Source organism: Henckelia pumila, chromosome 1 (assembly GCF_033568475.1).
Source record: "Henckelia pumila isolate YLH828 chromosome 1, ASM3356847v2, whole genome shotgun sequence".
NCBI classification, from domain to species: Eukaryota; Viridiplantae; Streptophyta; class Magnoliopsida; order Lamiales; family Gesneriaceae; genus Henckelia; species Henckelia pumila.
Window position 1 is genome coordinate 132,285,495 of NC_133120.1, and position 72,089 is coordinate 132,357,583.

The following is a 72,089-nucleotide window of genomic DNA, read 5'->3' on the forward strand; positions in this document are numbered from 1 at the left end:
AAGGATATGATACCCATGATATGGAATCGTTCCATATCAGAAAAGAAAATTTTTTAAACTTCCGCTGCTCCGGGTATTAGATCTGATTGATCTGAAAACGTGTTCCAACAGGACGGACCTAGAGGTAGCAGTCATTGAGCTGCAGCATGGTAGATTGTACTGTACCAGGTTACCATTTCTCGAATTTAGTTTTACCTTCAATTGGGTTGTATAACATTATCAATATTTGATTCGGGCCGGTTGTATTCATGCCGGTAGTTTTAGTTGAATTATTTAAGTTTTTGCCGGTTTATTGCTTACTGTGTTTACGTTATTTTGCATTCTTAAACTTTAATTAGCTACTGATTCCGGGACGAATCACTACAAAGCTAATGTTTCCTCTTCAGGTCAGAAAATTAAATATCAATTTCTTTATGAGTACTTTTAGATTACAAGCATTCTTTTCATGAGCTTCTGCTAAAATTTATTCTCACGGCTCTGTGTACGAAACTTTAATCACTTTGAAATTTGTGTATTGATTGTTCATAATTGTATATGGATGATTCTAACTCGTGATAAAGATGTTACGCACAACAGAATGATTTTGGTCTATATATATATGGTGAAGTTTTTACATTTTCATATTTAGTTTTTTTCTTTCCAAATATTATGCTTGTATGCGAATATTATAATATTATTGGTCATTTTTTTCTTTAGTGATAAAGAGGACGGATCACTCATAGCTAATAGTGAATCTTGTATTAATTAACCAGTTGTTTCTTAAATTGTTTGTAATATAATACATATACATGTTAGGAGTACTGTAATTTGATAGGAATGAGACCATATGTTGTTAAATTCGTTATACTAACGAGACTTTTGTAAAGGCGATCATTAATTAATTAGTTTATTGAGTCCTTAAAGAAATGATCGTATGAGTTTGAAGATATAATTTGCCAAAATATATTTATTTAAGTTTTGAGTTTGAAAATATTATTGGCTAGGTATTTTATTTCATTCATTATTTTAATTATGTAACTGATTTTATTTTTTTGTTAAATAATTTACAGTTCGGGTATATAAAGTAAAGGGAAAGAGATCGTTTGCGGGTTTTATAAAAAAATATCGGGTCAAAAAAGTGTAGTTGTGAAATAATCAGTACTAGCACGAGTCGGGTGCTAATTTATATTGGACGGAGGAATTCAATTTTATCAAGATTAGTGCATAGCTTTATTTTCTAGTGTGCATGGAATTATGATTCGAATATTGAATTTTGAGAGATTTATAATATTTAAAAATTAAATATTAAATTTTATTTTCTAATTTTGAATTTTGAATAATTTATAATACTGAAAAATTGTATATTAATTAATTTAATTTTTTTTTTGTTTTTATCTAAAACAGACAACGATTTTTTCTGTTGTCCTAGGATATTTAAAACTATTTTTAAAAAAACACGCTCCAAGGTAGTTTAAAATTATTGTCTTTTAGTGCACTTTTAACAATAGGGTATTTAACAAAAGTTTTAAATGGCCTAGGATAACGGTGAAAAAAAATTATCGTTAGGCTTTTTTCTTGTAGTGATGTTGACTTTGTCTGCAAGATCGTCCTCAAAATCCTTGAATACATGACTTAATCGACCATAGGAGTATATAGCAGGAATCTGAGAGTTTCTCGTATACAATAATAACAATCACAGCCTCTCCACGTTATCTAGCCCAATGCGTAAGTTGGGAAGTTCGACGCTACAGTGAGGGTAATACCCCCACTGTAGTTGTGTGGCCAATCCATGCAAATGATGTGGGATCCATATGATTTTGGGCCAATAATGGCCTCACAACCAGCAGAGGGGGTAATACCCTCTCTGTAGGTTCGAAATTCTCGCGTAAGTATGAGTGTCAATTCGGGTGGGTTTTCGGTCGGGTTGGAAAAAATATTATTTTAAAATTTTCCAACTCGGACCCGAAACAACTTGAAAATGGCCAACCCAAATTCGGGTAACCCGACTAACCCGTTCTACCCGAACCAATCCGATTTTATATTTTTTTATTTTTTAACAAAATAATTAAATAAAAATTTTAAACAAAAAATAATAGTAATATTTAATTTAAAAACAAAATAACAAAATCTAAGCTTATATATAATTTAAATTTGAAAGTCTGGTTGTAGAAAATTTAAAGTATACTTACTAAAAACAATAAAAAATTATTAAAAAATCAAAATTATTCAAATAAACATTAAATGACGAAAATCTATTTAATCAGTATACAATAATTTTTTTTTTCAAAAAATACAACATATAAAAATGTATCAAATATATATTCTTAATTTTATATGTAAAAAATAATAATAAAAAGTTTCGGGTCATCTCGGGTCAACTTGGGATGACCCGAACCTATGGGTGGGTTTTGGGTATATCGTATCCAAAATATTGGTATGAAATAAATTCATACCGATATCGTATCCAAGAAAATGTTTATATTTCAAAAAAATTTTGGTACGGTATCTCAAAAAGTCGGTATTTTGGTTCGATATCCCAGCCCTACCCGAACCCAACCGGAACACGATAATTTTTTCAAGTTAGCTTTCGGATCAACCTGATTCAACTCGAACCCAAAAACTCGCAACCCTATCCCGATATTTTTCGTGTCGACCTGTGTCGGATTGGCGGATGTTGAGTTTATTTTTGACACTCTTATGTAAGTACTTCTTTAAAGGAGTATTCACATTCATCTCAATTTGTAAACGAGAAAATCGGCCCATAAAATTACCATTGTCATCGGAATCCACTTCCACCAATCTCCCTATTTTATTTCCAGTGCGCTCCAGTATTGGTTTGTTCATGAAAGAAAAATGTAAGTTATGACACTAGATACACATCTCTATATCTTCGAACTTCACCTCCCAAGGGTTTATTGATAATTATCAAACTCCGGAAAAAGTTCCAACGGTCATCATGGCCCTCTTCATATCGACAGGAGATATGAAATCCAACACAAAGGTGTTGTACCCTACCGATTTAATATCAAATTTTCCGCAATTGTCTTGAAGTACATGCGTGGTAAGTGTTTACACACTGTGTCCCGGTTAACTGTTTTAGATGAAAGAATCTTTGCCACCAAGCATGCAGATATACTGGTAATGCTAAGTCGTGTCATGCCCAAATTACTCAACTCAATCAGATAAACAAAAGATGCAGTAGTGTGAGTAGGGATCGTTCCCACGAGGAAAGAAAAATTTAGTGTGTTCTAAAATAAAATAAAGAGGGATTTTGAGTTTGAAAATTAACTACTAAAAATTTAAGCAATTAAAAATAAAACTCTATCAACTATCATGCAAGACTAGATTATAACGAAAAAATCAATGAGAAACAAGTCTTGTTATCGGTCGACTACACCCTTTAAATTATTTATTTAATCATCGATTACCTAAAAATAATTAGTTCTATAGAATATTCATTATTGAAAATTAAATTCCTATTTCACCTTAATCTTAGTTAACTAGACACAAACGTTCTAAAATTAACCCTTACCAATGAATTAACTCAATGCAAGTGATTAGATTTAAATCAACGATAGCATGCAAACTAGTGAAACTGACGAATATAGACAGCACATACACAAGCGGATGTATTTAGCCTAGTCAATTGTTGTTCCTACAATTTAATAAATTCACAAGCGGAAAATATCAATCGTAGTTGCTTCAAAAATTAGATAATTCAAACAATTACGGATTTGAATTCTAATTTAGCAGTAGCTGTATAGTGAAATCCTAGGGTGATCAATCCGAAAATCTCACATACAAGCATAAAATAAATTAGAACAACTTTTGATACTCAATAAGAATTAAACACTGAAAATCAAAATCTCGTGAATAAACAAAATCAAGGGATTGTCTTCCTCAACCAAGTTCTAAAATCTAGCCACAACGATTCATGAAAAACGAAAGAAAAATCAAAAGAAAAGAAAAAATTTTCAGAAAAGATAGAACAAAACCTAGCCGCTAAGGAATACTTGGTCTCTAAGCTTCAAAAGTCTGATGATAATCTCAGAAAAACGGAATAAAGTCCTAATAAAATAATAGAGTCCAAAATAAAAGAGTTCCCAAAAATAAAAATTCTTATCGAACAGACCCGCTCGCTCGATCGGTCAAGTTTGATGGATCGAGCGAGCCAAAATTCTAACCCCTACTGCTTTCATTCTTCATACGGTCGGTCGATCGGTAGAACTCTGCGGATCGAGCGGCCAAAGTTCTATTCTGAATCTTCTTTTTCTTCGTATGACCGCTCGATCGGTAGATTTTGGCGGATCGAGCGGTCAAAGTACTGTTCTTCAAAATGTCTTGCATCATTTCCCTCGCTCAAAGGTTCTGTCCATATGTCCTCCAAAATGCACAACCTACAAAACAAACCGGGAAACAAATAATGTAGACACAAAATAAGAAATACGAACAAAATACGTAATTAAAACACATAAATGCATGCAAAACAACAACAAAATAATGTTAAAATATACAACACAAACACAACTATCAAATTCCCCCACACTTAATCCTTGCTCACCCTCGAGCAAGTCATGCAAAAACAAAATGAAACAGAACAAACACAGAAGCAAGGAAGACTCGTGCATAACATAGCCTCAGAGAAGTTTTTTCCACAAAACAATCTTACTACTACTCTCGATTATCAATGATACACTTTCAGTCGAATGTGAACGTGTGTGTGTGACATGTTACCCCAGCTACATGCAACTTTAAAAGACAAGTTTCAAGACTGTTTGCCAACCTATAACAATTCAGTGTAATGCTTCACAATCAAGAACTCATCCTCTCAACAATCCATCAACACAACACAACTCTCTTGAGATAAAATTACGCACCGTCGGATTTTAAAGTCCCAATAATTACCCTCATACTTAGCTATAACTAGATAGGATTCGAATTTCAATCCCCTCGTCTATAGTCCGGATGGAACTACAATCCCATTAAATCCGCAAATTTAGCTATGAAATAGTGAATAGAATTTCATTCACATTCCAAGCCCGGATGGAATTGGTATTTTAAAAATTTTCAAATATTAACCCCATGTTATCCACATACTTAGCCACAAACAAGACGAGTAGGATTTCAATCATCTTGCTCGCAACCCGGATGGAGTTAATTTTTCACCAATGTTTTATACAAAAATTTCAAAAAGGTGCGCCCAAGAGTGTATATTACATATCAAAGAAATCATCGAGATTCAAGAAACTATCAAGTTTCGCAAACACTTATTATCGTGCAATGGTCCAATAGACATCCACAATATCTAATACATCACTACATTTCACCGGTTATGTAGTGACCCTGCATGGAATCACCTACTAACTGGCAACTAATAGCATGCATTAAACTTAATACAGCAAAATACTTAACAGAGTAAAACGTGCGGAAACATAATCCATAATTTACATATCATCTTAGTAATATAATCCAGACTTAAATCTGTAGTGATACAACCAAATTGAAATCTTAAACAGTAAACATTATACAGCTATATCGAATCCTGCTGTATAATAAAATCCTCAAGGCTCCTGCTCCCTAGTCCTGCCTTGAACTACCAGCTCCGTCCATCCTGTGACCTGCCCCATGGAATAGGGTGTCCAAGATAACAACTAGGACGTGAGCGCTACGCTCAGTACATAGACATGAGTAAACATATGTATATAATGCATGCTACATGATGACTGGTAAAAGATCATCTGAAAAATCATGCTCAGAACCGGCGCCATATGAGTGCTGCCACCGCACGGATCAACCTCTGGGTGCAACCACACTCGTCTAGTACACCAGAGTAGACAGACATAAATGCCCCCGCCGTCGCGGTACCCTCAGTGACAGACTATCGAGTATAGAGCTGAGCGGCTCTATAATCAGGTATAACAAAGAATAGGCTCAACGTGTATATGCACATGACATATGAGTATAGAAAACGGTAAATCATACATCATGCCATATAATAATGCCAAATAAATGCAACATATAAACATGTATACTCGCTGGCAATCTCAGTCAATGTGTACGTACCTCTAGGCTAGTTCAAGTAAAGTAGATCCTAGGTTCCAAGCCTATATTCAAAAGTTCATCGTATCACTACATAAATTCTATAAGTCTTAACTAAGCTAATAAGTACTCCCAAAACTTAAATAGATTCCCGGATCATACCTTCGTCCGTCGATAGCCCTTTGAAGTCGCTAGTCCCGGATGACTATAACCACACCTTGGTTATTCCAGAACCTCTATTATAACCGATAGGGCCCTCAAGTGTATAACTCACACTATATAACTGAAGAAGGAAACTCGGGAATTTGTAATTGAAAATGAACTCTGAACGGCCCTATTTATAGCCAAATTTCTCGGCCAGGATCGGAACTTCCGATTTTGGGATCGGAGCTTCCGATCCAGCTCATTGCATGCATGTCTGCCACGCCAGGATCGGAACTTCCGATCTATGATCGGAGCTTCCGATCTGCTCTATGACCGACACTTGTCAAAACTCGCGACTGAGTCATCGATCATTTTTGACAGCTGGGGATCGGAACTTCCATTCCAGGATCGGAGCTTCCGTTCCGATCGGAGCTTACTATCCGGGATCGGAACTTACTATCCGGGATCGGAGCTTACTATCCGGGATCGGAACTTACTATCCGGCCCAAAATGAAAAAGCCCAAATTTTACTTCTGAAGTCCAATAACACTCCGAAATTGGTTAAATACCAACCCTTAATCATGTTTAACATATTATTATCTTAAAATGGTATCTGGGTTACTACATTCTCCCCACCTTTAGATATTTCGTCCGCGAAATAACATCTAAAGATAAATCAAAGATACAATATGAAACATCAAACCATGTCTTATTACAACAACGGTAATTACATCTTATATGGTAATCAAAAATACAAAGCAAACAACTCAGAATATTCTGCTCGCATACGACTCTCAGTTTCCCAAGTTGCTTCTTCAACGCCTCGGCGCTGCCACTGTACCATCACAAGTGGTATAGTCTTGTTCCGAAGAACTTTCTCCTTCCTATCTAGGATACAGATTGGTCGTTCAACAAAAGACAGATCTGGCTCTAGCCGAATATCAGTAGACTGAATCACATGAGATTCATCAGCTATGTACTGTCGAAGCAACGACACATGAAAAACATTGTGTATACTGGAAAGAGATGGCGGTAAAGCCAAACGATAAGCAACATCTCCGATCTTCTCCAGTATCTGGAAAGGCCCAATGTAACGAGGAGACAACTTGCCTTTCACACCAAATCTCATCACCTTCCTGAAAGGTGATACTCGCAGAAAAACATATTCACCAGGCTCAAACTGAAGTGGCCTGCGGTGAATATTCGCATAACTGGCTTGTCTATCTTGAGCAACTTTGATCCTATGCTTGATCAAACCTACCTTGTCTACAATCTGCTGCACCAATTCAGGACCCTCGACTTGCCGTTCCCCGACTTCATCCCAGAATAACGGAGTACGACACCGTCGACCATACAATGCCTCGAAAGGTGCCATATCAATACTACGATGATAACTGTTATTGTAGGCAAATTCAATCAAAGGTAACTGATCCTGCCAAGATAAGCCAAAATCCATGACAGAAGAACGTAGCATATCCTCCAGCGTACGAATAGTGCGCTCTGACTGCCCGTCAGTCTCCAGATGATACGCAGTGCTCAAACTCAGAGTGGTACCCAACGCCTGCTGAAAACTACCCTAAAAACGTGAAGTAAATCGCGGATCTCTATCACTGACGATACTCACTGGAATCCCATGTAATCGCACAATCTCCTGGATATATAAGCGTGCCATGCGATCATAAGAATACTCCCGGTTATAAGGAATGAAATGTGCTGATTTTGTCAAACGGTCAACGACAACCCAGATAGCATCACACTGACGTGAAGTCATAGGCAAGTGGGTAACAAAATCCATAGTCACGTGCTCCCACTTCCATTCGGGAATCTCAAGATTCTGCAGTAATCCACCTGGTCGTCGATGTTCAGCCTTGACCTGTTGACAAACCAAACATCTCGAAACAAACTGATAAACACTTCGCTTCATTCCCTTCCACCAGAATCTAGTTCGCAAGTCCTTATACATTTTCATACTTCCAGGATGAACTGATAAGCGACTCCTGTGAGCTTGAGATAGAATATCATTCCTGAGCTCCGCAACATTAGGTACAACCACTCTATTGGATAGGCACAATAAACCATCTTCCTGAAAATGGAATCCAGATGTATTAACTCCATTGGCTAGACGTGCCAATCGCTGAGTCTTAACATCAGATATCTGAGCATCTCTGATCCGAAAATACAATACCGGCTCAGATAGAATAGTATACAAACGAATCTCATTCCTCCCTTTCTTGTGCTTGAGCGTAAAACTCAATGAACAACATTCTTGAATCATATGAGATATTTCATTAGTCTGAAGTGCAGACAGTCTCACCTGCCGACTCAAGGCATCAGCAGTAAGATTAGCAGAACCTGGATGATATTTGATTTCACAATCATAATCCTTCAGGAGATCCATCCAGCTTCTCTGTCGCATATTCAACTCAGCCTTAGTGAATAAATACTTCAAACTCTTGTGATCCGTAAATATCTCAAATTTCTCGCCATAAAGATAATGTCTCCAAATCTTGAGCGCAAATACAATGGCGGCTAACTCGAGATCATGCACTGGATAGTTATTCTCATGTGTCTTCAACTGTCGAGAAGCATAGGCAATAACATGTCCATGCTGTGTCAACACACATCCCAACCCCTGACCAGAGGCATCAGTATAGACAACATAACCTCTTGATCCAGAAGGTAGAGCTAACACAGGTGCAGTAGTAAGACGTCTACGCAGCTCGTGAAATGACTCCTCACAATCCGAGGACCAAATGAAGGCAACATCTTTCCGTGTAAGCTGAGTCAAAGGCCTTGCTAACTGTGCAAAATTCTCGATGAACCGACGGTAATATCCAGCTAGACCCAAGAAACTACGAATCTCAGCAACCGTCGTCGGACGAGACCAGTTCAGCACTGCCTCTATCTTACTAGGATCAACAGATATCCCTTCACTTGAAATCACATGACCGAGAAATACTACCCGATCAAGCCAGAATTCACACTTGCTCAATTTTGCATATAGCTGCTTATCTCGTAACGTCTGTAGAACAATCCTCAAATGCTGTGCATGCTCATCCTTGTCATGAGAATAGACAAGAATATCATCTATGAAGACGATGACAAATCTATCCAGATAATCTCGAAATACCTGATTCATCAGATTCATAAAGACTGCCGGTGCATTCGTCAAACCGAATGGCATTACCAGAAACTCATAATGCCCGTATCTGGTCCTGAAAGCAGTCGTAGATATATCTGAGTCTCGTACCCGCATCTGATGGTATCCAGATCTCAGATCTATCTTTGAATAAACAGAAGTACCCTGTAGTTGATCGAACAGATCATCAATCCGCGGCAAAGGATACTTATTCTTGATGGTGACACGATTCAACTGCCTGTAATCAATACATAATCGCATCGATCCATCTTTTTTCTTGACAAACAAAACAGGTGCTCCCCATGGAGAAACACTCGGACGAATATATCCCTTATCAAGAAGATCTTGCAACTGCTGTTTCAATTCCCTCATCTCTGACGGTGCCAGACGATAAGGTGCTCGGGATATAGGCGTAGTTCCTGGTACTAGATCAATACCAAATTCAACCTCTCGAACCGGAGTAAAACCAGGAATCTCATCAGGGAATACATCAGGAAACTCGCTGACAACCGGTAGCTGATCAATACCCGTACTACTCATGGACATATCAACTGCATAGATGAGGTAGCCCTCCCCACCTGACTCCAAGACATGACATGCCTTCAGAGCCGAAACAAGTGGCATCGGAGGTCGCGCACCCTCACCATAAAAGTACCAACTATCACCCTCAATGGGATGAAACTGTACCAGACGCTGATAACAATCCACAGTAGCGTGATACAAAGTCAGCATATCTATTCCCAAGATACAGTCAAAATCTGTCATCGCTAATATCATCAAATTAGCTATTAACACATTACCCTCAAACTCCAGAAGGCAACCCATCACTAGACGCTTAGTTACTATCTCTTGCTCCAACGGAGTAGATACAACTAAATCCATATCTAATGATACATAAGGTAATCTATGTCTCTTAACGAAGCGACTAGAAATAAAGGAATGCGATGCTCCAGTATCAATTAATACAAGTGCAGGAATACCACATAACAAGATGTTACCTGCCAACATGCGATCGCTTCCCTCAGTAGCCTGCTCCTGAGATAGAGCAAACACCTGCCCTTGAGTCTGGGGACGATAACCAGAAGAACTCTGTGGTGCTAGCTGCTGACGTGGAACAATAGAAGCCTGAGATCCAACCTGTGATCCCGATCCACTAGCAGAACCCATGCGCTGAGGACAATCTCTCCGCAAATGTCCCTGCTGACCACAAATATAACAATCACCAGTAGCTCTCCGACATGAAGCTGCAGGATGCTTCCCTCCACAATGGCTACAAAACTCCTCTTTCTTCTTCTTCTTCCCAAAACGGAACATACCTCGTGAACCACGAGATCCAGATGAAGTAGTAGGAGTAGAAGAAGACGTAGGTCCGGATTGCACAACAGATTGAGCTCGAGGCTCAAAAGATCCCCTAGGCTGTGCTGGCATCATCAACTGTCCACGCCTGTTGCTGGTCTCCACAAGACGGCAACGGTTCACCAAAGTCTCAAAAGATACCGGGTCATCACAGACGACAACCTGAGAGTAGATATCTTGGTTCAAACCTTGTAAAAAGATATCGTACTTCGATGCATCACTCTCATTAATATGAGGACTGAAAGGTAGCAGATCAAGAAATCGTTGCTGATATTGATCAATAGTCATTGATCCTTGCCTCAGAGTAAGCAACTCCATAGATCGTGCTTGGCGAACAGCCGAAGGAAAATACAATTTCTGGAACTCCCGACAGAAATCCCCCCAAGTCACATGTCCTCTCTCAGTACGTGTCTGAGCAGCTTTGGCATCCCACCAAAAACGTGCTCTATCCTCTAGAAAGAATTCTAGAACTTCCAATTTCTGATCCTCAGTACAATCGAAAGCACGAAAAGTACTCTCGAGTTTAGACATCCAACTCCTCGCCTGTTCAGGATTCTCGCCTCCCACCAAGGGTTTCGGTCCTACTTGCATGAACTTATTGATAGAGTAGCGACGTCTACCCTCATGATGAAGATGTTGATCATCATGATGGCGGTGATGACGATGATGATGACCACCTCCCTGGCCAACACTACCGTGACTCTCGTCAGCCATATCCTGAAAAGAATTGCACATTAAAACCCCAAATGCGCAAGAATTACTCAAGACTAAACTAAATCCCAAGTACTAATCCCAAAATCTATGCATGCTCTGATACCAAAAATGTAGTGACCCTGCATGGAATCACCTACTAACTGGCAACTAATAGCATGCATTAAACTTAATACAGCAAAATACTTAACAGAGTAAAACGTGCGGAAACATAATCCATAATTTACATATCAGCTTAGTAATATAATCCAGACTTAAATCTGTAGTGATACAACCAAATTAAAATCTTAAACAGTAAACATTATACAGCTATATCGAATCCTGCTGTATAATAAAATCCTCAAGGCTCCTGCTCCCTAGTCCTGCCTTGAACTACCAGCTCCGTCCATCCTGTGACCTGCCCCATGGAATAGGGTGTCCAAGATAACAACTAGGACGTGAGCGCTACGCTCAGTACATAGACATGAGTAAACATATGTATATAATGCATGCTACATGATGACTGGTAAAAGATCATCTGAAAAATCATGCTCAGAACCGGCGCCATATGAGTGCTGCCACCGCACGGATCAACCTCTGGGTGCAACCACACTCGTCTAGTACACCATAGTAGACAGACATAAATGCCCCCGCCGTCGCGGTACCCTCAGTGACAGACTATCGAGTATAGAGCTGAGCGGCTCTATAATCAGGTATAACAAAGAATAGGCTCAACGTGTATATGCACATGACATATGAGTATAGAAAACGGTAAATCATACATCATGTCATATAATAATGCCAAATAAATGCAACATATAAACATGTATACTCGCTGGCAATCTCAGTCAATGTGTACGTACCTCTAGGCTAGTTCAAGTAAAGTAGATCCTAGGTTCCAAGCCTATATTCAAAAGTTCATCGTATCACTACATAAATTCTATAAGTCTTAACTAAGCTAATAAGTACTCCCAAAACTTAAATAGATTCCCGGATCATACCTTCGTCCGTCGATAGCCCTTTGAAGTCGCTAGTCCCGGATGACTATAACCACACCTTGGTTATTCCAGAACCTCTATTATAACCGATAGGGCCCTCAAGTGTATAACTCACACTATATAACTGAAGAAGGAAACTCGGGAATTCGTAATTGAAAATGAACTCTGAACAGCCCTATTTATAGCCAAATTTCTCGGCCAGGATCGGAACTTCCGATTTCAGGATCGGAGCTTCCGATCCAGCTCATTGCATGCATGTCTACCACGCCAGGATCGGAACTTCCGATCTATGATCGGAGCTTCCGATCTGCTCTATGACCGACACTTGTCAAAACTCGCGACTGAGTCATCGATCATTTTTGACAGCTGGGGATCGGAACTTCCGTTCCAGGATCGGAGCTTCCATTCCGATCGGAGCTTACTATCCGGGATCGGAACTTACTATCCGGGATCGGAGCTTACTATCCGGCCCAAAATGAAAAAGCCCAAATTTTACTTCTGAAGTCCAATAACACTCCGAAATTGGTTAAATACCAACCCTTAATCATGTTTAACATATTATTATCTTAAAATGGTATCTGGGTTACTACAGGTTAAACATGCGTGCTTGAAATATTCAACAATCAACCTACGGTTTCTCATATCTAAACAAGAGTAAAAATTTCCACAAAAATTTATGTATTTCTCAACTTTCTCATCATAGGCAATAATTTCATCCTCACTCATGCATTCGAACAAACACGAAACAACAACACAACAATACACAAACTAAATGCAACTATTCAACAAAAACAAATGCAATGTCATGAATGCACCCCCCACACTTAAATGAAGCATTGCCCTCAATGCTGCAAAACACAAAACACAAACAAACAACAAAACGACAATGCAATGCAAAATGAAAAACGAAACTCCCCTGGTTTACTGGTTGGCGTCATCCTCCTCTTCAGCCTCAGGAGGGGGAACAGGACTAGCGTGCTGAAATGGGAAAGGCGGTGGGTATGGTAGAGTAGTAGGAACCGAAGCTAGATCAATGCCTAGATGCATAGATATACCAAAAATGAGAGCATCCACAGCTTGAGAGTTATGAGCCGCCACAATATTGAACACATTTTGGTGATGAGCAAAGGCGGTAAGCTCGCGGATGGAATCGGCCTGGGAGCGGCGATAAGGCGGAGGCAGCCTAGGGGGCTCCTGACGAAGAACAAATTAGCCGTTCTGCACAAAGTGCTTGACCTGGTAGACTCTCTTGGCCTCAATAGCAGCTTCGTCCACTGGCCGCATAGGTTTCCACCATTGCCTCCATTGCCATCATTCTTCATCCAAACGAGTGGGAACATCGGCGCGGATACACAAGTCTGTGATAATCATCAGTAAGTAGAGACCCAAGGCGGTGGAAGTAATCGACCGTTGGATCTCGCTGTGAATCACGCGTCCCACATTTATCGGCCAATCCATATCTAGAGCGTAAATAAGTAAGGCACACTCAAGATTAACTTCACTTGTGTGCAAAATCGGCATCAGACGCCGAGTCAGGAAGGTATACCAGGTGGCCGAAACTAAGTGCAAATAACGCTCCTTAAAATTCAGTTAAGAAACAGGGTCTAGCCATGAGGCTCCACGGTAGGCCTGTTGGCCTATTATCTCATCCATATTCGGGTCGAGTTTGAGGCTTTGATACAGTGAATCATCGACATCCGGAGTCTCAAGAAACGAATTCAACTCATTGGGCTCAAATGAAATCAATTTTCCTCTAACAAAGGCTTTGCTATCCGTCCGCTCAGCAACATTTGCGTAGAATTCACGCATAATAGAGCCGATCGCGGCTGGAGGTTGCTTGCAAAATACTTCCCAACCACGTTGAACAATCACAGGATAAATATCGAGATTCGAGGGATCAAGTTCAAAGCCGCAAATAGGAGAGCGGTTTACCTTAGCGTGATCGTATCGATCACGAGCCTCTTGATTGACAAATTTTTTGGCAAGGTTTTGTGAGGCACGGGCCGCTGCTGCACCTTGAGAAGATGATTCGCCGGTGATTCAAACGCGCTTAGGCCCCATGAGTAATCAGAAGTAGAGAGATCAAATATCGGCAAAGTCGGGGTAATTCGAGAACTCAAGAGCCGGTGTGGCAGAGATCGGCCGGAAAAATCAGAGGCGGCGGAACATGGTGGTAATGGGTGATTTCTGCAAGAACAATATTGGAGTGGTGTTCGGCTGAGAAGATGACCGGAGATGGTGATCGGAGAAACAGGGGTGAGGTGGAGGTGTGCGGCGATTGATTCCTTGCGATTGAAGATGAAAATTGGGTGAGAAATTGAGTGTGTAAGGATTTGGGGGTTAGGGATTTAGATAGAATAGAGAGGAAAGAATGAGAGAGGGGAGAGGGGAATCGAGATTATATTCGCGATATAAGGGTCTCACTTGATCGATAAAGATTGACCGATCGAGCGAAACAAAAATACCAGCCATTCTGCCTTACCAAATATACGCTCGCTCGATCGGTAGAGTTTAACCGATCGAGCGAGCCATAAAAATCAAAAAATATTTTTCTATTTTTCTATTTTCCGAAAAAAAAATAAAACAAGAAAAGAACAAGTACTAGAAAAATAAAAAAAACAAGTAAAAGGAAACAAAAAACACTGGGTTGCCTCCCAGTCAGCACTAAATTAACAGTTAGTCTATAGCTCGATTGCATGCGGCGATTTATTCGACATCTGGTGGAGCATCAAGTGTTAACTCATGCTCATTCTCTCTGTCAGTTGCTTGGACCCCTTCATGATAATGTTTCAATCGCAGTACATTCACCTTAAATATTTTTTCGAGGTCTCCAAGCTCTGTATCTCCACTGCACTATGAGTAAAGACATTGGTAATAACAAACGAACCAATCCATCTAGAACGCAACTTACCTTGGAATAATCGAAGTTGTGAGTGGTAGAGAAGGACTTTCTGACCGACTTCTAACTCTCTTCTAGAAATCATCTTATCATGGAAGGCCTTTGTCTTTTCCTTGTAGATTTTGGAGCTGGCATATGCATCATTGCGGATCTCTGCTAACTTCTGCAACTGCAACTTTCGATGCTCGCCACTCTCATCCATCTGCATGTTAAAGTTCTTGATGGCCCAACAGGCTCTATGCTCCAATTCCACGGGCAGATGACATGGTTTCCCAAAAATCAGACGATATGGGGACATTCCAATTGGCGTCTTGAACGCAGTTCTGTAGGCCCACAAAGCGTCATCCAAGCGCAAGCTCCAGTCCTTCCTTGTAGGATCAGTGTTTTCTCCAGAATAGATTTAATCTCTCGATTTGAAACTTCAGCTTGGCCATTGGATTGTGGATGAAATGCAGTGGATATCTTGTGCGTCACATGATATTTCTTCAGTAAACTCGCCACAGTTCGGTTGCAAAAATGTGTTCCTCTGTCAATAATAATGGCTCGTGGAATGCCAAACCTAGAGAAAATATTATGCTTGATAAACTCTGCAATCACTTTAGAATCGTCAGTACGGGTGGCCTTAGCTTCCACCCATTTCGAGACATAATCCACAACAAGTAATATAAATATAAATCCAAACGAACTAGGGAAAGGTCCCATGAAATCGATGCCCCACACATAAAAAATTCACAAACTAAAATAGGTTGTTGAGGCATCTCCTTGCGCTGGGATATATTATCTGTCTTCTGGCATTGAGCGCACGACTTACAGAATTTGTAAGCGTCTCGAAATATGGATGGCCAAAAAAATCCACAGTATAATACATTCCTCGCGGTTCATTTTACCCCAAAGTGTCCACCACAAGCATATGAGTGACAAAATGTGAGAATAGGGATTACCTCGCTTGCAGGGACACATCTTCGTATCACTTGATCGGCGCAGTGTTTCCATAAGTATGGGTCATCCCACACAAAGTACTTAGAATCGCTTCTAATCTTATCTCTCTGTGCTTTGGAAATTTCATAGGGAAATCCATGAATAACTAAATAATTCACAATATGCGCATACCATGGTAATACTGTGCTCGCCGCAAATAGTTGTTCATCAGGAAATTCTTCGCGCAAGTTCAGCTCCTCATCAATGTGAACCAGATGGCTCAAGTGTTCAGCTACTCTATTTTCTGTTCCCCTTTTATCTTTGATTTCCACATCAAATTCGCTCAAAAGTAGTATCCATCTTATCAACCTTGGCTTTGCCTCCTTCTTCGCCATCAGAAAATGAAGAGCTGCATGATCATAATAGAAAAAAAACTTTAGAACCAAGTAAATAAGAACGAAATTTTTCTAAAGCAAAAACTACAGCCAAGAGCTCCTTCTCAGTTGGTAGAATAATTCTGTTGAGCATCGTTCAGAATACGCGAGGTATAGTAGATGTCATGCGATGTTTTCCCATCTTTCTGTCCCAAAACCGCTCCTACAGCATAGTCTCTAGCGTCACACATGATCTCAAATGGTTTGATTCAGTCCGGTGGTTGGATGATTGGTGCAGATGTCAATGAGTCCTTAAGTTTGTCAAAAGACATTTTGCATGGCTCATCAAATTCAAACGGCACATCTTTCTGCAACAGTTTGCACATAGGGGATGCGATCTTGGCGAATTCCAGAATGTATCTCCTGTAAAAACCTGCATGGCCAAGAAAAGAACGCACTTTCTGCACACTTGCGGGGTAAGGTAGAGACTGAATAATATCAATTTTCTCTTTGTCTACTTCTATCCCCTTAGATGGGATGTCATGACCCAAAATAATACCTTGCCCAACCATAAAATGACACTTTTCAGAGTTTAAAACTAGGTTGGTTTCGACTCACCTCTTAAGGACAAGAGCAAGGTTAGATAGACATTTTTCGAATGAATCACCATAGACAGTAAAATCATCCATAAATAACTCTAAGATATGCTCAATAAAGTTAGAAAAAAATACTAATCATACACTGTTGGAATGTAGCCGGTGCGTTGCAGAGTCCAAAGGGGATACATCGGTACGCAAAGGTGCCGAACGGGGAAGTGAATGTCGTCTTCTCCTGATCTTCTGGCGCAATTGCAATTTAAAAATAACCAAAATACCCATCAAGAAAACAATAGTAAGAATGACATGCTAACCTTTCAATCATTTGATCAATAAAGGGCAAAGGAAAATGGTCCTTTTGGGTTCCAGCATTTAACTTCCTATAGTCTATACAAACCCTCCACCCATTTTGAATACGGGTGGGAACCAATTCGTCATCCTTGTTCTTTACCATAGTAATCCCATTTTTCTTGGGCACCACTTGGACCGAACTGACCCACTGGCTGTCAGAAATTGGGTAGACCACTCCTACTTCAAGAAGTTTCAAAATTTCAGCCTTCACCACCTCCATCATAGGTTGGTTCAACTTTCTTTGCAGTTGACGTGAGGGGTTTACTCCTTTCTCCATAAGAATCCTGTGCATACATGTAGAAGGGCTAATTCCCTTGATATCTGCTATGGTCCATCCAATAGCGGTCTTGTGCTCCCTTAAGTCTTTGATCAGTTGCTCCTCTTGTTTGGCCTCCAAAATGTTGGAGATGATAACTGATAATGTTTCTTCTTCTCCAAGTAAAACATACTTAAGATGTTCGGAAAGAGTTTTCAATTCAACAACTGGTGCCTGCAAAATAGATGGAAGGCGCCGAGTGTTAGAAATTGGTAAAGAGAGATAAATGAGGTTACCTGATTGAGGTAGCAGGTGCACTGTTCAACGTGTTCAAAATGTCTTTCATCTCTCCATTGCAGCGAATCTCGTCATCTTCATCCTGTTGAATGGGTGCTGTAATAGCCACATCTAGCTCATCTTTTCCTGCATGCTCATAATACGCTTGTGCCAAGTAATCCACAATATCAATAGAATAAACACAATCATCACTGTTAGGAAATTTCATGACATCATAAATATTAAACTTCACAACCTCTCCATCAAATTCCATAGTGAGTGTGCCACTGTGAACATCAATTATAGTCATCGATGTTTTCAAGAATGGTCTGCCTAACAAAATAGGACTATTGTGATCACCGTTTTCAATGTCTAGCGCATAAAAATCCGCAGGAAATACTAAATTATTCACTTGCACTAACACATATTCTATTATTCCCCTAAGGTATGCATTAGACCTATCAGCTAGCTGTATGACAATTTCAGTTTTATTCAAAGGACCAAGTTTCAAGGACGCATAAATAGAATATAACATAACATTGATCGATGCTCCAAGATCTAACATGGTATTTTCCAGTCTAACATTCCCTATAGTGCATGGGATAGAAAACATACCTGCATCCTTGCATTTGGCAGGCAATTTCCTTTGGATCACTGTAGATACATTCTCACCTAACTCCACCTTCTGACATCCTTTCAATGTCTGTTTTCTCTTTGTTGTGCACAATTCCTTCAAAAACTTTGCATATCGAGGTACCTGCTTAATCGCATCTAGCAATGAAATGTTTATGTTGAATCCGATATTTTGGTGATAACAAACAACAACTCATTGTATAGGAATGTGCTGCCAACCATTGTATTTCAGGAATCTACTAAATCTATCTACCGGAAGCTTGTCAACCGCCTTTGCTCTCGACCGGCTGAAGTCACAAGCCTATCGACTGGCTATCAAAACCAGCAGAGTATAAATATATCTACCGGAAGCTTGTCAACCGCCTTTGCTCTCGACCGGCTGAAGTCACAAGCCTATCGACTGGCTATCAAAACCAGCAGAGGATAAATCTATCTACCGAAAGCTTGTCAACCGCCTTTGTTTCTCGACCGGTTGAAGTCACAAGCTTATCGACTGGTTATTCAAACCAGCAGAGGACAAATATCTCTACAGGTAGAATGCCAACTGATTATCAGGATATCTCAAGACAAGTACCTGTGACAAGATGTTCTTTGCAAGATCTTTTATTAAAAGCAGAACCGGCGTGTCAGAAGATATGTTGACTCTTGCAATCGAGACAACAGGTTGCACCAAAATGGCAAAAACACAGAATGACTACAGATAAAGCATTCGACCATTTATTCCAGTTTTGGACCCTGGAAGTTGTCTGCAGTGTACGATCTTCATGCAGAATCATCAATGCATTTATGAGCATTAAATGTGCATTCAATGCAGCATCAGAACGTTCAAAATAAAGACGTTGATGATTGACCTATATAAAGGGAAGATTGCTCAAGAAGTGACACAACAACAACAAAAAATAAAGGTGCAGACAACAAAGAGAGACAAGCAATTCAGAAAAATCTCAATCAACTCAATCACTTGAATAATATCAGAAGTCCTCATCTGATATACTTGAGCACACTTACAAGATCATTCATTTGCTGCTCAAATAAACCCTCGCCTACAGTTCACATATCTGATCGTCAAGGATCATCCTAGGGTTTCAAGCCTCTCGACCGCTCTGCAGTTTGAGAAGCTCAACTCAACTATACTCATTGTTGAAGAGAATTGAAGCTACTCTGAAAGCTTCCACCAGTCTGATAAGAACTGAGAATCTTATCTGTGTAAATCTAGGAGTTTCGGATTAGGCATTGGATAAGTCCTAAGTCTGAAGTGGGTGTATTACAAGACGTTGTAATAACCAAAGTCTTCTAGTGAATTCCTTCCTAAGTGGAAGAAGGGGAGACGTAGAAGGATTAAGCCTTCGAACTTCCATAAATCGTGCCTTAGTCTTTACTGCTATTTATCTTACATTCTGCTCATACATTGCATTATAAACTTTGCATCACTAAAACCTCTGAACTATTTCCGCACTATTTAAGTTGTTCAAACCGTTTTAGAAGTTGAGAAAACAGATTAAGTGAACTAAACCTCACTTGATCATTTTAAAGAAGAAGAAGAAAAGTTTCAGAGTGTATTCACCCCCCCTCTACCCTCTGAACCGATCCCAACAAGTGGTATCAGAGCGGGTTCCTTTCTCAACTGCTGATCTGAAGTTTTAAAATCATGACTTCTTTCAACAGAATTCCTATGTTTTCTAAAGAAGAGTATGATGATTGGAAAATTCGCATGCAGGCACATCTTGTAGCACAGGATGATGACATGCTATATGTCATAACAGACGGTCCTATCAAAATTATGAAGGTCAACCCAGCTCTAGCCGATAGTGCAGGACAAATGATTGAGAAACCAAGAGCTGAGTGGACCACTGAGGACAAAAAGAAGGCCAATCTTGACAATGTGGCCCGGGACATCCTATACAAAACACTGGATAAGAATATGTTCAGCAAAATCAAGTCATGTTCCACAGCAAAGGAGATTTGGGAGAAGCTCACTCAGCTATATGAAGGGAATGACCAGACAAAGGAAAACAAGCTCACTTTGGCCATTCAAAAATATGACAACGCCAAAATGAAGCCAGGGGAAACCATGGCTGAATTTGATGAACGGTTCAGTAGTATCATCTGTGATCTTATTGCTTTAGGTAAAACTTATACTAACCGTGAAATTGCTGTGAAGGTTATGAGAGCTTTACCCAAAGAATGGAAGATCAAGACAGTGGCCATGAGAGAGTCAAAAGACTTAAGCAAGGTTGAACTGCATGATCTCTTTGCAGATCTCAAAGCCTACGAGTTCGAGCTCAACATGAGAACAGAAGATGAACCATCTACTTCTCAACCAACCAAGGCCTTAACCTCAACCGTGATATGTCCACCGGTCGAGGAAGCTCCAAAGAGATCAGCTGAGCAAATCAGCAATGAAGCCATGACACTCTTTGTCAAGAAATTTGGTAGATTTATGCGTAAAAACAATTCTAAATTTAAAAATTATCATAAATCGGACCATACAAAGGATGGTCCTACTTGTTTTAACTGTGGCAAGTCAGGCCACTTCATTGCAGACTGCACCAAGCCTAAGAACAATGATCAGAAGCAATTCTCCGAAAGAAGAAGGGGTAAGGAGGATAAAAGGACGTTTAGAAAAGGAAGAGACCAAAGGGTTCTAGTAGCAGACGAAAGCAAAAGCAAGTGGGCTGAGTCTGACTCTGACAACTCCAATACCGGAAGCTCTTCAGATGACAGCGATGATGAAAAAGTGGAATGCCTTATGGCCGACATCGAAGAAGAAGCTGAGGAGGTATTTGACTTTGGCTCACCTGAATTTACTCACAGTGATTTAGTTACTGCTTTACACGAAATGGCTAATGAATACAAAGCATTATCCAAGGAGTTCGAGGAAGTAAATGCAGAAAGAGCTGACCTAAAAGATAAGTCAAGCAAATCAAGCTGCATGCAGCAAAAAGAGCTTGATGGTCTTAAGGTCAAGCTAAGTCTGCTGGCTACTGAGAACGACACCTTGAAAAGAGTATTCCAAGCTACCTTGATTGAGAATAAAAAACTACTTGAAACCATTAAGGCTTGGAATAAATCTTCTGTAACCATTGACAAGATTCAAGAAATCCAAAGACCGGTACATGATAAAACCGGTCTAGGGTTTGGAACAAATGAACAGTCTATGGAATCCTGTATTCAGTCAAGCCTGGACAAAGGCAATCTTAACAAAATAAGATTTGTCAGGTCCAGCACGATATATGAACACGATAAGTGCAGCTTTGACAAAAATCAGAAAGTATCTAACGAACGAAGCTCTAAGCATAGAGGGCTGGGATATGTGGATCCCCAGACCTCTAATCAAAGAGGAACTTGGATCAAACCAAAACCTAATGAAAGAAGAAAGGGAAACCAATCTAATTTCAAAAGGCCATGGAATGAGTCTAACTACTCTAAGAAAAGATGGTAAAAGGAGAAGCCTTACCAGTACTTTAATTGCAGGCCAGTTCAAAAGAGGTACAGGCTAACTGATGAAAATCAAAAAGGCAAGCAGCACACAGCAACCTCACAAGCACACACATTTACTGCCTATCGACCGCACAAATTTCTGGACACACACACGGGCAAACCTGTAAGGGTGTTCCAGGTGTGGGTCCCGAAAGGGCTAATCCGACCTGGACCCTACTAGATATGGGTACCAAAAGTTCTTCACTCTTTGCAGGTACTAAAAGTCCAAACGGGCGAGAAAACCACTTTTATCAAGGACACTACCTGGTATTTAGATAGCGGTTGCTCACGACACATGACAGGGAATCCAGAACTTCTAACAGAAGTGGTGTTGTGCAAAGGACCAAAGATCAGCTTTGGAGACAACTCCAAAGGTAAAACCGTGGGTAAGGGTAAGATTATCCATGGTAACATCATTATTAAAGATGTGTTACTTGTTGACAAACTATGCTATAATTTGATAAGTATTAGTCAATTATGTGACAATGATCATTCGGTCGAGTTTCACAAACACACTTGCCTCATAAAAAATGACAAAGGTGAGACTCTTATGACCGGTGTACGAGACCTAAACACCTACAAGGTAAACTGGTCTTGCTCACATATTTCTTCACCTACTTGTCTTACTGCTCATCATGATAAACATTGGTTGTGGCATAAGCGGTTAAATCATCTAAATTTTAAGTCCATTTTTAACTTGAGGAAGCATGATTTGGTTTCTGGTCTGCCCGAAGGAGATTTTATAAAAGACAAAGTTTGTCCTGCTTGTCAACTAGGAAAGCAGGTGAGAGCAACCTTTAAAATAAAGGGTGTATGTCTTCTTCCAAATGTTTAGACTTACTTCACATGGACCTATTTGGTCCTATACCAGTAAGAAGCATAGGGGGAATGAGATATGCTCTTGTTGTTATTGATGACTTTTCTCGATTTACTTGGGTCATCTTTCTCTCTTCAAAAGATCAAACTGCACCTCACCTGATTAAGCTTTTTAAACGCTTGCAAAATGAACAATCTACTGTGATAGATAGAATCAGGAGTGATAGAGGGACTGAATTTTTAAACACCACTCTTATGACTTATCTAGATGATCAGGGAATCAAGCATGAGTTGTCAGCTGCTAGATCCCCACAGCAAAATGGGATGGCTGAAAGAGTCTATCCTGCCTCCTACGAGATTCTATCCTTTGCCTGTGCAGAGTTCTTTCAATCTCCGGGTCGTAGGGGAATTCTTCTTCAGAAGAGTCACCTGAAAGCATGAACGATGGGAGAAGTACTAGAAACAAAGCAAAGAAAATGGAGTGAGATTAAACAATAAAAAAAAACACAATAAATTAAACACCGTTCCACGGCAACGGCGCCAAAATTTGGTAGCTCTAAGTCGTATCACGCCCAAATTACTCAACTCAATCAGATAAAAAAAATATGAAGTAGTGTGAGTAGAGATCGTTCCCACGCCACTACAAGAAAAGTTGGGATTAGCAACAGAAATACAAGAGTTGTCACAATTTAACGACAAAAGTAACATTATGTCGTTAATTCGATATTGCAACAATAACATATATTCCGTCATTAAATAACGACGGACTTATGAATTATGTCATTATTTAACGACAAACATCTAAATTCTGTCATTATTTTATGACAATTTTTAATTCTGTCATAATTGTTTTTTTAAAAAATAACTAAATTAGTTTAGCGACGAAAGTATGATATAAGAATTCCCCTACGACCCGGAGATTGAAAGAACTTTACACAGGCAAAGGATAGAAGTACTAGAAACAAAGCAAAGAAAATGGAGTGAGATTAAACAATAAAAAAAAACACAATAAATTAAACACCGTTCCACGGCAACGGCGCCAAAATTTGGTAGCTCTAAGTCGTGTCACGCCCAAATTACCCAACACAATCAGATAAACAAAATATGAAGTAGTGTGAGTAGAGATCGTTCCCACGTCACTACAAGAAAAGTTGGGATTAGCAACAGAAATACAAGAGTTGTCACAATTTAACGACATAAAGTAACATTATGTCGTTAATTCGATATTGCAACAATAACATATATTCCGTCATTAAATAACGACGGACTTATGAATTATGTCATTATTTAACGACAAACGTCTAAATTCTGTCATTATTTTATGACAATTTTTAATTCCGTCATAATTGGTTTTTTAAAAAATAACTAAATTAGTTTAGCGACGAAAGTATGATATATTCCGTCATAATTCCTATAGTGCATGGGATAGAAAACATACCTGCATCCTTGCATTTGGCAGACAATTTCCTTTGGATTACTGTAGATACATTCTCACCTAACTCCACCTTCTGACATCCTTTCAATGTCTGTTTCTTCTTTGTTGTGCACAATTCCTTCAAAAACTTTGCATATCGAGGTACCTGCTTAATCGCATCTAGCAATGAAATGTTTACCTCACATCTACGAAAAGTTTCATAAAGTTCCTTTATCCCTTCATCTTTTCTAGACTCTTTAAGTGCTAAGGGAAAAGGGGCAACAAAATTATAATCAGAGAGGGGAGGAAATTTACCTCTTGGCGCTTCTTTCTGAGTTGCTTCTCCATCATCCATTGTTTGCTCTTCATTTTGCTCGTTCTTGGATGAAGCATCAACTTCTTTCTCCTTGACCTTCAACTCCTTCTCATTCCTTAGAGTGATGGCACTTGCATTCTCTCTTGGGTTTGGAATTTTTTGGGATGGCAAAGCATTGGAATGTTGTACTTCCAACTTGTTGATTGCTGTGGCGAGCTGTCCCATCTGGTTATTCAAGTTCTGATGCTTGCTCGGGTTTCCTGTTGGAAATTCAGAGTATTAGTTGCAAGATCCTTAACTATATTTTTGAGAAACTCACCTGGTGCTGGTATCTGAGGACGCTGCTGTTGTTGAGGGTATGGTGACCTATAAGCTTGATTGTGCGGTGGTGTCTGAGGTCAAGGTTGGTTTGGCTGAGGATTTTCGTATCAAAGATTTGGATGATCCTTCCAACCAGCATTGTATGTGTTGGAATATGGATCATACTTCCGCTGTGATGGTCCAGGAAATCCGCCAGTAGCATTTACCTGTTCAACATATTCTTCTTGAAGTGTGGGACACATGTCAGTAGCATGTCCCATTGCAGCACAAATTCCACATGCCTTTGCAGTTTGTCCATTCCCTACAGCCATTTGACGCACATGAGACGTCAGTTCAATCAGTTCTTGCTCAAGAGAAGAGACATTTACCTCATTGTTTCTCTTTGGTGCATGATCAATTTTGTTGGTGCCAAATTGCTGAAAATTGGCAGCCATATTCTCGATCAAATTCCTTGCTTGCACTGGAGTTTTATCCACCAAGACTCCTCCACTAGCCGTATCTAACATACTCCTGTCATGAGGTAACAAACCTTCATAGGTATATTCAATTAACAAGTTTTCAGTTATCTGATGTTGCGGACAACTAGCACGCATCTTTTTGAACCGCTCCCAGTATTTATGAAGTGATTCCCCTGTAAATTGCTTGATCTCATATATTTTTTTTCTGATATTTGCTGCTCTAGAAGCTGGGAAATATTTTTCCAGGAAGATCCTCTTCATCTCAGTCCAGGTCGTGATGGATCCAGAGGGTAAATAATACAGTCAATCCTTAGCAGCACTCTTCAAAGAGAAAGGAAAGGCTCTGAGTTGGATCTGCTAATCTGTCACTCCATGAGGTTTCATGCTCGTGCATACCACATGGAATTCCATAAAATGCTTGTGAGGATCCTCACCTGTGAGACCATGAAAAGAAGGTAGCAAGTGAATTAATCCAGATTTAAGCTCAAATGTAGCATTATTTTCTAAAGTGGGGAAAGTAATGCATAAAGGCTGTTGGTTTGGATCAGGAGTGCCCAATTGTCTCAAACTCAAATTTGCGTTTTTTGCCATCTCTTCCTCAGGAATTTATGTTCGAGTCTCGTCGTCTTCCTGCCTCCTACGAGCTTCTATCCTTTTCCTGTGCAGAGTTCTTTCAATCTCCGGGTCGTAGGGGAATTCTTCTTCAGAAGAGTCACCTAAAAGCATGAACGATGGGAGAAGTACTAGAAACAAAGCAAAGAAAATGGAGTGAGATTAAACAATAAAAAAAAACACAATAAATTAAACACCGTTCCACGGCAACGGCGTCAAAATTTGGTAGCTCTAAGTCGTGTCACGCCCAAATTACCCAACTCAATCAGATAAACAAAATATAAAGTAGTGTGAGTAGAGATCGTTCCCACGCCACTACAAGAAAAGTTGGGATTAGCAACAGAAATACAAGAGTTGTCACAATTTAACGACAGAAAGTAACATTATGTCGTTAATTCGATATTGCAACAATAACATATATTCCGTCATTAAATAACGACGGACTTATGAATTATGTCATTATTTAACGACAAACGTCTAAATTCTGTCATTATTTTATGACAATTTTTAATTCCGTCATAATTGTTTTTTTAAAAAATAACTAAATTAGTTTAGCACGAAAGTATGATATTTGTTGCAAAATAGGGACAAATTAAAAGTTTTATGTCGTGAGTTTAAGACGGAATTTAAATGGTGTCCTAAAATTAGCGACATTAATTAAATTTCTGTCAGTAATTAACGACGGAATACATCTATCGTCGCTACCTAACGATCGAATTTTAATATTTGTCGTTAAAATAAGTCTGATAATTTCTCCCAAATATTAGAATCTCCCACCATCCCTAAGCGGCGTTTATTTTGGTTCCCCCCCCCCCCCCCCCCACCCCCCCATTTTCCTATTTTGTCGATATCGATCGTTCTCTGTGAGAGGTCAAAATCCAATTTCGCAAGCGATTGAAACCACCATCCATCACGTCATTTTGAGTAAGATTTCTTCTTATTGCTATGATTTTGGGCATTTTGGATGCGATTTCGTGACCTAAAATCGTGATCTCTGTCAGCTTAGCTTCAACGATCCTCGTGCTACATCTGTTGTCGGTTCTCTAGCTCTTGCCCTACACTCAAGTAAGTTAACTGAATCTAAAATAATTAATAATGAGATTATTTTATTGATACTTGATTTTGGTCAAGAGATTTAATTTGACCATGGTTAAAGGATGAGTGTTAAATATTGTGCGTCTGGTACTATTTTTCTCTTTTTTCTTTGTGGATAAATTTAGCTTGGTCTTCTTGTTCAATGATAATTTTAAGTGCGTGATTGTTATTATTATTCTTAAAAAAATTTCTGAAATTTATGAAGCTGGAGGATGAAAAATAATATGTCCTTGAGAATTATAGATGAGTGAGAAATAGAAAAGTTGAGTAGATATATACTATAAAACCTGCAGAGAAATTAATGGATGGGGTCGGGCTTGATATTATTAGAAAATATTGAAAATGTCGCGCCACTTAATTTCATCTCTAAAGCCATCTTTTCCAGGTTTAGCTTGTTCTCGCTCAATTTAGCAAAGCAAATTAAAGGGAATGGTAGGTGATGCGCCAGATGTTGAACTGCATCACTATCTTTTGTGCATTTATAACCAGAGTAATGATGTAGCAGAAGGTACTTGATTTTAGTTATGCTTGATTTTTTGAATTATTATATCATTAAGTGCTACCTTTTGTAGATTATCAGTAAGTTTATTCATCACATGAGCAGAAATCCTCTCTTGTTGTTAGATTGTAAATCCTGGGAATCCATGTGGAAATTTGACATCGCAAATATCAAATTTCTGAGTGTTGGTTCGTTGACCATAGCTTAAACATGCCATTTTTCTTCGTATTTTTAGTTTGTTGAAAAGCTCAAGAAGTCCTGCGACATTTGTAGAGGTCCTACTACTTTCATACAGGTCATAACATCACTGTATTGATGATTTTTTTGTTTTTCGAACAAGAACTTGATTAATATATGTGCTTGTGTTTGCATATATATTAAACACACAGATACATATTATGTCGAGATGTTTTATTAGTTTCCTTATATCTCATCGTCACTTCTTTTTTAATGTTTCAGGCAGCAGTGCCAACAAATATTAAGGAAACTCGAGTTTTTTTTTCATGAAAACTATAAATATGCTGAAGGAAACTTCGGATATTTGTTACAACAAGATTAAAGAGATCTGCTGCCTTAGTGTTGTCCTAAAAAAACCAGAAGGATCAGTAGTTTCATGGTGAGCATTCAACATCTCGAGGATTTTATCTGTGAAATCGAATTTTTGGCATGAGGTAAATTCTTTTGTTATTTAATTTGTGTAATGTATGTTCTATAATGTAGGTGAAACTTAATATTCCACTTCTACAAGATAATAGTGATGAACTCGACTTCTGTTTTAAGCTGGTCAAAGAGGAATCTGTCATAGCTCTTCCAGGTAATTTTATAATCGGTAATTTGGCTTCCACGTCCCCATTTTTAGACATTCTGAACAGCTCGAAGATTGTTCAAGAAGAACATGATTTTAAAAGCATCACACTTTAATATTTGACTACACGAATCTTGACTCTTGAGAGAATCATGTTGTGTGTTTTCGGGTTAGCTATGGGTCTTAAAAATTGGCTCTGAATCACGTTAGCGGTCGAGTGCATTGGGTGACATAAAGTGTTTCTGTGAGATAAACGAATTAGCGACAGAATTGTTATATCTTTCGTTGAATTTAGGGACAGATTAAGAATTCTGTCACTATATTTAGTGACAGAATCACTAAGAATTATAATTCTGTCGTTATTTTTTGCGACAGATAAAATGTTCCGTCGCTAAAGTTAGTAACAGAAATATATTCTGTCACTAATATTTAATGATATAAGTTTACATTTTGTCGCTATATAGTGACATAATAATAATTTTCACGTTACATTGGTTGGAGACAAAGCTTTACATGACGGCAGAATTTCGTCGTTGTTCTGTCGCTAAGTAAGTTTAACAACAGAATAGCGACGGAAAAAGCTGTCCCTATTCACAATTTTTTTTGTAGTGCACGAGGAAAGGGAAATTTAGTGTGTTCTAAATAAAATAAAATAAAAAGGGGTTTTGAGTTTGAAAATTAACTACTAAAAATTTAAGCAATTAAAAATAAAACTCCATCAACTATCATGCAAGATTAGATTATAACGAATAAATCAATGAGAAACAAGCCTTGATATCGGTCGATTACACCCTTGAAATTATTCATTCAATCATCTATTACATAAAAATAATTAATTCTATCGAATATTCATCATTGAAAATTAAATTCCTATTTCACATTAATTTTAGTTAACTAGACACAAGCGTTCTAAATTAACTCTTACCAATGAATTAACCCAATATAGGCGATTAGATTTAAATCCACGATAGCATGAAAACTAGTAAAACTGGCGAATCTAGACAACACATACACAAGCGGTTGTATTTAGCCTAGTCAATTGTTGTTCCTACAATTTAATAAATTCACAAGCGGAAAATATCAATCGTAGTTGCTTCACAAATTAGTTGATTCAAACAATTACGGATTTGAATTCTAATTTAACAGTAGATTGTATAGATAAATCCTAGGGTGATCAATCCGAAAATCTCACATACAAACATAAAATAAATCAGAACAACTTTTGATACTCAATAAGAACTAAACACTGAAAATAAAAATCTCATTAATAAACAAAATCAAGGGCTTGTCTTCCTCAATCAAGTTCTAAAGTCTAGCCACAACGATTCATGAAAAACGAAAGAAAAATCAAAAGAAAATAAGAAATCTTCAGAAAAGATAGAACAAAACCTAGCCGCCAAGGAATATTTGGTCTCTAAGCTTCAAAAGTCTGATGATAATCTCAAAAAAACGGAATAAAGTCCTAATAAAATGCTAGAGTCCAAAATAAAAGAGTTCTCAAAAATACAAATTCTTTTCGAACAGACCCGCTCGCTCGATCGGTCTAGTTTGATGGATCGAGCGAGCCAATATTCTAACCCCTACTGCTTTTATTCTTCATACGGCCCCTCGATCGGTAGAACTTTGCGGATCGAGCGGCCAAAGTTCTGTTCTGAATCTTCATTTTCTTCGTATGACCGCTCGATCGATAGACTTTGGCGGATCGAGCGGTCAAAGTACTGTTCTTCAAAATGCCTTGCATCATTTTCCTCGCTCCAAGGTTCTGTCCATATGTCCTCCAAAATGCACAACCTACAAAACAAACCGGGAAACTGATAACTATGTTTTATATGCATATTTTTGTGTTTGTTTTTCGTGCATTCATATTTTTTTGTTATTGTTTTATTTAGCTATAGCATGTTTAATTCATTTATCTTCATAATACTCTTCCTGGTCCATTTTGTAGGAAAACTCGGGAAAAAAATAGAAATTTGAACAGAACAGGCCTCGCTCGAGCGAGACTTGAGCGAGCTAGACGTGCCACAAAAGCTTGCGAGACAGAAGACTGCTCGCTCGAGCGAGCGAGGCAAGAAAAGGAATCTTTTGGAACAGAGAAGTGCTCGCTCGAGCGAGCGACGCGTGCAGAGTTTTTAAAAAAGAAAATTCTTGCTCGGGAAGGATACTATCTTTTGAAGACCCTTGAGCATATAAATATCAATCTATTCATCAGAATAAGGGTTACACAACATCTTTGAAGGCAAGGAGGCAGCCAACATCATCTTCCATTCTTCTCTTCTTTTTTTTATTTTATATTTGATTGATGTTTTGGAGTAAAAACTTTTGTTCTTGAATTATGTTGAACTTTGAGTAGTTTTTTTTTTGATCAAAGCCACGTGATTGGGCCAGACAATTTATGTAGAAAACTTGATTTGTTATTTGAGAATTTTCAGACTTTATTTTATTTTATTGTTTATCGAATTTATATGTCTTGTGAATTTCCTGGCCAGTTAGTTGCTTGCATGTTAATTGATTCCAAGTCGACAGTTGAGGTTTCGATTTTGATCACTTCGATAATCAACATATTGTAAAACCAACAAGAAATAGAATTTGGTTTCATTATGCGGTTTGGGTATAAACTGAATTTTCACAGTTTATCATGCGTTCAAATTTGATTAGAATTACGAAAGATTAATCTGTCAATATTTGAATAGGTTTGATTGTTCTAGAAATAGTCCTTTGAATAATTTAGGAAAATTTCCGTGAATTAAGATTAAGTCTGATGTCTTAAATCGACTGCTTGTTACATGAATTGTCTGGTACCTACGTGAGTCCTTGATCGAGCTTTTTAATCCATTGAATTTAATCCAAAAGTCTTTGCCGTGTTTTTATTGAGTTGAATTTTATTTGCTATTTAATTTCTTATTTTAAAATCCTGAAGTCACTCTTATTAATTAGTCTAGATTAAGTAAGAATAATCATATTCTTGTAGTCATATTACAGTCCATGTGGGTTCGACATCTGGATCTTTGTCCATTTTATTTTAACTGACCTGGTACGCTTGCCAGTAGAATTTATTCACACCGATTTAGCCGGTCAAGTTTTTGGGCGCCGTTGTCGGGGATTGTTTGATATCAGAATTTTTATTTCGCTTTAGATTAGACTTTATTTATTTTATTAAAATTCTGAATTTTCTTCTTTTCTCTGTGATTTTCAGGTACTATCTGCTTGTTTATGCATAGCACTCTACTAATCAAGGAACTCTTACCACTTGATTTGGAAATCAAGCGCACATTGAGCAGAATACAGAAAGCAAAGAGAAATCTGAATCTAGTACTTGAATCTGAATCAGAAGAAGAGATGGAGGCGGACAACCATACTGTTTGGGATATGATAAGACCGCCATTTGAAGGTTATGGATCTAGCATAGTTCGCCCCGCTAATGAGGCGAACAATTTTGAGCTGAAACCCTCTACTATTCAGCTGATCCAACTGCAAGCAAGATTTGGGGGTACATCTGTGGAGGACCCCTACGCTCATCTGGAGCAGTTTCTGTCTATCTGCGACACGTTCAAGGTTAATGGGGTAACATTTGATGCAGTGCGACTGCGGTTATTCCCATTTTCTCTAAGGGGAGATGCACTTGAGTGGCTAGATGATCTGCCTTCCGGTTCAATTACTACATGGGATCAACTTGTTCAGACTTTTCTGAACAAGTATTTTCCTCCCACGAAGCTGGCAAAACTATTTTCTGACATCATCTCATTCAGGCAGATGGAAGCTGAATCTCTACATGCGGCTTGGACCCGATTCAAAAAGATGTTGAGGATGTGTCCTCAACATAATCTTACTCAGAGCCAGCAGACTCAAACTTTCTACAATGGGGCTGATCAATCTGTTTGATCCATGTTGGATGCTGCTGCTAACGAAAGCCTATTCAGGAAGACACCAACAGAGGCATGGGAAATCATTGGAAACATGGCTGAAAGCAACATTGGATGGCCAGATGTTAAGAAGGAGAAAAAGGCTGGAGTACTAGAAGTTGATGCACTAACAACACTGAATGCCAAAATCGATGCTCTTACTCATCAGATGGCAATTATGAAAACAGCTCCAGCCAATCAAGTGCAAGCTCAGCAGCCCAAGGAACAGCAAGTATTTGAGGTTCATGTGGAGAATTTCATGGGAAATCAAGGGAGACAGCCGTACAATCCCTACAGCAATACCTATAATCCTGGCTGGAAGAATCATCTGAACTTCTCATGGAAAGCTGCAGATCCCACAGCCAACACATCAAAGCCAGTCGAGAAAAAACCCTCCTTTGAAGATATCATGATGAAATATGTAGCAGCTACTGAAACTCGTCTACATAATCATGAGGCAATGTTGCAGAAGTTAGAAACACAGATGAGCCAGATAGCAACACAGTTGTCAACTAGGCCAGCAGGATCGTTGCCTAGCAATACTGAGAAGAATCCTAACAATGTCAATGCTATTTTTGCGGTGACTAGATCGCAAGCAGAGACTGCAGAAAAGAGTACTGAGGACAAGGAAGAAAGTGAGTCACTCAAGGAACAAGGGCTAGAGGAAGCACCCAAGCAGGCAGACTCGATGCCTACGAGCAAGAAAGGTAAGTCCTCTAACCCAATTATTAATGATAATATTGATTTGAGTAAACTTCCCTTTTCGCAAAGAGCAAAGCAACTGCAATTCGATAATCAATTTGCAAAATTTCTAGAGATTTTCAAAAATCTTCATATCAATATTCCATTTGCAGATGCTTTGGCTCAAATGCCCAGTTATGGGAAATTTTTAAAAGAGATTTTGTCTAACAAAAGAAAACTGGTGGATTTTAAAACTGTGAAGTTGTCGGAGGAATGTTCTGCTATTTTACAAAATTAACTTCCTCCGAAACTTAAGGATCCCGGTAGCTTTTCAATTCCATGCAGTATTGGGAAATCATTTTTTAACAAGGATTTATGTGATCTAGGTGCAAGCATTAATCTTATGCCTTATTCATGTTTTGAAAAGCTAGGAATTGGTGAAGTTAAGCCAACCACTATCTCCCTGCAATTAGCTGACAGATCCATAAAATATCCAAGGGGGATTGTGGAAGATATGTTGGTTAAAGTATATAAGTTTATATTTCCAGTGGACTTTGTTGTGCTTGATATGGAAGAGGATCGTGAGATACCTCTTATTTTGGGTAGACCTTTTTTAGCCACTGGAAAGGCATTAATTGATGTGCATAAGGGAGAGTTGATTTTGCGTATGAATGATGAGAAAGTGATAATTAATGTTTTTCAGGGCCTTCGATATCCTGCAGACAATTCTGATTGTTTCTAAATTGATATTATTGATGATTTGGTTTAGTGTTCTCTGCAGGAACAGTTGTCTGTGGATCCTTTAGAAATATGTTTGACAGGAACAACTGATGAGGAGCATGTCAGCAAGGAAGTACATGAAGTGGCACGATATCTGGATTGGAGTTTGCCCTTTGACAGACTCATCAATACTAAGATGGGGGAGCTTAACCATAATCCAAAACCACTGTAGCCATCCACCGAAGAGCCCCCACTCTTGAACTTAAACCACTCTCTACTCACTTGAAATATTTATATTTATTAAATAATGATAAACTGCCAGTAACCTGTTCATCTTCTTTGATAGGTTGTGAGGATGAAAAACTGTTGCGGGTGATTAGAGAACACATAAGAGCCATAGGATGAAGCTTGGCCGATATCAAGGGGATTAGTCCAACCATGTGCATGCAAAAAATATTGATGGAAGCGGAGCACAAGACATCTACTCAACCACAGAGGAGACTCAACCCGGCTATGCAAGAGGTAGTGAAAAAGGAGGTGATAAAACTCCTTGATGCAGGTATTATCTATCCTATATCTGATAGTGAATGGGTGAGTCCAATTCAAGTAGTGCCTAAAAAAGGAGGGATGGCTGTTATTGAAAATGAAAATAATGAATTGATTCCTACTAGAACTGTTACGGGGTGGCGGGTTTGTATTGATTATAGAAAATTGAATGATGCCACTCGTAAGGATCACTTTCCCCTTTCCTTTATTGATCAGATGGTTGAGAGACTTGCAGGGCATGCGTTTTATTATTTTTTGGATGGTTTGCAAATTCCTATAGCACTTGGGACCAACATAAAACTACTTTTACTTGTCCTTATGGTACTTTTGCATATAAACGGATGCCGTTTGGTCTTTGTAATGCCCCTGCCACTTTTCAGCGGTGTATGATGGCTATTTTTCATGAAATGGTTGAAAAGTTTATTGAAGTGTTTATGGATGCTTTTTATGTGGTTGGGTCGTCTTTTCATGCATGCTTATTTTATTTGAAAAAAGTGTTGCAAATATGTGAAGAGAGTAATCTTGTGTTGAATTGGAAAAAATGTCACTTCATGGTGAGAGAGGGCATTTTTTTAGGACATAAGGCGTCCGAGGTAGGTGTGGAGGTGGACCGAGCGAAATTGGAAGTGATTGAGAAGCTTCCACCTCCCACAAAGTTAAAAGGAATTCGGTGTTTTCTTGGGCATGCGGGTTTTTATAGGAGATTTATTAAATATTTTTCTTCTATTGCTAAACCCCTTACTAATTTGCTGATAAAAGAGGTGCCTTTTAATTTTTCTGTTGAGTGCTTGCAGGCCTTTCAGATTTTGAAGCAGAAATTGACAACCGCACCTGTGATAGTAGCGCCTGACTGGAATCTACCGTTTGAATTGATGTGTGACGCGAGTGACACTGCGTTGGGAGCCGTTCTTGGACAAAAGGGGGACAAAGTACTTCATGTGATTTACTACGCCAGTATCACCTTGTCAGCCGCCCAACTGAATTATGCAACTACTGAAAAAGAACTTCTTGCGGTAGTTTTTGCCTTGGATAAATTCAGGTCATATTTGGTGGGAAGCAAAGTCATCGTTCACATGGATCATTCGGCATTGAAGTATTTGATAAGCAAGAAGGATGCTAAACCCAGGTTAATTCGATGGGTTTTATTGTTGCAAGAGTTTGATCTAAAAATTTTTGACAAGAAGGGCTCGGAGAATCAAGTTGCGAACCACCTTTCTCGTTTGGAAAATCAAGGAGCTGAAACACAAGTGACTCATGATGATTTTCCAGACGAAGAGCTGTTTGAGGTAACAAATTACCATGGTATGTAGACATTGTTAACTACCTCTCAAGTAAGTTTCTTCCCTCGCATTTAACTTATCAACAGAAAAAAAAAATTTCTCAGAGTTGAAATATTTTTTGTGGGAAGATCGTTTTTTGTTTAAGATCTGTGCAGATGATATTATTCGTAGTTGTATTCCAGCAGAAGAGGTAAGTTCTATACTCTCCCATTGTCACACAGTTTACACTGGAGGTCACTTTGGCGCAGGTTGTACCGTTGCTAAAGTACTTCAGTCGGGATTTTATTGGCCTTCATTGTTTAAGGATGCATATGCCTATGTGATTACTTGTGATGTTTTCCAGAAAGTTGGTAATATTTCTAGGAGACATGAGATGCCCCTAAATAATATTCTTGTTTGTGAGGTTTTTGATGTATGGGATATTGATTTCATGAGACCGTTTCCAGCGTCTGAAGGAAACAAGTATATCTTGGTTGCGGTAGATTATGTGTCTAAGTGGGTTGAAGCACTTGCATGTAGGACAAATGACTCTAGGGTGGTTGTGAAATTTTTGAAAAAATTCATATTTACTAAATATGGTACCCCTAGATCCATAATTAGTGATGGAGGAACACACTTTTGTAATACTCAATTTGATACACTTTTGACTAAATATGAGGTCACTCACAAGGTGGCAACACCTTATTATCTCCAAATTAGTGGGCGAGTTGAGATTTCAAATAGAGAGTTGAAGAGAATTTTGGAAAAAACTGTGAATTCAAACAAGAAAGAGTGGTCAAACAAATTGGATGATACGTTATGGGCTTATCGTACTTCTTTTAAAACACCTATAAGAACGTCTTCCTTTAGGTTTTTATATGGTAAAGCGTGTCATCTTCCTGCTGAACTTGCACAAAGCACTATGGGCTACTAAATTTCTGAATTTTAATGTGCAGGCCACAGGTGAAGAACGTTTGCTGCAATTGAATGAACTTGAGGAGGATGCTTATGAGAATGCCCGGATTTACAAAGAAAAAAACAAGAAATGGCATGATCAACGCATCGTCACACGTGAGTTCGAGGTACGCCAAACTATTTTATTATATAACTCACGTTTGAAGCTCATGCCAGGAAAGCTACGTTCGAGATGGTCAGGACCGTTCACCATCAAGCAAGTGATGCCGTATGGTACGGTGAAAATTTATAGTCCTGCCACAGGAGCGTTCAAAGTTAACGGGCAAAGGATAAAAGATTATCAAGATGGTAACGTGGATCAAACACAGACCACCGTCGACTTGCATGACCCGACAAATTAAAAAGGAGGTACAGTCGGTCTATAGACTATAAATTTTGCGCTGACAGGGAGGCAACTTAATGTTCTTTTCCCTAGTATATTTTGTTTTGGTTGTGTTTATTGCTTTTTAGTTAATTTTTGAAGTTTTTGGTGTTCTCTTCGAAAATTGTTGAAAAATCAAAATAATTTTTTTTTTTCGTTCTCGCTCGAGTAAGAGGTTCTCTGTTTTCATTGTGTTTGGGAATTCAGGAGCTCGCTCGAGCGGACGCCATATGCGCTCGAGCGAGCACCCCTCTGATTTAAATTTTTTAGAAAATTAATCTCGCTCGAGCGAGTTACCAAGCTCTCTCGAGCACGAAGTTACCTGACCTCGATAAATTTTTGGGCTCGCTCGAGCGAGACCCCTATCTCGCTCGAGCGAGCGTGTTTAATCGATTAAATCGGGTCTTTTCACTCCTTCTCCCTCACTTCTTCTCTCACATATTTTAAATCCCTAAACCCCCAATTCTCCATTTCACCCAATCCAGCCTTATTCTTGCAGAAATTGATCTTGGCACGCAATAGACATTGGCTATAGAAATTGGGATGTTTTTTGTCAACAACCAAAGGCGGCGGTTGTACCTTTAGTCCGAGAGTTTTATGCAAATGCTGCTGAGAGAGAGAGGATGGCAAAGCGTATGTTCGGGGTAAAATTATTTCGTTTGATGAACACACTTGAATGCCTTACTTCAGACTCCCACTGTTTATGATGTGTTGTATCAGAGTCTGAAGGTCGACCCCGACTTTAATGAAATTTTGGAACAATTATGTTTTGATGGGGTGATGTGGCATGACCTGAACACGTATCTTCATTTTTCGGAGAGATTTTTATTGGTGGAGTCTTCGATTTGGTTCGCATTTACTGCCAAATGTTTGATGTCTATCTCTCATACGAGCAGTGTAAACATGGTCAATGCTATTCTTCTTTATGCTTTGAGTCTGAGGTGGCCAATCAATGTCGGCCGAATTATTCACAGTGAGATCCGGCGCTCTATTTACTCGTCTTCCTTGGGCCTTTTATTTCCCAACATCATTTCAAAGTTATGCATTCAGGCTGGGGTCCAAGTTCGAGCCGACGAAGAATGGCAGCAGCCGCAACAGCCCGTTGATGCGGCATTGGTTCAGAAGAAAAATGAGAAGAGAGGAAAGACTTTCCTGTGGGCGGTCGATCGGCTTCTAGTTCCGCTCCTGCACCACCACCACCGCAGCCTCGCCGTCGTCCATTTCCTGAGGCCATTCATGAGCTTACTGAAAGAGTGGGTGCCCGATGAGCCAACTTGTGGCTAAGGGCTTTGATGACTCTTTGTATAAACAATCTTTTGTTTAATATAATTTACACTTTTATTAATGGCAATGACTTTATCTTTCTTCATATTGTTATATTGTGATATACTATTGTTGTTTTGATAAAGACCTTGAATATACTATAGTGTATGTAAGATGTGGTAGAACATGGGGATGTCTATCATGAAACACATCTTATAGTCACTGTATATTCTAAACTGTTCCTAGTCGATTGAGCCGTCCGATAATAAGGATAAGGATCGCTCGAGTTTGAGACTTGCATTTGCGATGCAGAGTACCACGTTTCATTGGTAAGGAACATAGAGATGTTCGAAGCATGCAAATGGATATTCATATGATGAATGATCGAACTACCCTATCCGAACTTTCCAAGTGGTTATCACTTATCGAGTGGATAAAGTCCGCGGTTTTGGTTGTACACCATTAGTCCTTACTATTTGAAACATCATTGAGACTCTATATGCTAGTACTGTGCTTTGACTCGTTTACCGACTCTATTGGGGTCATCAGGTGTCGGGATTGGGTACAGTTACAACACATATAGGAGTCGATGCTTTGTTGTCAAGGATTCACCACATACTTGCGAGTGTGGATATCCTATGCGATCTGAGGAGATATTAGTGTGACGAATCTCTGGCCAGAGTACATGATGTGTTTTAAGAAATGGTTTCTTAGTAACACATGCGATGTCACTATTTGATCTTCAAGATGTATTGCATAGTTATCGAATCTCGAACGACTCTCGATTTACCAATGGTTGTTGATTCGATCGGGATATATGGATGAAGGGACCGTACTGTACGCTAACCAAAATCTATTGGTTCTTGCAGGCACTATCAGTGATACCTAGGGAATCATGGAGCGATGTTGCTAGGCGCTCTTACCATGATTCGATGGGCAAGTCGGAAATTGTTGTTCCGAGTCACAAGGAGTTGTGAGCCCACGGCTAGCTGTATCCCTGAACCATTGAGGGTCACACAGAGTAATGGATTTTTAATCCCCGTTGAGATAGTTAAATTTAGAGAGTTAAATTTAATGAACAAAGAAGTTGGACTTCTTAATTATGAGTAGAGGAGTAAGATTTCCTAAAATGACATAGGGATGGACATTTTTGGAAACCACTGAATTCGGATTCAGAAAAATTTATCTTGACTTTAAAAGGTGCAGAAATGGTTTCTGTGCACATTGGTGAAATCAGTTTATCAATCAGAGTCATGATGAATTTTATATTAATTTCTGAACACGCGGGCTTTGCTTGTCGGGCTTGAACTTATGACTAATGGGCCCTAAGCTGTTAGCGGCCTACATTATAAATAAGTTATTGCAGTACAGAAATTACACACAACAGGTCACAAATTTTCGAAAAACCCTAGTATTTTTCTCTGAAGTGGCCGCCCCCTTTTCCCCTCTACTCGGTAAAATCCAGTCTGTGAATTTTGAATTACAGTCTGGTTTAACGGATCAAATTCGTTAATTCTCTTCGTAGAAACTTCTGATAGATTTTCTAGTGCAATCTATCAGAGGGATTAAATATCCGTTCGTGGACCTGATTGAAGTACAGTTCGTCCATCAGTTCCAGGGATATACAACAAGAGCAGAGCAATCTGTTGGTGTCCATAATCTCGCTTCAAATTGGAGGTAAAAATTTATAATTGTTATTTAATTTTTACACACACAATTTAATCGTTAAGTTTTGATACCCGTTATGGAATCGTTCCATATAAAATTTTAAACTTCCGCTGCACCGGGTATCAATTCTGATTGATCTGATCGCCGCGTTCTCCTACAGTGGTATCAGAGCCAGGTTGCTCAGATCAAGCGATTAAATTAATCGATTGTACATAAATTTTTAAGCCTCGGTTTTTGAAACAAAATAAATATTTTAATAATAATAAAAAAAAAAATTTCGGGCAAAACCCGGGCAGCGATTGGATCGCTGCCCGGGGGGGCAGCGATGGTCACTGCCCAGGGCAGCGATCGTCGCTGCCCGGCCCGAGCCCTTTGGGGCGCGGGCAGCCCGGGAATGTCCCGGGCGGCCCGCGGAAAAATTAATTTTTAAATTTTAAATTAAATTTTAATATGTTAAAATTCTATTTTTGGTCCGATCGAAAATTGTTTTTGATTGGTCCACGAGGCGTCGGATCGAATTGTTCGAGTCCGAAAATTATAAAATTGATTTTTGGATAAATTTGAATTTTTGGAAAATTTAAATATTTTATCCGTTAAATTGAATTTTGAAATTAATTATTTTTGGTACAATTGATGATAAGATATGATCTTATGGATATATTGAGTAAAATATGATTTTATGTATAAAATTGGATTTTATAGATAAAATATGATTTTATTTGATAAAAAGATAAAATATGATTTTGTATGTAAAATAAGATTTTATATATGAAATATGATTTTATCCTTTTAAATTTAAATTGTCATTGCATGTTATCCAATAAATTAATTTTGAATTAAATGTTATTGGATAAGGATGATCGATTGCCATGAACAATTTTGTAGGTGTATGTTAGGAATTTACATTTGTTTTTATTGTTGTTGGATTTATTAATGGGCCTGGTTTATGGCCCAATATGAATTGTCATATGTAATAAAATTGGGCTTGGTTTATGGCCCGTTCCCACCCCTTAAAAATGTATCCCCTACTTGTCATTGTTATTTATTGTAAATACATTAGATTTAGTGGGAGATGAAGATTTGAAGACGGAGGTGGGCCCAGCAGACAATAAAGACAGAAGAAATATAAATTGGAAGCAAAATGTAATAGGATTGCATTGCATACTGCATATTACCTAGGATTGGACTAAGACTCATGATTGGCAACCACGGATCGATTAGAAATGGAATCGATCATCCTATATAATATGTGATATTATTGTTGTATGCATGTTTTAGACAAAATTGTGTGAATCCGGCAAGCATACAAAATTTTAAAAATGATGAGACAAATTTTCAAAATTAAAATCCCTCATTTTAAATATGATTTAAAATTGATATCAAGATAAATAAAGGAAATTTAAATTTGTTTAAATGTTCCTACCTTCCATCAACGATCAATGTATGAGATGCTACCCGCGGATACGGTCCGGCTCATATTATTGGGGGATCCACATGGCGACCGTCCATCACAACTTAATATTGATGGGTCATCTTGACATGCCACAATAAATGGCGTCATATTATTGGGCCCTTATTGGACATGAGGTAAAAACGTGGAGGTTGCTTTGGAAGCAATTGGGCTCTACCTTTTGAAAATTATGGTTGGCTGATATTATTCGGGACCATAGTTTGTCAATTGGACTCCATGTTCTCACTAAGGAAAACAGTTTCCCGTTTTCACTAGAGGGTAGTGAAATCGTTAAAATAGTGGGAGTGAGATTCATAAAATAAATTTCGCCTATTTTATGTCTTAGTAAATTACTTAAACAATCACTGATATTTGTCTGTTTCTTTTCAGTATTTCATAAAGATGAATTCGCGTAATCCAATTTTCTCGATCCTCGAACAAAATAAATTGACTGGCGCAAACTATACGGAATGGTTCCGTAAGTTGAAGATTGTCTTGACTTCAGAGAAGATTCTCTATGTGTTAGAAAAATCTCCTCCGAAGGAAGCACCAGCTGATATAAGTCCGGAAGAGTTAGCCAAAATTGATACATGGTGGGACCATGATATCAAGGCCAAATGCTATATGCAAGCCTCGATGTCTGATGAACTCCAGAGGCGATTTGAGGACACCGTGAATGCTGCTGACATTCACGTACAACTCAAGGAACTTTTTGGGGCTCAATCGAGGGCTGAAAGGTTCGCTACTGTAAAGGAGCTAATGACGTGTTGCATGCGTGAAGGGACTTCGGTCCGTGATCATGGGGTACGAGTGATTTGGCTCATACAGAAGTTGGTAACTCTTGATTTGGTGTTGGAGCATGAACTCAAAGTGGACTTACTACTTCTATCTCTTCCTTCTTCGTTTGACGGATTTGTGGTGAATTTCAATATGAACAAGATAGAGGCCTCCCTTGAAGAGATGGTCAATATGCTTGTGACATATGAATCCACATTAAAGAAGGATAAATCAGCTTTCTTGGTGGGCTCCTCTTCTTCTGCTAAGAAGGGGCCAAGTACAAAGGGTAAGAAACGTTCTGCCCCACCCAAGAAAATCGAATCCGAGAAGAAGTACAAGACAAAGGCTTCAAACATGGAAAAATCCAAGGATGTTTGCCATTACTGCAAGAAGCCCGGTCATTGGAAGCGTAACTGCAAGGAATATCTAGAGCAGTTACGAACTGCGAAGGGTATGTTCTATATTAAAATAAATGTTTCACTTAATACTACTTCTTGGGTATTGGATACCGGATGTGGATCTCACATTTGCAATGATTTGCAGGTGATGACAAGAAGTCGCAGGCTTAGAATGGGTGAGACCCAGCTGAGGCTCGGAAATGGTTCCAGAGTTGAAGCTAAAGCTGTGGGAGATATTTATTTAATTTTGCAGAACGGTTTTAAGTTACTTTCGAGAGATGTTTTATTTGTTCCGGATTTGATTAAAAACATTATTTCTGTTTCTATGCTTGATAGAGATGGTTATTCTTGCAATTTTGTGAATGAGATTTGCAATATTTACAAGAATGAATGTTTGATTGGAAATGGACAACTTGAAAATGATCTATATAACTTAAAACTAAAAGACGTTCCAATAAATTATGTTGATAAACCGGCAACAACAAACAAAAGGAAAATAGATAGTCAAAACCCGGCAAACCTTTGGCACGCTAGGCTAGGTCATATTTCCTCAAGGAGGATGAACAAGCTAGTGGGAGAGGGCATGTTTGATATGTCTGATATTGACTCTCTACCTACTTGTGAATCCTGCCTGAAAGGAAAAATGACTAAATCTCCTTTTAAGGGGAAACCTGAGCGTAGTCAAAATCTGTTGGATTTGATCCATACAGATGTTTGTGGTCCATTTAGAGTTGGTACTCAATATGGCCACACCTACTTCATTACCTTTACTGATGATTATTCGAGGTATGGGTATTTATATTTAATGAAATATAAGTCTGAAGCATTTGAAAAGTTCAAAGAATTCAAGGCTGAAGTAGAAAACAAGCTAGGTAAAAGTATTAAAGCACTTCGATCGGATCGAGATGGAGAATACTTAAGTACCGAGTTTTTGGACTATCTGAAAGAGAATGGGATTCTCTCTCAGTGGACTCCTCCTATGACACCACAGCTGAATGGTGTATCGGAGCGTCGTAATCGAACTTTGTTGGACATGGTTCGATCCATGATGAGCTTCACTGAGCTTCCACCTTCGTTTTGGGGCTATGCGCTTGAAACGACGGTATTGTTGTTGAACAACGTCCACACTAAAGCAGTGGACAAAACACCATACGAGTTATGGAATGGCAAAGCTCCTAAGTATTCGTACTTGAGGATTTGGGGATGTCCTGCTTACGTGAAGCAGACAGTGGGAGATAAGTTGGATAGTCGATCCACCTTATGTTATTTTGTAGGGTATCCGAAGAATTTAATCGGATATTATTTCTATCATCCTGCTGAAACAAAGGTGTTTGTTTCAAGGAATGCCACCTTCTTGGAGAAGGAGTTCTTATTGGATAAGAAAGGCGAGATGATGGAACTCGAAGAAATTCGAGAAGAACCCGAAATACAAAATAACGATCCTACACCTCAGGAACCATTGATAGACACGCCTATACCTAGAAGATCCGAGAGGACTTCTAAACCTCCTATGCGATATGGTCTTCTTCTTGAAGGGGATCAAGATGAACCCGATGTTGGATGTGATCCAAGAAACTTCAAGGAAGCAATTTCTGATGCAGATTCAAATTTATGGCTTGAAGCTATGCAGTCGGAAATAGATTCGATGCATACAAACCAAGTTTGGTCTTTAGTAGATCCTCCCGATGGAATTGTTCCAATAGGGTGTAAATGGATCTACAAGAGAAAGCTTGGGCCTGATGGTAAGGTATTGACCTACAAGGCGCGATTGGTGGCGAAAGGTTATACTCAAAGACAAGGAGTTGACTATGATGAAACCTTTTCACCAGTTGCAATGTTCAAGTCCATAAGAATCCTTATTGCCATAGCTGCTTGGTATGACTATGAGATATGGCAAATGGATGTGAAGACTGCTTTTCTTAATGGAGACATTAAGGAAGAAATCTATATGAAGCAGCCTGACCGGTACACATCCATGGGAAGCGAGCATAAGGTATGCAAGCTTCAGAGATCAATTTATGGTCTAAAACAAGCATCAAGAAGTTGGAACCAGAAATTTGATGAAACAATAAAGGATTTTGGTTTCATCAAGAACCCGGAGGAACCATGCGTGTACAAGAAAGTAGTTAAGGATGCTGTGACATTCTTAGTACTTTATGTTGATGACATCCTACTCATTGGGAATGATGTAGGGATGTTGCAGTCAACAAAGATATGGTTATCAGGTAGATTATCGATGAAGGATTTGGGTGAGGCATCCTATATTCTTGGGATACAGATCTATAGAGATAGATCTAAGAGAATGATAGGACTCACTCAATCAACCTACATCGACACCATATTGAAACGGTTTTCAATGGATGGGTCCAAGAGAAGACATCTACCCATGTGTCATGGAGTTTCTCTATCCAAGTCTATGTGTCCCAAGACGGATGAAGAGATAGAGAAAATGACACATGTACCATATGCGTCAGCCATAGGTAGTATCATGTATGGGATGATATCTACCAGACCGGATGTAGCCTTTGCTTTGAGTGTCACGAGCAGATATCAGGCCAACCCCGGTCAAATGCATTGTAAAGCTGTGAAGGATATTCTAAAGTACTTGAGAAGGACTAAGAATATATTCATGGTTTATGGAGGAAGAGAATTGAAATTGGAAGGCTATACCGACTCTAGCTTCCAAAGTGACGTGGATGACTCGAAGTCAACCTCTGGATTTGTGTTCATGCTCAATGGCGGTGCTGTCTCTTGGAAGAGTTCCAAGCAGGACACCACAGCGGATTCCACCACTGAGGCAGAATACATTGCAGCATCAGCTGCTGCTAAAGAGGCCGTTTGGATGAGGAATTTCGTCCAAGAGTTGGGCGTCATTCCTGAAGTTGTTGGTCCAGTCCCGGTGTACTGTGACAACACGGGTGCCATTGCTCAGGCAAAGGAACCAAGGTCTCATCAAAGATCCAAACACGTACTGAGGAAATACCACATCATCCGGGAGATTGTGGAAAGAGGAGACATCACTGTCGAAAGAGTGGCCTCTGCAGACAATATCGCTGATCCACTTACTAAGCCCTTGCCAGGACCATTATTTGACAAACATCGCGAAGCAATGGGTCTACGTAGTATGACTAGTTGGCTTTAGGGCAAGTGGGAGATTGAAAGAGTGGGTGCCCGGTGAGCCAACTTGTGGCTAAGGGCTTTGATGACTCTTTGTATAAACAATCTTTTGTTTAATATAATTTACACTTTTATTAATGGCAATGACTTTATCTTTCTTCATATTGTTATATTGTGATATACTATTGTTGTTTTGATAAAGACCTTGAATATACTATAGTGTATGTAAGATGTGGTAGAACATGGGGATGTCTATCATGAAACACATCTTATAGTCACTGTATATTCTAAACAGTTTCTAGTCGATTGAGCCGTTCGATAATAAGGATAAGGATCGCTCGAGTTTGAGACTAGAATTTGCGATGCAGAGTACCACGTTTCATTGGTAAGGAACATAGAGATGTTCAAAGCATGCAAATGGATATTCATATGATGAATGATCGAACTACCCTATCCGGACTTTCCAAGTGGTTATCACTTATCGAGTGGATAAAGTCCGCGGTTTTGGTTGTACACCATTAGTCCTTACTACTTGAAACATCATTGAAACTCTATATGCTAGTACTGTGCTTTGACTCGTTTACCGACTCTATTGGGGTCATCAGGTGTCGGGATTGGGTACAGTTACAACACATATAGGAGTCGATGCTTTGTTGTCAAGGATTCACCACATACTTGCGAGTGTGGATATCCTATGCGATCTGAGGAGATATTAGTGTGACGAATCTCTGGCCAGAGTACATGATGTGTTTTAAGAAATGGTTTCTTAGTAACACATGCGATGTCACTATTTGATCTTCAAGATGTATTGCATAGTTATCGAATCTCGAACGACTCTCGATTTACCAATGGTTGTTGATTCGATCGGGATATATGGATGAAGGGACCATACTGTACGCTAACCAAAATCTATTGGTTCTTGCAGGCACTATCAGTGATACCTAGGGAATCATGGGGCGATGTTGCTAGGCGCTCTTACCATGATTCGATGGGCAAGTCGGAAATTGTTGTTCCGAGTCACAAGGAGTTGTGAGTCCACGGCTAGCTGTATCCCTGAACCATTGAGGGTCACACAGAGTAATGGTTTTTTAATCCCCGTTGAGATAGTTAAATTTAGAGAGTTAAATTTAATGAACAAAGAAGTTGGACTTCTTAATTATGAGTAGAGGAGTAAGATTTCCTAAAATGACATAGGGATGAGCATTTTTGGAAACCACTGAATTCGGATTCAGAAAAATTTATCTTGACTTTAAAAGGTGCAGAAATGGTTTCTGTGCACATTGGTGAAATCAGTTTATCAATCGGAGTCATGATGAATTTTATATTAATTTCTGAACATGCGGGCTTTGCTTGTCGGGCTTGAACTTATGACTAATGGGCCCTAAGCTGTTAGCGGCCTACATTATAAATAAGTTATTGCAGTACAGAAATTACACACAACAGTTCACAAATTTTCGAAAAACCCTAGTATTTTTCTCTGAAGTGGCCGCCCCCTTTTCCCCTCTGCTCGGTAAAATCCAGTCTGTGAATTTTGAATTACAGTCTGGTTTAACGGATCAAATTCGTTAATTCTCTTCGTAGAAACTTCTGATAGATTTTTTTAGTGCAATCTATCAGAGGGATTAAATATCCGTTCGTGGACCTGATTGAAGAACAGCTCGTCCATCAGTTCCAGGGATATACAACAAGAGCAGAGCAATCTGTTGGTGTCCATAATCTCGCTTCGAGATTGGAGGTAAAAATTTATAATTGTTATTTAATTTTTACACACACAATTTAATCGTTAAGTTTTGATACCCATTATGGAATCGTTCCATATAAAATTTTAAACTTCCGCTGCACCGGGTATCAATTCTGATTGATCTGATCGCCGCGTTCTCTTACACTTACTGCTTTTGCTCATGTTCAGAATGAATTTATGGCTGCTGCTACTGCAAATTTTAATATGATGGATGCTCTACTCAGTGATATTACTACTCATTTGTGGCTCGATACTTCGTCCATTCCTGCTATTGTGCCATATCCGCCTCTTTTCCAATTCTAGTATGCCGCTCCAGCACCCTCATATCAAGTGCCACCTTTCCAGTTTGCACCCGCTGAATGAGAGATGCCACCTCCGTAGTATCATGAGGAGGATCCCGATGCTCATGCACCGCAGTAGACCAGGGGAGTTCCATTTATGTTTGGTGCATTCTGTTTCTGTTTTGCATTGCATTTGTTTGTTGTTATTTGTTGGTTTTGTGTTTGTTTGTGTCTGAAGCATTGAGGGTAATGCTTTAGATAAGTATGGGGGTGTTTAGTTATTTGTTTTGTTGTTCATTTTGTTTACATTCATTTGGTTTAGTTCGTTGCATTTAGTTTGTAATCATGCATATCATTATGTTGTTGTTTGTGTTGTGGATGCGAGTAGAATGATGATTGTTAGCCAATGATGATTGAGTTGAACAAGTTGAAAAAGAAATTGTTCTGGTGAATATATTACTTTTGATTGCACATGAGAAGCTGTTGGTTGACTCGTGAATCATATTAAGCACGCATGTTAGACTAGTGTAGTGTAGCGATGAAATTGATGATATTCATGTTTGTTTGACCATTGCACGATAATGGATGCTTGTTGATCGTGATATTGTTTTGGATTCTTGATGGTTGTTAGACATTGCATGCATGATTTTTGGAGTACCTATAAAATTTTTTTTAGTTAGTTAACTTCATCCGGGTTACGAGTGAGATATTGAAATCCTAGTCCCTTGTTCTTAACTAAGTATGCGGACTCCATGGGGTTACCAATTTTTTTTGAATTTTTAAAATAACAATTCCATCCGATCTTGGGAAATGATTGAAATCCTAATCATTTTTCCATGGCTAAGTTTACGGGTTAAATGAGATTGAAGCTCCATCCGGGCTATAGACGAGGGGATTGAAATTCTAATCCTATCTTAGTTATAGCTAAGTCTGCGGGTAATTATTGGGGCATGAGAAAACTAATTGCAAAATCAAGAGGTACGTATTAAATCTCAAGAAAGAGCATGTTTTTGTTTGGGATTGTTGAGATGACGGAATGCTTGATTGTGATACTTGCATTGAATTGTCATAGGTCGCTAAGCATTCTTAGAATGGATTCGTTTGAAGTTGCATGAAGCTAGAATAACGTGGCACACACACACGTTTACGTTAAACTGACAGTGTATTGTGGACAATCGGAAGTTGTTTTGATTTTTAGTTGTTTGAAGTGGAAATTGTCTTAGGCAGTTTTGTACATGATTCATTCTTACTTGTATTGTTGCATTGTGTTTGTTGTATGTCTTGCTCGAGGGCGAGCAAGGCTTAAGTATGGGGGAGTTGATAGCATATTTTTGTGTATGTTTTTCGTGCATTCATAAGTTTTTGTTATTGTTTTATTTAGCTTTAACATGTTTAATTCATTTATCTGCATAATACTCTTCCTGGTCCATTTTGTAGGAAAACTCGGGAAAAAAAATAGAAATTTGAACATAACAGGTTTCGCTCGAGCGAGCTAGACGTGCCACAAAAGCTTGCGAGACAGAAGACTGCTCGCTCAAGCGAGAGTGATGCTCGCTCGAGCGAGCGAGGCGAGAAAAGGAATCCTTTGGAACAGAGACGTGCTCGCTCGAGTGAGACTTAGGCTCGCTCGAGTGAGCGACGCGTGCAGAGTTTTTAAAATAGGAAATTCTTGCTCGGTGACCGACTAAATCGGTGTGATATGAATCTACTGGCAAGCATACCAGGTCAAGTAATAGTAAAGTGGACTGAGAGTCCAAGTATCGATCCCACAGGGACTGCAGTCAATTCTCGGGAATTAATTATTTAGCTTAATCTAGACTGAATAATAAAAAGGATTTTGAATTGAATAAAAATAAGAATTTAAAAATAAAAACTACTTAAGAAATAAGAATTAAAATAACTGAAAATAAAAATAATTAAAACAAGACAACCAAGACACACGTAGGTACCGAATAAATCATGTACCATGTTGTCGATTCAAGACTCAGATTTAATCTTAATTCACGAGAATTCTCCTAATTTGTTCAAAGGACTATTTCTAGAAGAATCTAACCTATTCAAATATTTACGGATTAATCTTTCGTAATTCTAATCAAATTTGAATGCATTAAATATTTATGAAAATTCAGTTTACACCCAAACCGCACACTGAAACCGAATTCTATTTCTAGTCGGTTTTACAATATGATGATTATCAAAGTGATCAAAATCAAAACCTCCTCTGTCGACTTGGAATCGATTAACATGCAAGCAAACAGTTGATCAGACTATTCACAAGACAAATATAAATCTGACAATCAATAAAATAAAATCAACTCTGAAAAATCCCAAACAAACATCCAAGTTTTCTACATAAATTTTCCGGCCCAATCACGCCGTCTTGGTTGAATAAAAACTACTCAATAATTGAAAACAATAATTCAAAAATAAAAAGAAGAAGAAGAAAAAAAAATCTTCTCTCCCAAGCCTTGTAGTTGCCTCCTCTGTGTTGTGCACGTTCTGGAACTTTCGAACCCTTCAAGAACATTAAAATCTCCTATTTATAGTATTTGAATCCCATAATAATTAATTTCCTTAGACAACAAGGAAATTTCAAGTTTTCTGACTCCGTGACATGCCCGCGCATCTGACAAAGAACTCGCGCGCGCGCAGTTCTTCAAAACAGTCCTCTCGTCTCCTCTCGCGCGCGCGCGAGATAGAAGCTCGCCCGCGCGGCCCTTCCTTCGATTCTCTGGAATTTCCTTCTGTGCGCGCGCGAGGTGTAATTCTCGCTCGCGCGCGTTCTAATTTTCTTCATGCGCTGAACACTTGCGCGATTGCTCTTCTCCTTTGCGTGTTAGCGCATCACCATGCGCTATTCTCCCTTACCTTGCGCGTTTGCGCTTCTTCTTGAGCATTAGAGCATGTGCACTGAATGTAGTGCAAACGTTTAGAGCGTTTACACTAAATGTAGTGCTAACGTTTAGTGCAAACTTTCTCTTTAGTGCTTCAATCTTTTTTTTTCTTTTTTTTTCTTTTCTTTTCTTTTTTTTCTATTCCTTGCCTTCAAAACTCTTTTAATTTTCATTTTTCCTACAAATAGAACCCGGAGAATGAAATGCACACAAATGCAATAAAACACATAAAAACATGCAAAATAATATGAATTCACACAAAATAAACATAAAAATATCACGAACTAATGCATACAAAATGAACTTATCAACACCCCCATACTTAAATCTTGCTCGCCCTCGAGCAAGAAATGCAAAAACAATATGTAAACAAAGACATAAGTAAGAATGAATCATGAAAAACATAGTCTCCGATAAGTTTCAACTTCAACAACTAAAAACCATAGAAACTTCTTATTGTTCAAAATACACTGTCAGTTTAACGTAAACGTGACTGTGTGTCATGTCATTCCAGTTTCATGCAAATTCAAAAGATTATGTCCTAAGAATGCTTAGCGACCTATGACAAATCAGTGCAAGTATCACAATCCAGCACTCCATCATCTCAACAATCCCAAACAAAAACATGCACTTTCTTGAGATTAATTACGTACCTCCGGATTTTGCATCCGGTTTTTTAATAAGCCCAAATAATTACCCGCAAACTTAGCTATAACTAAGATAAGATTCGAATTTCAATCCCCTCGTCTATAGCCCGGATGGAGCATCAATCCCATTTAACCCGCAAACTTAGCTATGGAACAAATATTAGGATTTCAATCATTGTCCAAGCCCGGATGGAATTGTTATTTTAAAATTTCAAAATTATTAACCCCTTGGATTCCGCATACATAGTCAAGAACAAGAGATTAGGATTTCAATCTCTGCTCGTAACTCGGATGGAGTTAACTTAATTTTCAACAAAAAAATTTCAAAAAATTTTACAGGTACGCCCAAGATCATACATGTAATGTCTAAAATCATCAAGAATCCAAAGACACTATCATGATCAACAAATACCTATTGTCGTGCAATGGTCAAACAAACACAAACGTCATCAATTACTTCTCTACACTACACAAGTCTAATATGTGTGCTTAAAAAGATTCACGAGTCAACCAACAGTTTCTCATGTTCAATCAAAAGCAACTTTTTTTTAAAAAAATTTTGACAACTCTATCATCATCAGTCAACATTCATCATTCTTCTTATTCACATAACACAAACACAATAACATAATGATATGCATGAATACGGACTATATGCAATAAACGAAACCAAATGAATGCAAAACACAATGATGAATGAAACAAAACTAAATAACACCCCCCATATTTATCCAAAGCATTGCCCTCAGTGCTTCAAAACAATGAACAAAATGCAAAAGAAACACACAATGAAAACAAAAATAACACTCCCCTGGTTTCATATTCGTCCTCTTCCTCCTTTGTAAAAGTCCAACGGCAACTTCTGGTGTCGGGGCAATATACTGCACATAAAAAGGCGACAGGTAAGGCATTGAATTAGCAAAAGATAATAAAAATAAAATTAGCAATAAAATAATAATAATAAAAAAAGAACATTGGGTTGCCTCCAAGTCAGCGCTAAATTTATAGTCTACAACCCAACTATGCAAAAGCAACCATCAAAGAGTGGCTGCCACCCATAGTAAAAATCATACGACTCTACGTATGGGTCTTGATTTCCTTTGCCCTCAAGATTGATGTGATATATGCAGTTTAAGCTTGTTGGTCCAGCGATACTCACATGAATTTTTTATTTTGGAAGGAAACTTTGAATCTAGGCTGAAGCTCATAGAGGATGCAATATTGTGGAGTTGGCGTCAATGACAAGAACGGATCTTCTAGTGGTGAACATTTAAAGACCATTGACGAGGTCAAATATTTTGCCTTGTATGTTTCTTCCTCCTCCACTATCACTTTTGGCTCCTCATCACATAAAGATTCTTCAAAAAATAGTTCTTCTTGCTCTGGCTCAATTACTTCATTCTCTTGGCAGATCTCAAAAATTGGTTCTCTAAGAAGTGCAATCTGGTCATCCAAAAGACTCAAAGACTTGATGCTGATTTCTAAGAACTGATTTATCTCTTTCTGTTGTCACACCATGTTCTCCAATTGAGCCACATGATCCTCATAACGCCCTACACTCTCTTCTTGATGCTCAGGTGGTTGGTTCGCAAAATTTTTAGAGTTGATATCTGGAGGATATTGGTGACTCCAACCCTGCAATGAAGGATCACAATGCCAATGGTAGTCGAAATCCGTCATATCATTTAACAAGTGCATAGAGCTGTCGTAATCTTTGTGAAACAAGTGACTGCCAGTGGCCAAAGCTCCATAATCTACCCAACTTCTTGTTGTCGCATCCAAACCACCATAAAAAATCTGCACTAGAGTGTAATTCAAAAAATTATGGCATCGAAAGTTGTTCGCCAAATCATTGAATCTCCCCCAAGCAGCATAGAAAGAATCCAAGTATTGTTGACCAAACCTTGTGAACACCTGTCGATGATCCATCTCCAAGTACCTCACAAGTAAAAAACAATAAAATTAAAAATAAATAATAAATAAATAACAAGAATAAAATATCTAGCCTCAAGCAAATAATCTATCCTAATATCAACTAAACAGTCCCCGGCAACGATGCCAAAAACTTGACCGACTAAATCGGTGTGATATGAATCTACTGGCAAGCCTACCAGGTCAAGTAATAGTAAAGTGGACTGAGAGTCCAAGTATCGATCCCACAGGGACTGCAGTCAATTCTCAGGAATTAATTATTTAGCTTAATCTAGACAGAATAATAAAAAGGATTTTGAATTGAATAAAAATAAGAATTTAAAAATAAAAACTGCTTAAGAAATAAGAATTAAAATAACTGAATATAAAAATAATTAAAACAAGACAACCAAAACACACGTAGGTACCGAACAAATCATGTACCATGTTGTCGATTCAGGACTCAGATTTAATCTTAATTCACGGGAATTATCCTAATTTGTTCAAAGGACTATTTCTAGAACAATCAAACCTATTCAAATATTTACGGATTAATCTTTCGTAATTCTAATCAAATTTGAATGCATTAAATATTTATGAAAAATAAGTTTACACCCAAACCGCATACTGAAACCGAATTCTATTTATAGTCGATTTTACAATATGATGATTATCAAAGTGATCAAAATCAAAACCTCCTCTATCGACTTGGAATCGATTAACATGCAATCAAATAGTTGATCAGACTATTCACAAGACAAATATAAATCTGACAATCAATAAAATAAAATCAACTCTGAAAAATCTCAAACAAACATCCAAGTTTTCTACATAAATTTTTCCGGCCCAATCACGCCGTCTTGGTTGAATAAAAACTACTCAATAATTGAAAACAATAATTCAAAAATAAAAAAAAAAATCTTCTCTCCCAAGCCTTGCCTCCTCTGTGTTGTGCACGTTCTGGAACTTCCGAACCCTTCAAGGACATTAAAATCTCCTATTTATAGCATTTGAATCCCATAATAATTAATTTCCTTAGACAACAAGGAAATTCCGAATTTTTTGACTCCGCGACACGCGCGCGCGCCTGACAAAGAACTCGCGCACGCGCAGTTCTTCAAAACAGTCCTCTGGCCTCCTCTCGCGCACGCGCGACATAGGATCTCGCCTGTGTGCGCCTTTCCTTCGATTCTCTGGAATTTCCTTCTGCGCGCGCGAGGTGTAAAGCTCGCTCGCGCGCGTTCTATTTTTCTTCATGCGCTGAACACTTGTGCGATTGCTCCTCTCCTTTGCGCATTAGCGCATCACCAAGCGCTATTCTCCATTACCTTGCACGTTTGAGCTTCTTCTTGAGCTTTAGAGCGTTTGCACTCAATGTAGTGCTAACGTTTAGTACAAACTTTCTCTTTAGCTCTTCAATCTTTTCTTTTCTTTTATTTTCTTTTCTCTTCTCTTCTCTTGCCTTCAAAACTCTTTTAATTTTCATTTTTTCTACAAATAGAACCCGAAAAATGAAATGCACACAAATGCAATAAAACACATAAAAACACACAAAATAAACATAAAAATATCACGAACTAATGCATACAAAATGCACTTATCACTCGGGAAGGATACTATCTTTTGAAGACCCTTGAGAATATAAATATAAATATCAATCTATTCATCAGAATAAGGGTTACACAACATCTTTGAAAGCAAGAAGGTGGCCAACATCATCTTCCATTCTTCTCTTCTTATTTGTATTTTATATTTGATTGATGTTTTGGAGTAAAAACTTTTGTTCTTGAATTATGTTGAACTTTGAGTAGTTTTCTCTTTCGATCAAGGTCACGTGATTGGGCCAGACAATTTATGTAGAAAACTTGATTTGTTATTTGAGAATCTTAAAACTTTACTTTATTGTTTATCGAATTTATATTTGTCTTGTGAATTTTCTGGCCAATTATTTGCTTGCATATTAATTGATTCCAAGTCGACAGAGGAGGTTTCAATTTTGATCACTTCGATAATCAACATATTGTAAAACCAACTAGAAATAGAATTTGGTTTCATTATGCGGTTTGGGTATAAACTGAATTTTCACAGTTCGTCATGCATTCAAATTTTATTAGAATTACGAAAGATTAATCTGTCAATATTTGAATATGTTTGATTGTTCTAGAAATAGTCCTTTGAATAATTTAGAAAAATTTTCGTGAATTAAGATTAAGTCTGATGTCTTAAACTGACTACTTGTTACATGAATTATCTGGTATCTACGTGAGTCCTTGATCGAGCTTTTTAATCCATTGAATTTAATCCAAAAGTCTTTGCTGTGTTTTTATTCAGTTGAATTTCATTTGTTATTTAATTTCTTAGTTTAAAATCCTGAAGTCACTCTTATTAGTTAGTCTAGATTAAGTAGGAATAATCATATTTTGGTAGTCATATTTATACAGTCCCCGTGGGTTCGACATCTGAACTTTGTCCACTTTATTATAACTTGACCTGGTATGCTTGATAGTAGAATTTATTCACACCGATTTAGCCGGTCAGAAACAAATAATGTAGACACAAAATAAGAAACACGAACAAAATACGTAATTAAAACATATAAATGCATGCAAAAAAACAACAAAATAATGTTAAAATATACAACACAAACACAACTATCATATACGTTTCCCCATCAATTCGTATATCTTTCGTCTATATATAGGATTATTGTATGTTGGTTGAATGATTCAAATAATAGTGGCTGATTTTAATTAGGAGCATGTTTGTTTTATTTGTTAGTCTAGAATTATCGTATGGAACAAGTCAATAAATTAGTGGTTAAATAGTTTATGCTAAAGTATCAAGTCGTGGGTTAATGGTCCTTGTTTCTAGCATTTTTTGTTATTCTAGACTATTTAATTATGTGGTTGTACTTGACGAAGAGAAGTGAATTAGCAAAGTTCTCTTTTCTTTGCACTGTCTCTCAATATTTTATTGTCAAAATACTTTCCTCAATTACCAACATTTGTGGTATCCAGATCCAAAAAAAGGATCCGTCACTTTCTTTAAAAAAAATACAAAATAAAAGTGAGTGAAGAAAAGAGAGTGAGAAACAAGAAAAAAAAAATCAACGAAGAAAGCAAGTGAAAGCCATGGCTACCAATGGTACAAACATTGTAGCTCAATCACTTATTCCAATTTTTAAAGGGGTAAATTATCATTTTTGGAGCTCAAAATGTGAACTCTCTTCAAATCTCAAGAGCTATGGGACCTGGTAGAAGATGGGTTTGAAGAAAAGAAGTCAGGCGAGCCCGACCAACAGATGCGGGAAAGTCGCAAGAAATATTCGAAGGATCTTTTCATGATTCAGCAAGCTCTTTATGATAAAATATTTCCCAGAATTTTTGCAGAAACGACTTCTCGTGAGGCATGGCAGATATTGAGGCAATAGTACATGGGAGACAAAAAGGCAGTAGTTGTGAAATTGCAAACTCTTCGTCATGATTTTGAAACATTGGTTATGAAAGAGAAATGATCTACGCAAGAATACATGTCTAGAGTCTCTGGGATTGTTAATCAAACCATATGGTGAAAGTAGTAGTGAAGAGATTGTTGTTTGTAAAGTCTTGAGAAGTTTAACATCAAAATTTGATCATGTTGTTGTTTCAATTGAAGAGTCCAAGGACCTGTCAATTTATACATTTGATGAATTAATGAGTTCTTTGTTAGCCCATGAAGCTAGGCTTAACAGAACCCATGAAAAGGTTGAGGAAAAGGCTTTTCAAGTGAAAGGGGAGAATTCTTACAAGGCAAAATCAGAAGATTCAGCAAGCGTAAGCAGAGGCAGAGGCAGAGTTAACTCTTATGGTCAAGGTCGTGGTGGCGGGAGAGGTAGAGGCCAATTTGTTAACTTCCATCAAAACAAGAATACAATAAAGGAAGCTGATTGTTGGACAAAGTAGAGAGATGAGAAAAACAATGTCAATTTCACAGAAAGAGTGGAAAAAAAATCAGGAAAATAAGTTGTTCATAGCCCATTCTCCTATCACTGATGCCATTAGTAGTGTTTGGTATATTGATAGCGGATGCTCGAATCATATGTCTAGTTCAATATCTTTGTTTAAAGATCTTGATGAGACACATAAAAGTGTAGTTCGGCTCAGTGATAACAAGCAAGTTCAGGTTGAGGGAAAAGACACAATCACTATCAAAACTGTGCAAGGTAATGCAAAGCTCATCCATGATGTGCAATTTGTGCCTTGCTTAGCTCATAATTTGTTAAGTGTTGGTCAATTGATGACTAGTGACTATTCAATTGTGTTTGATGGTGATGCATGTGATATTCATGATAAGAAAACAGGCCAAACTTTAGCAGCTGTTTTTATGATACAAAACAAAATGTTTTCCCTTGACATATCAAATTTCAAGAACACTATTTTAGTTGTTTCGGGGAATAATGGGGCTAAACTATGGCATTTGCGTTATGGGAATTTGAATGTGAATGGTTTGAAACTTTTGAGTAGAAAGTAAAGGGTTGTTGGCTTACCGAAAATAGGTGATCTTGATTTTTGTGAAGGATGTGTTTATAGGAAACAAAACAGGAGATCATTTCTCATAGGAAAATCATGGAGGACTTCAAATTGTCTTGAACTTGTGCATGCTTATTTGTGTGGGCCTATGAAAACTGAGTCATTTGGTGGAAGTCAGTATTTCTTGATGTTTACTGATGATTACAGTCGTATGAGTTGGATTTATTTCTTGAAATTCAAATAAGAAACTTTTGATAATTTTAAGAAATTTAAGGCATTGGTGGAGAAGCAAAGTGGTAACAACATAAAAACACTACGAACCGGTTGAGGTGGTGAATTCTTATCTAAATATTTTATTAATTTTTGTGATGAGAATGGTATTTGCAGAGAACTTACAGCACCATACTCACCAGAGCAGAATGACATTGTGGAACGAAAAAATCGAACAGTTGTGGAGATGGCTAGAAGCCTGCTTACATCAAAGAGGATTCCAGATAAATTTTGGGGAGAAGCAGTTGCAATAGCAGTATATCTTTTGAATATCTCTCCTGAAAGAGTGGGTGCCCGGTTAGACAACTTATGGCTAAGGGCTTTTATGACTCTATGTATAAACAATCTTTGTTTAATATAATTTTCATTCATTAATGGCATTTTCTTTATCTTTCTTCATATTGTAATATTGTGATATACTATTATTATTTTGATAAAGACCTTGAATATACTATAGTGTAAGTAAGATGAGATAGTGAATAAAGAGATATCACTATTATGAAACACATCTTATAGTCACTGTATATTCTAAACAGTTCCTAGTCAATTGAGCCGTCCGCTAATAAGAATAAGGATCGCTCGAGATTGAGACTAGCATTTGTGATGTCAAGTACCACGTTTCATTGGTAATGAACATGGAGATGTTCAAAGCATGCAAATGGATATTCATATGATGAATGATCAAACTACCCTATTCGGACTTTCCAAGTGGTTATTATTATTTGAGTGGATAAGTTCGCGGTTTTGGTTGTACACCATTAGTCCTTACTACTTGAAACATCATTGAGACTCTATATGCTAGTACTGTACTTTGACTCGTTTACCGACTCTATGGGGTCATCAGGTGTCGGGATTGGGTATAGTTACGACACATATAGGAGTCGATGCTTTGTTGTCAAGGATTCACCACACGCTTGCGAGTGTGGATATCCTATGCGATCTGAGGAGATATTAGTGTGACAAATCTCTGGCCAGAGTACTCGATGTGATTTAGGTTACTTGGTTTCCTAGTAGCACATGTGATATCATTGTTTGATCTTCAAGATGCATTGCATAGTTATCGAATCTCGAACGAGTCTCGATGTACCAATGGTTGTTGATTCGATCATGATATATGGATGAATGGACCGTACTGTACGCTAACCAAAACCTACTGGTTCTTGCAGGCACTATCAGTGATACCTAGGGAATCATGGGGCGATGTTGCTAGACGCTCTTACCATGATTCGTTGGGTAAGTCGGAAATCGTTGTTCCGAGTCACAAGGAGTTGTGAGCCCGCGGCTAGCTGTATCCCTGAACCATTGAGGGTCACACAAGTTATGGATTATTAAACCCCGTTGAGATAGTTAAATTTAAAGAGTTAAATTTAATGAAAGAGAAGTTGGACTTCTTAACTAAAGGGAGTGGAATTTCCTAAAATGACATAGGGATGAGCATTTTTGGAAATCACTGAATTCGGATTCAGAAAAATTATCTTGACTTTAAAAGGTACAGAAATGGTTTCTGTGCACATTGGTGAAATCGGTTTATCAATCGGAGTCATGATGAATTTTATATTAATTTCTATAATAACGGGCTTGGCTTGTTGGGCTTAAGTTATGGATTATGGGCCCTAAGGAGTTAGAGTCCTAATAGAGATATAACTTAATCCAGTCTAGAAATTATATATAAATACATGTGAAGTTTTCGAAAACACTACATTAATTCCTACTTGGTATTTTCGAAAATCACATAAAATAAAAGGAGAGTTTTTCGAAAATCCTCTCTCCCTTTTTGAGAAAATTCAGTCTGTGATTTTTTTGAAAAGTCACTTTCTGAATTGACAGATCAAATCTGTTTATTCTCTAAGATAAACATCTGATTGATTTCTAGTGCAATCAATCAGAGGGTTTCTGTTTTCTATTCGTGGACCTGATTTCGGAGATTGATCGAGCGAGTCATCGGTTCCCGGGATTTACAAGAAGAGCATATTAAATTCTGTTGGAGTCCACTAATCAAGCCATTGCTTGAAGAGGTAAAAATTTAATTGTGATTTTATTTTTACTTGCAAGATTTTAATCGTTTGGATTTGATACTCACAATATGGAATCGTTCCATATCGAAAAATAAAATTTTTAAAACTTTCGCTGCTCCGGGTATCACATCCGTATGATCAGAGAATGCGTGTTCCAACAGTGGCATCAGAGACAGGTCGTTCTTTGATCAAACGATTAATCGATTGTACAAAATTTTTAGCCTCGGTTTTTTTTGAAAACAAAACAAATTTTTAAATTAAAATTTTGAAGGAAACAGGGCATCACGGGCAGCGATTTGATCGCTGCCCAAGGGCAGCGACGAGCTTCCCACCTCCATGTGGGCAGCCCTGTCCCACGTGGAGGCGGGGCTGCCCGGGAATGTCCCGGGCCATCCGGAAAAAAAAATTAAAATTTTAATTTTTTAAGAATTTGAAATTTTTAAAATTTTAGTTTTTGGTCCGATCGAAAATTGTTTTTGATTGGTCCACGAGGCGTCGGGTCAAATTGTTTGAGTCCGAAATTTTTAAAATTGATTTCGGATAAATTTGAATTTTTTGAAAATTTATAAATTTTATCCGTTAAATTAGATTTTATAAAATTAATTATTTTGGTACAATTGATGATAAGATATGATCTTATGAAAGGATAAGATAAAATTTGATTTTATCTTTTTAATTATGATGTCATTGCATGTTATCCAATTATTTAATTATTGAATTAATTATTGGATAAAAGGATGATCGATTGCCATGACCAATTTTGTAGGTGTATGTTAGGTTATTTACAATTGTTTTTATTGTTGTTGAGTTTTATTAATGGGCTTGGTTTATGGCCCAATTTGAATTGTCATTTGTAATAAAAAAAAGTGGGCCTGGTTTATGGCCCGTTCCTACCCTTAAATATGTATCCCCTACTTGTCATCGAAATTTATTGTAAATTTATTAGACTTAGTGGGAGATAAAGATTTGAAGACAAAGGTGGGCCCAGCAGATAATAAAGACCGAAGAAATGTAAATTGGAAGCTCAATGTAATAGGATTGCATTGCATACTTGCATATCACCTAGGATTGGACTTAGACTCGTGATTGGCAACCACGAGTCGATTAGTATTGGAGTCGATCATCCTAAATATAATATTTGATATTATAGTTGTATGCATGTTTAGAATTAAATTGCATGAATCCCGCAAGCATATAAATGTTAAATGATGAGACAATTTTCAAAATTAAAAATCCCTCATTTTAAATATGATTTAAAATTGATATCAAGATAAATAAAGGGAATTTAAATATTGTTTAAATGTTCCTACCTTCCATCAACGATCAATGTATGAGATGCTACCCGCGGGCACGGTCCGGCTCATTATTGGGGGGCCCGTTCGTCGAAAAGCTGTACATTGGATCGACACAAATTGTAAGTTGAGTGGAACTCCCATTGGATTGGCTCATATTATTGGGGATCCACATGGCGACCGTCAATCACAACTTAATATTGATGGGTTATCTTGACATGTCACAATAAACGGCGTCATATTATTGAGCCCTTATTGGACATAAGGTAAAAATATGGGGATTGCTTTGGAAGCAATTGGGCTCTATCTTTTGAAAATTATGGTTGGCTGATATTATTCGGGACTATAGTTTGTCAATTGGACTCCATGTTCCCACTAAGGAAACAAGTTTCCCATTTTTACTAGAGGGTAGTGAAATCGTTAAAATAGTGGGAGTGAAATTCATAAAACTAAATCTCGCCATATTTTATGTCTCAGTAAATTAATTAAACAATCACTGATTATTGTCTGTTTCTTTTCAGCATTTCATTACAATGAATTCGCGCAATCCACTATACTCAATTCTCGAACAAAACAAATGGACTGGCGCAAACTATACGGAATGGTTCCGTAAATTAAATATTGTTTTAAACTCGGAGAAAATTTTCTACGTGTTAGAAAAGAATCCTCCAAAGGAAGCACCGGCTAATATAAGTCCGGAAGAATTGGCAAAACTTGATCAATGGTGGGACCATGATATCAAGGCTAAATGATATATGCAAGCTTCAATGTCTGATGAACTCCAGAGGCGATTTGAGGATGTCGTGAATGCTGCTGACATACACATGCACCTCAAGGAACTTTTTGGAGCTCAGTCAAGATCGGAGAGGTATGCCACCGTCAAAGAGCTCATGACATGCCGCATGCGAGATGGGACTTCTGTCCGTGAGCATGGGGTACACATGATTGGGCTAATTGAGAAGTTGGTAACACTCGATTTGACATTGGAGCATGAATTGAATACGGACTTATTGCTTCTTTCACTTCCTTCGTCGTTTGACGGATTTGTAGTGAACTTCAATATGAAAAAGATAGAGGCCACCCTTGAAGAGATGGTCAATATGCTTGTGTCTTATGAGACCACATTAAAGAAGGAAAAACCGGTACTCTTGGTTGGCTCCTCTTCTTACTCCAAGAAGGGGCCAAGTGGAAAGGGTAAGAAACGTTCTGCCCCACCCAAGAAAATTGTACCAAAGAAGAAGGGCAAGACAAAAGCTTCAAACGTGAACATATCTGGAGATGTTTGTCATCACTACAAGAAACCCGGTCATTGGAAACGTAACTGCAAGAAATACTTCAAGCAGTTGCGAACTGCAAAGGGTATGTTTTACATTGAAATAAATGTTTCACTTAATACTACTTCTTGGGTATTGGATACTGGATATTGCAATGATTTGCAGGTGATGACAAGAAGTCGTAAGCTTAGGATGGGTGAGACCCAACTGAGGCTCGGAAATGGTTCCAGAGTTGAAGCCAAAGCAGTGGGAGACGTTTATTTAGTTTTGCAGAACAATTTTAAGTTATTTTTGAGAGATGTTTTATTTGTGCCAGATTTAGTTAAAAACATTATTTCTGTTTCTATGCTTGATAGAGATGGTTTTTCTTGTAATTTTGTGAATGAGATTTGCAATATTTACAATAATGAATGTTTGATTGGAAATGGACAACTTGAAAATGATCTATATAACTTAAAATTAAAAGACGTTCCAATTAATTATGTTGATAAACCGGTAACAACAAATAAAAAGAAAAACGATAGTCAAAACCCGTAAAACCTTTGGCATGCTAGGCTAGGTCATATTTTCTCAAGGAGGATGAACAAGCTAGTGGGAAAGGGCATGTTTGATATGTCTGATATTAGCTCTCTACCTACTTGTGAGTCCTGCCTAAAAGAAAACATGACTAAATCTCCTTTCAAAGGGAAGCCTGAGCGTAGTCAAAATCTGTTGGATTTGATCCATACAGATGTTTGCGAACCATTTAGTATCGGTACTAAATTTGGTCACACCTACTTCATTACCTTTACTGATGATTATTCTAGGTATGGGTATTTATATTTAATGAAATATAAGTCTAAATCATTTGAAAAGTTCAACGAATTCAAGGCTGAAGTAGAAAACAAACAAGGTAGAAGTATTAAAGCACTTCAATTGGATCGAGGTAGAGAATACTTAAGTACCGAGTTTTTGAGCTATCTAAAAGAGAATGGGATTCTCTCTCAGTGGACTCCTCCTATGACACCTCAGCTGAATGGTGTCTCGGAGCATCGCAATCGAACTTTGTTGGACATGGTTCGATCTATGATGAGCTTCACTGAGCTCCCTCCTTCGTTTTGGGGCTATGCACTTGAAACGGCGGTATTGTTGTTGAACAATGTTCACACCAAAGCAGTGAATAAAACTCCATACGAGTTATGGAATGGCAAAGCTCCTAAGTATTCGTACTTGAGGATTTGGGGATGTCCTGCTTACGTGAAGCAGATAGTGGGAGATAAGTTGGATAGTCGATCCACCTTATGTTATTTTGTAGGATATCCGAAGAATTCAATCGGATATTATTTCTATCATCCTACTGAAACAAAACTGTTTGTTTCGAGGAATGCCACCTTCATGGAGAAAGAGTTCTTATTAGATAAGAAAGGCAAGATGATGGAACTCGAAGAAATTCGAGAAAAACCCGAGATACAAAATAACGATCCCACACCTCAAGAACCTTCAGTGGACATGCCTACACCTAGGAGATCCGAGAGGACTTCTAGACCTCCTATTCGATATGATCTTCTTCTTGAAGGGGATCAAAGTGAACCCGACATTGGATGTGATCCAAGAAACTTCAAGGAAGCAATTTCTGATGCGGATTCGAATTTATGGCTTGAAGCTATGCAGTCGGAAATAGAGTCGATGCATACAAACCAAGTTTGGTCTTTAGTAGATCCTCCCGATGGAATTGTTCCAATAGGGTGTAAATGGATCTACAAGAGAAAACTTGGGCCTGATGGTAAGGTACTAACCTACAAGGCACGATTGGTAGCAAAAGGTTATACTCAAAGACAAGGAGTTGACTATGATGAAACATTTTCACCAGTTGCAATGTTCAAGTCCATAAGAATCCTTATTGCCATAGCAGCTTGGTATGACTATGAGATATGACAAATGGATGTGAAGACTGCATTTCTTAATGGAAACATTAAGAAAGAAATCTATATGATGCAGCCCGAGGGATTCACATCCATGGGAAGCGAGCATAAGGTATGCAAGCTTCAGAGATCAATTTATGGTCTCAAACAGGCATCAAGAAGTTGGAACCATAAATTTGATGAAACAATAAAGGATTTTGGTTTCATCAAGAACCCAGAGGAACCATGCATGTACAAGAAAGTAGTTAAGGATGCTGTGACATTCTTAGTACTTTATGTTGATGACATCCTACTCATTGGGAATGATGTAGGGATGTTGCAGTCAACAAAGATATGGTTATCAGGTAGATTCTCGATGAAGGATTTGGGTGAGGCGTCTTATATTCTAGAAATACAGATCTATAGAGATAGATCTAAAATAATGATATGACTCACTCAAGCAACCTACATCAACACCATATTGAAAAGGTTTTCTATGGATGAGTCCAAGAGAGGACATCTACCTATGTGTCATGGAGTTTCTCTATCCAAGTCTATGTGTCCCAAGACTGACGAAGAGATAGAGAAAATGACACACATACCATATGCGTCAGCCATAGGTAGTATTATGTATGGGATGATATCTACCAGACCGGATGTAGCCTTTGCTTTGAGTGTCACGAGCAGATATCAGGCCAACCCCGGTCAAATGCATTGTAAAGCTGTGAAGGATATTCTAAAGTACTTGAGAAGGACTAAGAATATATTCATGGTTTATGGAGGAAGAGAATTGAAATTGGAATGCTATACCGACTCTAGCTTCCAAAGCAACGTGGATGACTTGAAGTCAACCTCTGGATTTGTATTTATACTCAATGGCGGTGCTGTCTCTTGGAAAAGTTCCAAGAAGGACACCACAGCGGATTCCACCACTGAGGCAGAATACATTGCAGCATCAGCTGCTGCTAAAGAGGCCGTTTGGATGAGGAATTTCGTCCAAGAGTTGGGCGTAATTCCTGAAGCTGTTGGTCCAGTTTCGGTGTACTGCGACAACACTGGTGTCGTTGCTCAGGCAAAGGAACTAAGGTCTCATCAAAGATCCAAACACGTACTAAGGAAATACCACATCATCCGGGAGATTGTGGAAAGAGGAGACATCACTGTCGAGAGAGTGACCTCTATAGACAATATCACTGATCCACTTACTAAGCCCTTGCCAGGACCATTGTTTGACAAACATCGCGAAGCAATGGGATTATGTAGTATGACTAGTTGGCTTTAGGGCAAGTGGGAGATTGAAAGAGTGGGTGGCCGGTTAGCCAACTTGTGGCTAAGGGCTTTTATGACTCTATGTATAAACAATCTTTTTTTAATATAATTTACATTCATTAATGGCATTTTCTTTATCTTTCTTCATATTGTAATATTGTGATATACTATTGTTGTTTTGATAAAGACCTTGAATATACTATAGTGAAAGTAAGATGAGATAGTGAATAAAGAGAGATCACTATTATGAAACACATCTTATAGTCACTGTATATTCTAAACAGTTCCTAGTCAGTTGAGCCGTCTGCTAATAAGAATTAGGATCGCTCGAAATTGAGACTAGAATTTGTGATGTCAAGTACCACGTTTCATTGGTAATGAACATGGAGATGTTCAAAGCATGCAAATGGATATTCATATGATGAATGATCGAACTACCTTATTCGGACTTTTCAAGTGGTTATTATTATTTGAGTGGATAAGTCCGCGATTTTGGTTGTTCACCATTAGTCCTTACTACTTGAAACATCATTGAGACTCTATATGCTAGTACTGTACTTTGACTCGTTTACCGACTCTATAGGGTCATCAGGTGTCGGGATTGGGTATAGTTACGACACATATAGGAGTCGATGCTTTGTTGTCAAAGATTCACCACACGCTTACGAGTGTGGATATCCTATGCGATCTGAGGAGATATTAGTGTGACAAATCTCTGGACAGAGTACTCGATGTGATTTAGGTTACTTGGTTTCCTAGTAGCACATGCGATGTCACTGTTTGATCTTCAAGATGCATTGCATAGTTATCGAATCTCAAACGACTCTCGATGTACCAATGGTTGTTGATTCGATCGGGATATATGGATGAAGGGACCGTACTGTACGCTAACCAAAACCTACTGGTTCTTGCAGGTACTATTAGTGATACCTAGGGAATCATGGGGCGATGTTGCTAGACGCTCTTACCATGATTCGTTGGGTAAGTCGGAAATCGTTGTTTCCAGTCACAAGGAGTTGTGAGCCCGCGGCTAGCTGTATCCCTGAACCATTGAGGGTCACACAAGTAATGGATTACCAAACCCCATTGAGATAGTTAAATTTAAAGAGTTAAATTTAATGAAAGAGAAGTTGGACTTCTTAACTAAAGGGAGTGAAATTTCCTAAAATGACATAGGGATGTGCATTTTTGGAAATCACTGAATTCGGATTCAGAAAAATTATCTTGACTTTAAAAGGTACAAAAATGGTTTCTGGTGAAATCGGTTTATCAATCGGAGTCATGATGAATTTTATATTAATTTTTATAATAACGGGCTTGGCTTGTTGGACTTAAGTTATGGATTATGGGCCCTAAGGAGTTAGAGTCCTAATAGAGATATAACTTAATCCAGTCTAGAAATTATATATAAATACATGTGAAGTTTTCGAAAACACTACATTAATTCCTACTTGGTATTTTCGAAAATCACATAAAATAAAAGGAGGGTTTTTCGAAAATCCTCTCTCCCTTTTTGAGAAAATTCAGTCTGTGATTTTTTTGAAAAGTCACTTTCTGAATTGACAGATCAAATCTGTTTATTCTCTACGATAAACATCTGATTGATTTCTAGTGCAATCAATCAGAGGGTTTTTGTTTTCTATTCGTGGACCTGATTCCGGAGATTGATCGAGCGAGTCATCGGTTCCCGGGATGTACAAGAAGAGTAGATTAAATTCTGTTGGAGTCCACTAATCAAGTCATTGCTTGAAGAGGTAAAAATTTAATTGTGATTTTATTTTTACTTGCAAGATTTTAATCGTTTGGATTTGATACTCACAATATGGAATCGTTTCATATCGAAAAATAAAATTTTCAAAACTTCCGCTGCTCCGGGTATCACATCCGTATGATCAGAGAACGCGTGTTCCAACATCTCCAACAAAGACTATTTTGAATCGGACACCTTATGAAACTTGGAGGGGAAAGAAACCTCGAGTAAGCCACTTAAAAGTCTTTGGTGTTATAGCATATGTTTTGGTTAATATTCGTTCTAAGCTTGATAAAAAAATATGAAAAATGTATTTTCATTAGATATAGTCCTCAATCCAAAGCTTATCGTCTATATAACCCCATAAGTGGCAAAGTGATTATTAGGAGGAATGTTGTGTTCAATGAAGAGAGCAGCTAGAATTGGAATGTTTATAAAGAAGATAGTGTTCAAGTTCCGACAGATTCTGATGTTTTTAAAACAGAAACACCATCATTTGAAGAAAAACTACCTTCAAGTCCAAGCAATTCCTCATCTGGTGACAATGGTACAAAAAGTTCACCAAGTTCTCCATTATTTGGCTCTTCTAGTGAGACACCACCAAAGAAATTTAGATCTCTGAAAGAAATATATGATTCTTGTAGCTTTGCCTTATATGTTTCTGACCCCACTTATTTTGAAGAAGCAGCAACATAATCTGATTGGCAGGTTGCTATGGCAGAAGAGATACAGTCCATCGAAAAAAATTCAACATGGGACTTGGTTGATGTTGTTGAAGGCAAAAATTTTAAAAGGCTCAAGTGGGTGTTCCGAACAAAGTATAAAGCTAATGGAAACATTCAAAAAAATAAAGCTCGGATTGTGGTCAAGGGATACTCACAACAGCAAGGTATAGACTATGATGAGACTTTTTCTCCGGTTGCTCGATTTGAGACTGTAAGAATATTTTTTGTTGTCGTTGCTCAATTGAAATTGTCTGTATGTCAATTTGATGTGAAATATTCTTTTTTGAATGGTGTGTTGGAAGAGAAGGTTTTTGTATCTCAACCTCAAGGCTTTGTTATCAATGGCAGTGAAGACAAAGTCTAACGGTTAAGAAAATCTCTTTACGTTTTAAAGAAAGCTCCTCGCGCTTGGTATGATAGAATTGATTCTTTTTTCCATAATAACGGATTCACAAGAAGTGAAAATGAGCCCACTCTTTATATGAAGCAACAAGGCAATGGGGATTTTTTGGTAGTTTGTCTATACGTGGACGATATGATTTATATGGTACTAAAACCGTGACTAAAAGATACTCGTGTTGTTAAATCTAACACTCGAAACGAATGAAGTATTATTGCATGTAAAAGGGAATGGAAAATTATAATTTATATCGACGTAGTAAATTAAGCATAGTTTCTGGATTTTATATATAATCGTATGATAGAATATCGGGCATATTTCTATTGAATTATTTGAAATACGTACGTACAATCCCTATTACTTTACAATATTTTATATGTTGTCGACATTGTTATTTTTTTTATGACATCAGAAACTCGTAGTCGTTATTTATCTATGCACATTGGGTAAACCTTCGAGTCACTCATCAAATTATGGTAGCAAAGTATAAACCGCACAAAACACATCATATGCAACATGTTTGTCCGAGAAAATATTGGTACTAGGAATTGAACTAAGGTCGACTAATTGTCAACTGTTTATCTACTCCATTAATTCGGACATCTTATCTTAAAATAATTAATATTAATTAATTTGGAGTGTAAATTTTTTGATAATTAATATTTGTATATACTACTTTCTCGATATTAATTGACTTATGTATAAAAATTATATATTTATTAATAAAATTTAGTGCTAGCGCCTACATTGAATTTTTTTGAGTGGGAATAAAAACAACGTGTCAGTCAGATTGTGAATTATTGATCTATTGAACAAACGTAGACCTTTTCGAAACTTATGTCAAACAAATTAACAAACAAAATCGTACATAATGAAAGAACTATCACGATAAATACAATGATATTAATATTATAATTATATAGATGTAAATGAACTAAGTCGTTTATGACCTATTTGAAGCACAATTCGATCAAAGTTTGCTCCAGCTCGTTTAATGAGGATGGTTAAGATAAAACGAAATCAGTTTAAGTTTTACAATATTCGGCTCATTAGCTCATGAGCATATATACATTGATGCATTCAAAATTTTTTGCATCAAATAAATTACTTCGAACCGATAATCAACGATCCAATTCCTTCAATAAACTGAAATGAATGATCCCAAAATATTTCTGTGTATCAAAGAAAACATGTGAGATGGCTCGCCCGAAGGCGAAGTCACTCCGACGCTCAAGTCGGTAGGGGATTTAATAGAAAATCTATGAAATTGCTAGAGAAAGAAAATATGAGAAAGACGTGTAAAAACATAAGAGAGATGTGTTAGAGGGTTAAGAGAGATCTCTTATTTATAGAAACAAAGTCCTAGAGTCCTAGTCTGTATAGAATTTTATTGTATAAGTCAACTAGAATTATGAATATATATGCAATATTATGATATATATCTAAAATATAAATAAAGATATGATATGATTTTTATCCTATCATCAATACTACCTTCCGGAGAAAATTGACGACGAGTGAAACGAGAAACTTTGAAGTTGATGAATTTATATTTTAGAGCATGTGAGACAATATTCTGGTTGTTTGCAATTTTCTTTGAGCATTCATGACAGAGTGAGCTTATTGAGATGTGCCAAATAATGTGGCTAATATAGTCATCAAACACTGGAGAAATACTCCAATGATCTTTCATAACGGGTCGATAGAGAGTCGTCAAAAGAGTCAATACTGAGTACACCGCTCAATAAGACGTCTATTAAATTTATTTATAATAACAAACTAAAAATTTTAATAAGAATATAATATTTTTCTCTACGTATAAAAATTTATTTTTTAATAAATTAATCTAAATTTAAATTTATAATTTATTAAGTTTGTTTAGGATGCAAGAAGCTCGTACGTCCTCATGAGTCATAAATATATTCGTTAAATAAAGTTCAAGTTCCTTTCGATTATAAACGAGTCAAACTCAAATTTAAAAGTCAGGCTCGACTCGATTACATCCCTGAATATTAAGGTGATTCATTAAATTGTGAAAAAAAATGTAAATTATTCGAAAATCTTTTACTCATTTCGGCGTTTACCCTGTTTATTTAGGCCGCATTTTTTTTCATTCGTCCAAATTTTATAGTTCAGTTTGTTGGAGAACGCGGCGATCAGATCAATTAGGATTGATACCCGGTGCAGCGGAAGTTTAAAATTTTTGTATGGAACGATTCCATAATAGGTATCAACCTTACGATTAAATTGTGTGTGTGTAAAAATCAAATAACGATTATAAATTTTTACCTCAATCTCGAATCGAGATTATTGGCAACAACAGATTTCTCTGCTCTTGTTGTATATCCCTGGAACTGATGGACGAACTGTTCTTCAATCAGGTCCACGAACGGATATTTAATCCCTCTGATAGATTGCACTAGAAAATCTATCAGAAGTTTCTACGAAGAGAATTAACGAATTTGATCCGTTAAACAAGACTGTAATTCAAAATTCACAGGCTGGATTTTTCGAGCAGAGGGAGGGAGGGGGCGGCCACTTATTAAAAACGCAGCTAGGGTTTTAAAAATATTTTGTGACCTGTTGTGTGTAATTTCTGTACTGCAATAACTTATTTATAATGTAGGCCACTAACAGCTTAGGGCACATTAGTCATAAGTTCAAGCCCGACAAGCAAAGCCCGCATGTTCAGAAATTAATATAAAATTCATCGTGACTCCGATTGATAAACCGATTTCACCAATGTGCACAGAAACCATTTCTGCACCTTTTAAAGTCAAGATAAATTTTTCTGAATCCGAATTCAGTGATTTCCAAAAATGGCCATCCCTTTGTCATTTTAGGAAATCTTACTCCTCTACTCTTAAATAAGAAGTCCAACTTCTTCGTTCATTAAATTTAACTCTTTAAATTTAACTATCTCAACGGGGATTAAAAATCCATTACACTGTGTGACCCTCAATGGTTCAGGGATACAGCTAGCCGTGGGCTCACAACTCCATGTGACTCGGAACAACAATTTCCGACTTGTCCATCGAATCATGTAAGAGCGTCTAGCAACATCGCCCCATGATTCCCTAGGTATCACTGATAGTGCCTACAAGAACCAATAGATTTTGGTTAGCGTACAGTACGGTCCCTTCATCCATATATCTCGATCGAATCAACAACCATTGGTATATCGAGAGTCGTTCGAGATTCGATAACTATGCAATACATCTTGAAGATCAAATAGTGACATCGCATGTGCTACTAAGAAACTATTTCTTAAATCACATCATGTACTCTGGCCAGAGATTCGCCACACTAATATCTCCTCAGATCGCATAGGATATCCACACTCGAAAGTATGTGGTGAATCCTTGACAACAAAGCATCGACTCCTATATGTGTTGTAACTGTACCCAATCCCGACACCTGATGACCCCAATAGAGTCGGTAAATGAGTCAAAGCACAGTACTAGCATATAGAGTCTCAATGATGTTTCAAGTAATAAGGACTAATGGTGTACAACCAAAACCGCGGACTTTATCCACTCGATAAGTGATAACCACTTGGAAAGTCCGGATAGGGTAGTTCGATCATTCATCGTATGAATATCCATTTGCATGCTTCGAACATCTTTATGTTCCTTACCAATGAAACGTGGTACT

General features: G+C 38.0%; 1 long non-coding RNA gene across 4 annotated transcripts; it reads left to right on the top strand.

Moving 5' to 3' along the window:
• The first annotated feature begins 26,892 nt into the window (after positions 1 to 26,892).
• LOC140875346 (uncharacterized) lies at positions 26,893 to 30,884 on the top strand. Of its 4 annotated transcripts, none has more exons than XR_012148411.1 (7): positions 26,893 to 26,989; positions 27,067 to 27,130; positions 27,546 to 27,668; positions 27,733 to 27,954; positions 28,119 to 28,275; positions 28,380 to 28,473; positions 30,410 to 30,884. It is a non-coding gene; the product is annotated as an uncharacterized lncRNA (long non-coding RNA). The 4 variants fall into 4 exon arrangements; XR_012148408.1 differs by having other exon boundaries at positions 27,785 to 27,954; XR_012148409.1 differs by having other exon boundaries at positions 27,785 to 27,934.
• Positions 30,885 to 72,089: the final 41,205 nt, after the last annotated feature.